Here is a 72,089-nt window from a genome sequence, read left to right on the forward strand (position 1 = left end):
CTTTTTTCCGCTCACCTCCTATACACATTATTCCTAAATAAGTTGAAAGTGGTTTGTTAAAGTTTCAAGTTTCAAATCACTTTCTTCCACTACTTCTGAGTAGCGAAGGCGTTCAAATGGTTCAAATGGCTCTGAGCATTATGCGATATAACTTCTAAGGTCATCAGTCGCCTAGAACTTAGAACTAATTAAACCTAATTAACCTAAGGACATCACACACATCCATGCCCGAGGTAGGATTCGAACCTGCGACCGTATCGGTCGCTCGGTTCCAGACTGTAGCGCCCAGAACCGTACGGCCACTCCGGCCGGCTAGCGAAGGCGTTGCAAAGATGCTCTGTGCCAGTTGACGATTACTTACGATGCTGGTCTTTGACTAGTCTCTTCGTCTGGGCTGAAAGCAATCTGAGTCCGAACCGCATACCTTGATTTCAAATAGCTGGCACCGCATTTAACCGACAGCGGACGTATAGATTCCCATTAGTTGCCATCTCATTTTTACGTAGTGTAAGTGTTGATTCTCATAAGCCATCAACAGTGCCATAGCATTTCTCTTCATATTTTACACAGGCTTAGGGGTGTCTACATGTAGTAGGTATTATTAACAATGTTTCGATTTTTGTTATTCTTATAATGTAAATACAGTAGAGGTAAAGCTGCAATTGTAAAGCGAAAGAGATAAAACTATGTAGGTGGGATAAATTTAAAGCAGATGGTTTGAAGATTTTCATACCAGCTAACGTTTGAATTAGACATATTTGTCATTTGTCCTTTTATGTAGTTTTGCTGATCCCGCCTTTTTTTGGGAGTAGTTTTGTTCTCGCTTGTGATTTTAAAGTAAGTTTCAGTTTCAATACCCTTTAACGTCTGTAACCTCATGGAATATGTTGTGATGGGAAGGGTAACATCGAGCGTTCAGTTTTTAGTAGAATGCCTGGCAACAGTTAGTAGTTAGTTCAGAACTACTACTGAAATCGGCCCAAATAGTGCGTGGAAAGTAACTGTCTGCAAGTAAATAATCAAAGAATTCATCCATGTGCTCACTGTTAGGTTTGCTTCGACGAAGCAATCTTCAGTTTTGTCAGGGAGCAGGAAAGACAGGCCAGTCAAAGTTCTCAGAAGTCCTCCGATTTCAGATTCTTTTGATTTAAAATTATTTGATAACCCCAATGAATGAAGCTTTCTCCACCATGTCTGCACAAAATGAAATCTACAGCCCTTTATACTTGTTTGAAGCCAAACGTAAGAGACTACCTAGTGAATTTCCGCCTCAAAGTCAACGTACATAATTCGCAGACTGTTGTTATTTGCAATTAAGGACAGAAAAAACAGAATACCAATGTGAAATAGTTGTTTTTCTTTTAGCCCATGAATTAGAATTATGCTTTGGGACAACTTAGGGTAGCTCTTGAAGATCCCATCTATAAATAATGTTCTCGAGTCTTTCAGAAAAAATGGCTCTGAGCACTATCGGACTTAACAACTGAAGTCATCAGTCCCCTAGAACTTAGAACTACTTAAACCTAACTAACCTAAGGACATCACATACATCCATGCCCGAGGCAGGATTCGAACCTGCGACCGTAGCGGTCGCGCGGTTCCAGACTGTAGCGCCTAGAACCGCTCGGCCACCCTGGCCGGCTAGTCTTTCAGATAATTCAAATTACTTCCGCATGAGAAACCCGTTATATTCTTTTTAGAATCGTTCACAAATAAAAAGTGTTCTTCCCTGTCTGTGTGGAGAGACACTTTTCCCAGTGCTTTATGAAATTCTGGTAAGTTATTGGGCGACTTCGAAAGTGGCATTGATATTGTTCTTATTCAAAGCAAATTATGACTTGTTAGAATATCAGTACCATCATTACCTAACTGCAGGGGTATAAGCTTGAAGGGGTGCTCACAAAGATTTTCTTCAGGCTGTCTCTTCACCAGTATTAATGACTGTCTCCCGGTGTAATGTAACAGAATCATCCTTTTCACGATTATGGTCTAACTGTGAACAGACAACACACTTTCTAGAATTTAATTTCACGAAACACTTAAATGTACTTTCGGACACTTGTATCTGTCAACGCCATCGACGAGACGCCTATAATCAACAGTTCCCTGCGCTTTTCACTTGTCATGCTATCATCCTCCACCGTTCACACACAGTGGAGTAACTACTTACAAGCGGTGGAGTGGAACAGCCGAAATCAACATGGATGTTATTGTTCGGAGAAATTATCGAAACTGGGAATCAAAGCGCTCACTATCCAACCGTAGGGAGGACGCAAAACGGCAGCAGCGTGTGTCTACTAGGATACCCTTTGGTACGAACGAAAGAGTTTCAGGCCTGGGTGGGGTCAGGTAGCGTGTATATGATTTCTGCTGAACAACAAAGCGGTTCTGCGTTCTGTTTCCGTCCAGCTTTCGGTATGGTGCTCTGGTTCTGATGGTGTTCTTGTCTGTTGCTTCATCGTTTTCTCCATAGACGAGTGTTTCGGTAGCTTGGCACGAGGCTGCTTTCTGATGGTCGTTTTCATGCAACGAGCTACAAGAATTGTGGTGAAGCTGCGATATGCATTTTGGACATTTTGCACCCTGTATACAGTATGTTTTGGGTTATTAAACGTACCTTTACTGATGTTCAAACTTAACATCCGTTACCAAAAAGGTAGATAACTGTCGATGTACATGGTAGAGTATACCAATTGCACTCGTACATCCCTATAGTACGCGTACTGGCTATATCACAGTCTCATTAATTTCAATGTGTTCGGGATATTCTGATGGCTCTACAATATTTTTTTTGTTCAGTTTTCTCGTGTATGGTGGTCTTGTGCGCCACGTGCTCACTACAGGGCAAGTGTAAAGTTTCAAGTGTTCATGCTTTTGAATTGAGTCTTAATAATCATAAATTTAATTTTGAGGTTTATTTTAACTCCCGTGTCAGCGATGAAATTTACGTCCAAAATGCGACTGCATACATGGCTTTATATGCAGTTTCTAATCTACACTTAAATAAGACACGAACTTTACTCTGAGTTCTGCCTCCTGCGCGTGCGTTGGTCAAATCAAAGCAAACCTGAAGTCAACAGAAGCTTTTGCAAAAACTGCAATTAGCAGGAAACTTCTGTTCTTTGCATACTTTACAGCTCAGTAGGTTCTGTGAAGGCTCCGAGACCGCTTGATACTTATCAGATTATGTTCGACGTAATTTTTGTACATCATTGTGTTACAAGTCTTGTGTGGGTAAGTGTACGGCTATCGGGATACCACGCATCCTTACCACACTTTCGGTCTGCCAACAAGGCAGATAAATTACATGTTCACCACATCATACCGTGAAATTTCTAGACGTAACTGTGATTTTAAAGTTTACTTAAGCGCTCGTTTATTCCCCATATATTTCAGTTATGCAATGTAAGCGCGCCGTACTTTTGAATTACTTACGAAATATGATCAGATCGCGTTATAAGTTGTTTCCTGGGTCAACATTTTGTAAAGTAAGGGGCGTAAATGAAGGTTATGTTTCTGAAGGCATACGCCATGTACTCAGACCATACAAAAAGTAGGACGCTTAGAAAGTAAATGAGTAGCTTATTTCGTGACTCTCGATTTCTATTTTTAATGCATTCCAGCACTTTCGTTTTGCGCTTATATATCTTCAAGGTACATTCTTCCCCTATGACCATATTCATTTTAATTAAAATAGCTTCAAGATCTTCTGCACTTTCAATTCGGACATCTATATCATCCAATCAGCCCATGCTCACGCACATTTTATTCATTTGTTTAACCGTTTTCGACCTTCAGTCACTTTAATTAGCCTATATTACTACCTCTTAGCCGATGACCGAGTGGACGTAGCAGGAGTTACCAGCTCCTCAAGGCTAGTGCTGGGGTCCTCTTCCAGAAACCTACAGGAGATGTCAACTCCAGCTACGTCCACTCAGTCATCGGCTAAGAGGTAATATTGGCTAATGAAAATGACTAAAATATCGAAAAGTGTTGAACCAATAAACAGACATGGTGTGAACATTCGCCGATAAACTTAGTAGTCAAATTTAGTGAGATCACGGACGCTACACGTCAACACCATAGTAAATATAAAAATTCGTTCTGTGTTATATACACTCCTGGAAATTGAAATAAGAACACAGTGAATTCATTGTCCCAGGAAGGGGAAACTTTATTGACACATTCCTGGGGTCAGATACATCACATGATCACACTGACAGAACCACAGGCACATAGACACAGGCAACAGAGCATGCACAATGTCGGCACTAGTACAGTGTATATCCACCTTTCGCAGCAATGCAGGCTGCTATTCTCCCATGGAGACGATCGTAGAGATGCTGGATGTAGTCCTGTGGAACGGCTTGCCATGCCATTTCCACCTGGCGCCTCAGTTGGACCAGCGTTCGTGCTGGACGTGCAGACCGCGTGAGACGACGCTGCATCCAGTCCCAAACATGCTCAATGGGGGACAGATCCGGAGATCTTGCTGGCCAGGGTAGTTGACTTACACCTTCTAGAGCACATTGGGTGGCACGGGATACATGCGGACGTGCATTGTCCTGTTGGAACAGCAAGTTCCCTTGCCGGTCTAGGAATGGTAGAACGATGGGTTCGATGACGGTTTGGATGTACCGTGCACTATTCAGTGTCCCCTCGACGATCACCAGTGGTGTACGGCCAGTGTAGGTGATCGCTCCCCACACCATGATGCCGGGTGTTGGCCCTGTGTGCCTCGGTCGTATGCAGTCCTGATTGTGGCGCTCACCTGCACGGCGCCAAACACGCATACGACCATCATTGGCACCAAGGCAGAAGCGACTCTCATCGCTGAAGACGACACGTCTCCATTCGTCCCTCCATTCACGCCTGTCGCGACACCACTGGAGGCGGGCTGCACGATGTTGGGGCGTGAGCGGAAGACGGCCTAACGGTGTGCGGAACCGTAGCCCAGCTTCATGGAGACGGTTGCGAATGGTCCTCGCCGATACCCCAGGAGCAACAGTGTTCCTAATTTGCTGGGAAGTGGCGGTGCGGTCCCCTACGGCACTGCGTAGGATCCTACGGTCTTGGCGTGCATTCGTGCGTCGCTGCGGTCCAGTCCCAGGTCGACGGGCACGTGCACCTTCCGCCGACCACTAGCGACAACATCGATGTACTGTGGAGACCTCACGCCCCACGTGTTGAGCAATTCGGCGGTACGTCCACCCGGCCTCCCGCATGCCCACTATACGCCCTCGCTCAAAGTCCGTCAACTGCACATACGGTTCACGTCCACGCTGTCGCGGCATGCTACCAGTGTTAAAGACTGCGATGGAGCTCCGTATGCCACGGCAAACTGGCTGACACTGACGGCGGCGGTGCACAAATGCTGCGCAGCTAGCGCCATTCGACGGCCAACACCGCAGTTCCTGGTGTGTCCGCTGTGCCGTGCGTGTGATCATTGCTTGTACAGCCCTCTCGCAGTGTCCGGAGCAAGTATGGCGGGTCTTACACATCGGTGTCAATGTGTTCTTTTTTCCATTTCCAGGAGTGTATATTCCTAAGTCACTGTTGTTCAGTAATATCGCAATTAGTTATTTTAGAGTCGTTAAACCAATTAAAATAATATCGCCTGCTGTAGGCGCAAACTAACTTGTCATTGCCACAAGGAATGCTCGGAGCGGTAGGGTACGTATAATCCCGTAAGCTCGCTCGCATCCCCTGCGTGGAGTTAGGCCACCCGGTATTGTATGGAAGGTTGTAATAGATTTGATAATGTCCAAGGTCATTTGAAAAAAAAAAGAACAGGAATCAAATTTAGTAGAAAGTGTTTGATCAACTTACACTTTGAAGACAGTATTGTTCACTTAGATAATGACACAGATGAACTGCGCTCTTTAGTTTCCACAGAATTTGAGCTTAAAGTAAAATCATGAAAGCAAAACGTGCTCAGCAAGTCTGCAGAGAAAGAATGCGTGACGATTAGCACAGAGGCTCTGCAGACAGCTGAAGAGTATATCAGTATTTATGCCTTGGTTACGTAGAGGCAATATTAAGTCGAAGGTCTTCTGCTGTGTGAAACTAACATGCAAGGCGCTCAGAAACAACGCGATTGTCTTCAAAGCCAAAACGCCAGCGGACTTCTAAAGGAGTGTGTTATTTGCGTTTTAGAGACCGGTGAAGACAGACGTAAGCGCATTCGCGAGTGATAAATTGCGAACAGCACAAAGATTCATAGAAAGATCAATGTCAGGCGTAACTCGAAGGAAACGCTAAAGAGCTGAAAACATTCGTGTTGTGACTATAGTCAGTGACACAATATAGCAGGTCACTGAAATGGAAAAACGCGAAGCTTGATGCAAGGCGAAATGATGAAAGTTGGACGAAAACTGTCCTCGAATCGAGGCAAGAGGTGGGAAGATCACCAGAAAAATGGGATAAGGAGTCGCTACAGTCAACTGAGGGATGACTTTTCGAGAACGACACGAGCTACGTGAAACTGCGAGGAACTACTGTTCGACCTGACGAACTGCAGTATGGATTATTACTATAAGTGAACATACCATGTGTTGCAACATTTTCCAACTGCGGAGTGGGAGTAAGTGGTGATCGGCACATTGGCTCTGGAGACAGGCTAATAGTATAACAGTATGTATGCCTTGATCACCTACGGGCGATATTAAGCCCAAGATCTTCCGCTGGGTGAAGATAACATACAAGGCGTCCAGCAGCAATGTGATTGTCTTCAAATCCAAAATGGCAATAGACTTCTAAAGACGTGTGTTCTTTTCGTTTTAGCACTTGGTGAAGATAAACGTAAGCGCGAATTCATTATAGGTGAATAGGTGAACATTCAATTTGTTGTAACAATTGCAGGTAGCGCGTGCCGCATAGTGATAGTTTCCGATCGATGACAACTCCCGGGGACTCTGTCCCTGAGCAGGTAGCTTCCAGCAAAACTGGGTGCCAATTTCACACATTTCTGTCTGGGTGCGATTTTCACTGGGTGCGATTTTCACATATTCGATCCTACATTTCTTCACGTTATAACGGAGGTCAAGAAACCCTCAGCGAAGACCGTCACAGAATTGTCTGATCATGTGGTTTCAAACCTTCATCTCGTCTAGAACCCGCCTATCGGATAGAGCTCTTAGCCACAGAATCCAGAATTATGGTCCATTATTGGTATTTCTCGTCCTGAATGCGATTTTTACGATAGCTTGGGTCGTCTGTTGTCCGTTGTTGTCCTTTCCATTGAACATATTCTAAAGTTTTTTTGTTGCATGTTTCTGAACCACTACAGTTGTTATCACTGCATATGTTTCAGCTGTTCACTTTTTCTGTCGGACAGCGGCTGGTGACTAGATATTGGCAGTTTCCTTGCTGGCAGCGGTTTACAGCAACTGGAGTAACTAAACAAGTAATTGAGGAATTGTCGAACCTAGTTCCCTTCGTCGCTCAGCGCTGACTCTTTCTCAAATGGTTCAAATGGATCTGAGCACTATGGGACTTAACATCGGAGGTCATCAGTCCCCTAGAACTTAGAACTACTTAAACCTAACTAACCTTGTAAGTAGGCTGGTTAGGTTCTTATATTGGTAACGCCACCACCACCTAGCGCTCTGTATGAAAATCACTGGCTGTGCTGTGTGCAGTCTGTGGCTGGGTTGCATTGTTGGAATTTGCTATTGTAGTGTTGGGCAGTTGGCTGTTAACAGCGCGTAGCGTTGCACAGTTGGAGGTGAGCCGCCAGCAGTGGTGGATGTGGGGAAGTGAGATGGCGGAATTTTGAGAGCGGATGATCTGGACGTGTCCATCAGAGACAGTACATTTGTAAAACTGGATGTCATAAACTGCTATATATATTATGACTTTTGAACACTATTAAGGTAAACACATTGTTTGTTCTCTATCAAAATCTTTCATTTGCTAACTATGCCTATCAGTAGTTAGTGCCTTCAGTAGTTTGAATCTTTTATTTAGCTGGCAGTAGTGGCGCTCGCTGTATTGCAGTAGTTCGAGTAACGAAGATTTTTGTGAGGTAAGTGATTTGTGAAAGGTATAGGTTATTGTTAGTGAGGGCCATTGTAGGGATTTTTGAAAGTTAGATTACGTTGCGCTAAAAATATTGTGTGTCAGTTTAGTGTTGATCAGAATAAGTGAAGAGAGTAATGTCTGAGAACGTTCAGTTTTGCTCAGCTGTTTGAAAAGCAAATAACGTAAGAGGTTTATCAGCACAGTAATTCATTAATTTGTCTAAGGGGAGGTTTCGACCTAAGGACATCACACACATCCATGCCCGAGGCAGGATTCGAACCTGCGACCGTAGCGGTCGCGCGGTTTCAAACTGGAGCGCCTAGAACTGCTCAGCCACAACAGCCGGTTAACTCTTTCTCAAGCCCACCTAGTAAAATGTCGTCTGTTCATCTACTTCTATTTTCATTCGCCATCTGATGAACTGCATTCTACTTTAACTAACAAAGGCAGATCACGTCGTTCGGATCACGGATTCTTTAAAGACTTTATACAATTTTGGTAGTCCATTAGGACAACATAATGTGTAAGTAGTACGAGCCATTACTTATGCGAATTACAGAAAATGAGGCTGTGATGTTGTGATGTACCGGTGCGTGGCGACCCTGAGCACGAGACGGGGGCTTTCAAGTTCCGTAATCGGTGCGTAATCGAGTTTCGTTCATGATTTTTTTCAGTTTATATTTTTGTCAACGTTAGTCATATTATTTCATACACATAACATTTGAAAGGTAAAATGAAAAATACACGCGTATTTGCATGAAGTTGTAATCAATTTCCAACGGTATTTGGTTGTTTGACGAATTGGTATCTACACATCAAATATTATATTTATATGTATCGACAAGTAAACGACCAAACGCTGGAGTTTTCCTGAAAATGTATGCCTATCGTGTGATTTTCGAGATCCCTTAAACCTGCAATCGGGTAACCCACCGAGAATTCCTTTGCACCCTGACGCGTTGATCTGTAGACACGTGTTTCAAGAGGGAAGGCGCAGCTTGGAAGCCCAAGTCAAAACATCGATAAATAAAGATGTAAATAACTTTGTTCTATAATATAATCAGTTTCAGTTGGCTATAATATACGTGTAATGTACGATTAATCGTCCGATATGCTTTCAACATCACAAGTTGCAGGATGATATTTTTCATACAGACATAGAAAACAAACTGAAACGGCATCTACTACATCGAATGAAAGCAGTTTTCCCGCATGAACGAGGAATCTTTAGAGTTCGTTGACAATTTGAAAAATTTCTCTTCCTTCCACGGGTAACGCAACATTTTAGTAAATATCGGTGCCGAAAATTCGCGATGTACAATTGAAAGTATTTTAATAGCATCTTTACGAGAAACAATTTCTCGTTTTTGTCAATGAAACATCGAAAGATCTGAAGGCCCTTAGTAAAGTTTTAAACTTGCCTTTAGAAATGAGTCTTATAATATCTGTTGTAATAATAAAAATTAGTTAACAGCGAACTAACACTGAAAATTCAATAAAAGTTTAAGCAAATATACGTACTTTTTCATCATATTACCTTTCAGAAGTAAAATGTACGAAATAATGTTATTGTGTTGAAGAAAATGTGAATCAAAGAAATGAGCAGTCCAATCCACCACTTTCACGAATCATGACGAAAGCACAAACACCCACTTTCCCAGCATAGAAAACCCCGAACATGGTCGGGAATCGACGTCCTATGACACTCGTTATTAAAGTTCATCGCTGATGCATTAACTCAGTTTTTTTATTGCAGAGGGCAGCTGACCCTCTGACCGAACACGCTGAGCAACCGTGCCGGCTATCACTAGACCACCAGCTGCGGACATCATGAAGCTTGGACGCCAACCACATAACCACTGCCACCTCGCGCTCAGGCTCGCAATGCACCGGTAAACCACTGACACAATTTTCTAGAAATTGCCTAAGTAGTACGCAATACTATCTGCGCTTTATGTTGTGCTAATGTAAAAGAGTACAAAGTTTGAAGTAAATCGGTGAGCCGAACGTCATGGCTTCCCCTAACAGGGCATTCATAATAAAATTAGTCTTTCGTTAGCTCCTCTCATTACTCATATGTCTGTCTCTAAAATACAGTTCATCATAGAAAACGGCCTATTTTAACTCCTCTGCAGGACAGTTTTACATTTCAGTTGCTGACAAGGAAGCTAATCGTCGTCGAAGTAAATTAACTGGCTGCCAGGGAGTATAATTCTCTCGTCAACATATAACAAACTGCCGCTTCAAAATCTGTTTAGAAATAACATAAAAATGAAATATAACTGTAATGAACTATTTCAAAGCATTTCACACTAATTACACGGCTGATCTCACATTGTGACAAGTACTTTGAAACATCTTTCTAAATCATAGACCAATTGTCAACACCGGATTTCGCACTGAATTGAAGATGACTGTACATATGCCAATCATGACGTTACAAATAAGTGGAGATGGCGCTGCAGACTTACGCTGTTCGTTGTTTTGAAGCTGCCGCTTCCATGTCAGATGCCCCAAAATATTAGGAGAATATGGTTTAAATAGATATGGTTTATAAATGATTTTTATCGTGTCCACCCAACAGTTGGTTCAAGTAAACAGTATTACATCGCTTACGCTAAGAACATAGTGTCTCGAAGGCCACCTTTTGTGGTCTTAAATGCGTAATTGATCCAGTAGTATGACCATTTTCCATTTTGAATGTAACTTTCTTTTTGTTCATACATTTCAAATGAGAAAGAAGACAAGTATGTTGTGTGAGAAGCATGCTTTTACTGTTTCTGCGTCGATAGCTGATGAGTTAAAAACTCCGAAAACAGTGCTTGTTACAATTTCAACTTCCAGATCATACGCAGTATGTCTGAATGAGCACGTTTTCAAAAACTTGCCTACGTTTTCTTTGTTGGCCCATAAATGCGTGCAATGACGAAAGAAGTAAGTAAGGCATGCTATCATGACTTGTGGATGTCAATACAGTGAAAAATTCTTTAAAAATGTGGAAGGAACAGAGCTATATGGAAGTATACCTCCACGCAGAACTGAGTGCTTGTTTTGTTAGACTTCCACTGCGTCACTGTCATTGTAGTTCACACATCTTCTCGCTTTGAAATCTTACTTACGAAGTGTCATTCAGTGTAAGGTCAATAACAACAAAAAACGAGAAATCCACTTTTGAATATATGTTCCAGCAATTTGAAATTCTGTTAACGTCACCAATAAGCAGTTCTGATGGTATTAATGAATATTTAAACTAATACCTCATATACTACTTACTACCAAAGACAATAACGTGACTGAAGGAATTGTCCCAGTAGCTGGACACTATAAAACTGATACTTTACTTCACCAAATACGTAACTCCTTACTTCAGAAATGACAGCACAACCTCTGTAACATGCACATGCTACTTAAACAGGCGTTTCATACGTATTTTAATAACAGTCTATTTAGTAATATGTAGTTTTACACTCTGTATTCATTCTAAATTTTATATCTTTTTAACAGTAGCGTATACGCTTCGCTTCCAGGGATATTGCTTGTCAGTTGTGGTCTAGCACATCAACTGGAACCCGTCAATATGTCCCTCGAACCACTCCATGACACACCTGCTTCTGTGACATGGCGCATTATCTTGCTGAAAAATGCCACTGCTGTCGAAAACATAATAGTCATGAAGGGGTGCAACAAGTATGATGTATTCCTTGGCCGTCATGGTGCCTTGCACCAGCTCCACTCGACCCATGGAGGCCCACCCGAATGTTTCTTAGAGCATAATGAAGGCACTGCCTGCTCGTCTCTGTGCCACAGTACATGCGTCAGGGACCTGTTCCGCGGGGAGACGATGGATTCGCGCCTTCCCATCAGCATAATGAAGAAGGTATCGGGATTCATCAGACCATGCAACGCTTGACCACTGCGCCTATGGGCAAGTGTCTACATCAGTCGAAGTTGCGGACTGAGCCGACATTAAGTCGGCGAGAGTCTCGGCGAATTGAATCCCTGCGCCACCTTGTCGGGACTTGCTGCTGCGCCGGAAGCGGTGCGAGTGCGGCGCCGTCTGCTGGCAGCCGGTCAATGCCGGCCACATCGCGATCTCCCTCGTGGTCCCGCGGTCCATCTCCGAGGGCCGATAAGTCGGCTCTCCTTGCTGCAGCACGCCGCTTGCCGAAAGGTGGTGTTATTAACATTTGGATCGACAATGTGTCAGCACCGCTGCCATCGAACTTTCCTTTTTACAAGCGGTGACGACAGACTTCCTGATGGTAGTGGCACCTGCTGGCCGCTGCTGAAAGACTTTGCCGAAATACTTTAGCGCGACATTGTCTGGTATTTGTATCGGTGCTATTTAATGCAAGAAAAATTGTTTCTTTGGTAAACAGACACGTAGTGTGGGCCGCCTTGGGTGACTTTTGTGACAGCCTTGTTCATGAATCGATTGTTGAATTTTTCGTGATTTGGGGTGGTGCATTCTCAAACTCATTTATCTGTCTAATAGTTGGGGCGTTCAACTCAATTATGTGTTCAACTGACCTAGTTCATTGGAATCAACTGTTTGGAATTGTGTATCATTTATTGAGTCAAGTATTGCGAGAGTAATCCTAAAAGTGAGGACTCCTATTTTTTTATAAGTACAGAACTCTGTTTGTGTGGCAGTTGGTCACACTGTTGTGAAGAGTGCTTCACGCGCTGTGTGTAAACATGCGCACGCCGCACTGAGGCGCTCAGTGTTGGTTTGGCATCCGTTGAGAATGGAGCTCCCGTTGGATGTTAGCGCCAAGTGCGAGTTGCGCGCAGTTATTCGGTTTTTGAACGCGAAGGGCACTGCGCCGATTGAAATCCATCACCAATTGACGGAAGTGTATGGTGAGTCGTGCATGGATGTCAAAAATGTTCCTAAGTGGTTTAGAGAGTTTGCAGCTGGTCGGACCGAAATCCACGACGAACAAAGGAGTAAGAGACCGTCAATTTCTGAGGAGACAGTGTTGAAGGATGAGCAAAGCATGCGTGAAGATCGGTGGATCACCCTGGATGAACTCTGCACGTTGGTTCCTGAGATTTCCCGAAGCACCGTTCACAGAATTTTAACGAAAACATTGAACTACCAGAAGGTGTGCGCAAGAAGGGTGCCATGCATGCTGACTGAGGACCACGTGCGACAGCGAGTTGATGCTTCCCGCAAATTTCTTCACCGCCTTGCAACCGAACAGGAAAACTTTCTGGACTCTATTGTCACGTGTGACCACTTTACACCTGAGACCAAGCAACAATCATGCAAGTGGCGGCATCCTTCTTCGCCAAAGCAGCGGAAATTCAAACACACACAGTCTGTCGGTGAAGTGGTGACAGCGGTTTTATGGGATGGGAAAGGAGTATTGTTGATCGACTTTATGCCCGCTGGGACCACAATTAACGCTGACACGTAGTCTGAGACTCTGAAAAAACTCAAACGGGCAATTCAGAATCGGAGAAGAGGAATGTTAAGCAAGGGCGTATACATTCTCCACGACAACGCTCACCCACACATCGCTCGGCAAACCTTTGCTCTCATGCAACAGTTTCAGTGGAACATAATCACCCACCCACCCTATAGTCCTGAGTTGGGGCCGAGTGACTATCACCTCTTCCCTAAGTTAAAAGAACATTTGGCCGTAAAGCGATTCAGCTCCGACGGCGAGGTGAAAGAAGAGGTTCATAACTTTCTGAACAGCATGGCGGCGAGCTGGTATGACAAGGGCATACAAAACCTGGCACAGCGTCTACAAAAATGCATCGACAGTTATGTCGAAAAATAGCTAAACGTTCAATCTGTAAACTGATTTAAACCATTGTAGAAATAAACAGGTCTATGTACTTATAAAATAACAGGAGACCTTACTTTTCGGATTACCCTCGTACATTATTTCTCTTACTCCTAGCGCTTCTACTCACTCTGTTACGCCGACGTCGAGATGTTAACATTGGCACATACGTGGGTCGTCGGGTGTGGAGTGATGTGTCGACGGAAGTGCCGACACAGTGTTATTTTGAGGGGGCCGATATGCACGCTATAAGCTCACGCAGAATATCGGGAAGTCTGAAACAGGACGCTTGATAAATGCTATAAAGAAAGTACGTTGCTTTTGGAATACTTAACTTTAATCCATCCTTGTTGTATACATCGTTCTTGTTGAGACATGCTTTAGACGATAATTATCAATTGCTATGTAAGGCTAATGGCGCCTTGCTAGGTCGTAGCCATGGACTTAGCTGAAGGCTATTCTAAGTATCTGCTCGGCTAATGAGCGATGCTTCGTCAGTGTAGTCGCTAGCAATGTCGTCCGTACAACTGGGTCGAGTGCTATTCCGTATCTCGAGACCTGCCTTGTGGTGGCGCTCGGTCTGCGATCACACAGTGGCGACACGCGGGTCCGACATGTACTAATGGACAGCGGCCGATTTAAAGCTACCACCTAGCAAGTGTGGTGTCTGGCGGTGACACCACATGGAGACCCATAGTTATGAGTGTCCGGTGCACTGTATTCAGACACACTTGTACTCTGCTCAGCATTAAACTCTGATCTTAGTTCCGCCACTGTTCGCCGCCTGTCCTTTTTTGCCACTCTGCCCAGACAAGTCCAACATCTGTAATGAAAGGTGACCGCCCAGCCCCATGGCGCCTGAACATGGTTTCACATCGGTTTCACCACGTGTTGAAGACACTCAGCACAGAACTTGAACACCCAAAACGTCTTGCAGATTCCGAAATGCTCGTGCTGAGCCTGTGGGCCATCACAGTCTGCCCCCGGTCACACTCAGACAGATAGCGTGACTTTCCCATGCTACATTCGGACAGCACGCTTGCTGAGACTAATGCACCGTGTGTGTTTCTGACTGGCAGTCATTCCCTGCCAGGAGACGCTACTATCGCCTGGACGGGTTTATATCGATAGTAGGTCAGTGGCCATAATGTTTTGGCTAATCAGGATACTGTCAGGCGCCGCAAATCAGATTATAGCATTCATAATTGCAAACCTTCATATTTGCCAGAAATAACTTAATATTCGAAAGTTACACCTGTTATATTTAGAGGAAATTCTTCCAAATCCTATGTATAAGAACAATGTGGACTGATTTTTGTGACCAACACAAATTTCGGATACCACAGAACTGGCAGATGTTCACCTTGTGATAAATTTAGAACTAACTGACCTGTGCTTGATTCATAAACAAAGATGGAACTCAGACAGGCCATTAGCTTTGACTAAGGATAAACAGCATCTAGCGACTTAACTACATAAGAGGAAAGCTGACAGGTCTTGCGAGACTAAACGTTCCGTACGTGTGAAATGCAGAAACCTTTGATTAAGAAATCAGTGAAGCATATTACCGCAGCAGCTTTCGTTTTGTTCATTCAATATTCGCTTACTTTCTGATGGAAAATCAACATTTTGTACATATGACGACTCGAAACAATGGAAAGTCATTCAGGTATTGTTTTGAGGTAATAAGATGGCGGATGTCGTCTTCAGGTCTTGGACGTCATGCCAGCTCCCCTTATTTTTATCTACATGCTCATAATTTACGTAGTAAGTATTATTTATAGAATCCATGCCCAGAGATACCACCGACTTCGTAAACATCTGTAAAACAAGTGAAAAAAAAAATGGTTCAAATGGCTCTGAGCACTATGGGACTTAACATCTGAGGTCGTCACTCCTCCAGAACTTAGAACTACTTAAACCTAACTAACCTAAGGACACCGCACACATCCATGCCCGAGGCAGGATTCGAAACTGCGACTGTAGCAGTCGCGCGGTTCCAGACCGCAGCGCCTAGAACTGCTCGGCCACCGCAACCGACGAAACAAGTGAATGAGAGAGGTTAGAGTGCATGTTGCAGAGACTGTACGGAAGGAACAGTGGCGAAAAATGTTAATTCCTAGAAGAAAAGCATTGTCAGTTTCTATAATATTCACATCGTGTTTATTTTGAAAAGTATTATATCGAAGAAGTTATCGTTCCGTCTGTGAAACACAACAAATGGTTTAATTTTACGAGCGCAAGTTCTCGTTTTATAAAAATACGCAATCGTTATGTTGATGTATGTTTAAAAAAGGAGAGATTCATTGCGAATAGCCGAAACTACTTACGAAAGAACACATATTCAAAAGTAATGTGTGTTGTGTGTTTCAGAGCCGATAAGAACAGTGGAGCTCATAACAAATTGCAGATCGTCTATGTTTTGTTTATGGAATTAAATATTTGTTTTATTTTTCGACCTTCAATCCTACCACAACTTTAACAAATTTCTAATCGCGGTATTTTGGACATTTCAGCAAAATGTTCATGGACCAACGCGACGTGAAAGGAGGCAGTAATTTTATAGTTGTAACGAAACATGAGAAACTGTCAGTCCAGTTTGGTCATCGAGGTGTAGTAAAGAGAGAAGTTGTGCCAAAAGGAGAATGTGTGTGTACTATGCCGCCTACGTAGGTGACATGAAAAGAAATGTCTTTGGTAACGGTTGTAATAATTTCTTTGCGCTAATTCTAGAACAAAACAAAGTAATTGTCTTGTACTGTTGTGTGTGTGTTTAATAAATTAATATTGAAAACACAGACGTAGAAAAAGTTTGTTTAAGACCTCAGTGAAAAGTTCCATTACACTTCAGACTTGGCACTGAAAATGAGTAGCTAGAGGACTTTCTCACCGTTGAATTTTGGTTTCACTTGACACGGCACATAACCTTAAACAGGTTCTTCGTTGATACCAGTAACATTAATTCAGTTATCTGTCTCTTTAAATTACCGTGGTTGATCGATAAAGTAGATTTAAATAATAACTGGGTAATAAGTACTAAAGAATATTCGCACCTGAGACAATGTTATGCACAAAAATAATAAGTAAATTTCATTTCCTAATATTGAATCATGAGTATTGCTATAATATTGTTTATTGTAGCAGAGCGCTGTACAAGTGTTTAATATGTGAAGGTTCATATGTATCAAATGTAAATGGTTTTTGTGTTCCGTAACAATTTCCTGAGTCACAGCGATGCGTTGATAGATATGACATTTTACACTTAAAGCCGAGTAGCAATGTATAGACATGTCTAACTACAGAACATCTAGTCCCAAGCATTGAGCAGTGACTTTCGTTCCGTCTGTAGAAGCGCAACTTATGCCAAGTAATGCCAAGTAAACTTTTAGGTCTACTACATGTATATCTGAAGGAAGTTCAACAACAGTGCTTGTCTCAAAGAAGATTCTACAGGAAGAGGTGGGTACGAACATCAAGCGGCTAGAATAATTGTCGATGTGTGGGTTGACTAAAGCAAAGAACTACCCACATTTCTAGTGGTTCACAGTAGCTGAACTTCCTGAGTACCTCCAAGGCAGAGTTTCATCTAAGGTACACATAAGGCTACAAGGTAAATGACCGAGTCATATCGTAACTACTAGCATCACAGTCTACTAGAAAGCGTTCCTATTTCACAAAGCAACCGTATTCTGTCATGATGTCATAACATTCAGTATCTCTCTCTCTCTCTCTCTCTCTCTCTCTCTCTATCACACATACACACACACACACACACACACACACACACACACACACACACACATAATGCGAGTGCGTTTCATCATTCGGAATCCATATTCACGTCCATACAAATGAAGTCGCATAACAAACGCAAGTATTAATTACAACGACAATAGCTATTCCACGGCAGTTCAAAATGATATTTCAGCTAAATGAAGCGAAACAGTTTCGTCAAGCTGGCTTGCACTAGTTTCACTGAAGGTTGAAATAATAATCCAGAAATTCGTGTCAGTTTAGTTGCAGCTGTATTTAAGCTTCAACCTGTCATCGCAGAGGAACTAACTTTCGGATCCTCGCAAATAAAACGTCATTCATTTATTGGCATAGAAAACTGAAATGTTTAGTCTCTTCTGGAAGCGAAATGAGTGGTTCGAATTCATGAAGTCTAGTTTGGCCGGATCTCGTCTCGAATTTATGCAGTCTAGAATGAGATTTTCACTCTGCAGCGGAATGTGCGCTGGTATGAAACTTCCTGTCAGATGAAAACTATGTGCCGGACCTAAACTCGAACTCGGGACCCTTGCCTATCGCAGGCAAGTGCTCTACCAACTGAGCTACCCAAGCACGACTCACAACCTGTCCTCACAGCTTCAATTCTGCCAGTACCTCGTCTATGCAGTCTAGTTTGACCAGATCTCGTCTCGTAATCGCATCGTCCAGCGTAGTAACACACGTCCAAGCAGTTCCGAGGTTTGCAGCAATTGAATTTACTGGTTTTACCACATTCTGAACATGTACTGCCACGACACTCACACAGTTGCGAAATTTGTGTTACAACCACAACGCATACCCACTTGCAACGCCATAAACGCTGAAAGAATCGTTTTTGTTTATAATTATTTTCGAACATGGTTAACGTAATACTTATTTTTTTTTTCGTCACAACATCAGGAGACGTGGATTATCCTAGAAATAAAAGTGAGTACGACTACAGCAGATGATCATTCACACAGAAATACTAACCGAGTGTAACTCAACTGCAGGTTACCTGGTTGAAAACCAGTAAGACGTAAACACACAATATCACCAGTATGAAGAATGCATATGCATGCCTATTCCCATGTGTAAAAGAAACGTTGCGCCATGTCTTCCTGTCGCCGCGCGGGATTAGCCGAGCGGTCAAAGGCGCTGCAGTCATGGACTGTGCGGCTGGTCCCGGCGGAGGTCCGAGTCCTCCCTCGGGCATGGGTGTGTGTGTTTGTCCTTAGGATAATATAGGTTAAGTAGTGTGTAAGCTTAGGGACTTATGACCTTAGCAGTTAAGTCCCATAAGATTTCACACACATTTAAACTTTTTTTTTGTCTTCCTGTTCCAATCTGCGCTTTTCTCATTAGGACGCCGGTTACCGGAATTACAAGTTTCATGGTTATTGAAATGCTATGTGGGATCTGCTCCTTTCGAATAATAGTAGAGGGATGTTGGAATCAACGTAATTTCCGGTCATACTGGTCAGTGATTCAAATACTTGTTTCGAAAACAGTATATTTTCCGATACAATGAGACACAATTTGAATAAGAAATTACGGTTTTCAGCCTCACTGACAATCCTCAGATTATAATACGGAAGCGCTAGTTCACCCCAGCCTCGGAGAAAACCACACTGGAAATCGATGAAGGATGTTGGAGACTATATAATAATGTGCTAGCTACCCTAGATACTTAATTTCACAAATCACGACAATGATTCTCGAGCAATTAATTCATCACCGTAAAAACTGCCAGGAAACACAGTTTTTTTTTTTTTTTTTTTTTTTTTTTTTTTTTGTCATCAGTCTACTGACTGGTTTGATGCGGCCCGCCACGAATTCCTTTCCTGTGCTAACCTCTTCATCGCAGAGTAGCACTTGCAACCTACGTCATCAATTATTTGCTTGACGTATTCCAATCTCTGTCTTCCTCTACAGATTTTGCCCGCATGTCTTAGCAGATGTCCTATCATCCTGTCCCTTCTCCTTATCAGTGTTTTCCACATATTACTTTCCTCTCCGATTCTGCATAGAACCTCCTCATTCCTCACCTTATCAGTCCACCTGATTTTCAACATTCGTCTATAGCACCACATCTCAAATGCCTCGATTCTCTTCTGTTCCGGTTTTCCCACAGTCCATGTTTCACTACCATACAATGCTGTGCTCCAGACGTACATCCTCAGAAATTTCTTCCTCAAATTAAGGCCGGTATTTGATATTAGTAGACTTCTCTTGGCCAGAAATGCCTTTTTTGCCATAGCGAGTCTGCTTTTGATGTCCTCCTTGCTCCGTCCATCATTGGTTATTTTACTACCTAGGTAGCAGAATTCCTTAACTTCATTGACTTCGTGACCATCAATCCTGATGTTAAGTTTCTCTCTGTTCTCATTTCTACTACTTCTCATTACCTTCGTCTTTCTCCGATTTACTCTCAAACCATACTGTGTACTCATTAGACTGTTCAATCCGTTCAGAAGATCATTTAATTCTTCTTCACTTTCACTCAGGATAGCAATGTCATCAGCGAATCGTATCATTGCAATCCTTTCACCTTGTTATTAATTGAAAATGTTGACACAATATAGATTCAATAGAATATATACAGGGTGTTTCAAAAATGACCGGTATATTTGAAACGGCAATAAAAACTAAACGAGCAGCGATAGAAATACACCGTTTGTTGCAATATGCTTGGGACAACAGTACATTTTCAGGCGGACAAACTTTCGAGATTACAGTAGTTACAATTTTCAACAACAGATGGCGCTGCAAGTGATGTGAAAGATATAGAAGACAACGCAGTCTGTGGGTGCGCCATTCTGTACGTCGTCTTTCTGCTGTAAGCGTGTGCTGTTCACAACGTGCAAGTGTGCTGTAGACAACATGGTTTATTCCTTAAAACAGAGGATTTTTATGGTGTTGGAATTCCACCGCCTAGAACACAGTGTTGTTGCAACAAGACGAAGTTTTCAACGGAGGTTTAATGTAACCAAAGGACCGAAAAGCGATACAATAAAGGATCTGTTTTAAAAATTTCAACGGACTGGGAACGTGACGGATCAACGTGCTGGAAAGGTAGGGCGACCGCTTACGGCATCCACAGAGGGCAACGCGCAGCTAGTGCAGCAGGTGATCCAACAGCGGCCTCGGGTTTCCGTTCGCCGTGTTGCAGCTGCGGTCCAAATGACGCCAACGTCCAGGTATCGTCTCATGCGCCAGAGTTTACACCTCTATCCATACAAAATTCAAACGCAGCAACCCCTCAGCGCCGCTACCATTGCTGCACGAGAGACATTCGCTAACGATATAGTGCACAGGATTGATGACGGCGATATGCATGTGGGCAGCATTTGGTTTACTGACGAAGCTTATTTTTACCTGGACGGCTTCGTCAATAAACAGAACTGGCGCATATGGGGAACCGAAAAGCCCCATGTTGCAGTCCCATCGTCCCTGCATCCTCAAAAGGTACTGGTATGGGCCGCCATTTCTTCCAAAGGAATCATTGGCCCATTTTTCAGATCCGAAACGATTACTGCATCGCGCTATCTGGACATTCTTCGTGAATTTGTGGCGGTACAAACTGCCTTAGACGACACTGCGAACACCTCGTGGTTTATGCAAGATGGTGCCCGGCCACATCGCACGGCCGACGTCTTTAATTTCCTGAATGAATATTTCGATGATCGTGTGATTTCTTTGGGCTATCCGAAACATACAGGAGGCGGCGTGGATTGGCCTCCCTATTCGCCAGACATGAACCCCTGTGACTTCTTTCTGTGGGGACACTTGAAAGACCAGGTGTACCGCCAGAATCCAGAAACAATTGAACAGCTGAAGCAGTACATCTCATCTGCATGTGAAGCCATTCCGCCAGACACGTTGTCAAAGGTTTCGGGTAATTTCATTCAGAGACTACGCCATATTATTGCTACGCATGGTGGATATGTGGAAAATATCGTACTATAGAGTTTCCCAGACCGCAGCGCCATCTGTTGTTGAAAATTGTAACTACTGTAATTTCGAAAGTTTGTCTGCCTGAAAATGTACTGTTGTCCCAAGCATATTGCAACGAACGGTGTATTTCTATCGCTGCTCGTTTAGTTTTTATTGCCGTTTCAAATATACCGGTCATTTTTGAAACACCCTGTATATTCCATGAGGTTTGGGGATTGTAGCCGGATCTTTTTCCACAGTAATTTGTGTGGTAACCTATCAGCCATCTTCAGGTAAGTGTCGGCCGCAGGAGACATTTTTTCCGTTGTGGGAGAGCGTCATCCATGGATAGCGAATTATTGATTTGGAGTGAGGGTACAATTTTTCTGTCATACGATGACATCATTGCGACGATATCGTTGGAGCGCACGCTGAATGTGAGGCGGCGGGACTTGTCCATACGACCCTACGTCGCCGGATCTTGGTTGCGGGCAAGAGGTAACACAATTACATAGCTAGTGATACCGGTGATATCACTATGGATGTAGCCTAGTGAGCACTCGTATCAAGACTGATGCATTATTGGTGGCTGTACCAGGGCTATCGTTAGCCATGGTCCGAATCTGATTCTTCGAGGACGGTAAGAGGGCCAGGGTGGCCGTGCCAGTGCCGTGGGAGACTGCCAGTTCATGGTGTCGGTTGTTGTAGCAAAAACTGGCGCGCAGACGCATGCGCATTGGCGACCGTTACGGGAGCGATCTCTATGGAAATACACGCCCTCTGCAAATACTGCTTCATTTGTGGCGCGCAGGCGCGTGCGTTATGGTGAAACTACATGTCCGCTCTCCGTATGAACGCTCGCTCGCGACGCTAAAAACAAACGTCAGACGACGCCAGACGTGTCATTATGAATAAAATGCGTTCTCTCAGAAGAAATTAAAAGATCACTGGGTCCGAATCCCTTGTCAGTTTGAAATCCACCTTCACGATATACACTCCTGGAAATGGAAAAAAGAACACATTGACACCGGTGTGTCAGACCCACCATACTTGCTCCGGACACTGCGAGAGGGCTGTACAAGCAATGATCACACGCACGGCACAGCGGACACACCAGGAACCGCGGTGTTGGTCGCCGAATGGCGCTAGCTGCGCAGCATTTGTGCACCGCCGCCGTCAGTGTCAGCCAGTTTGCCGTGGCATACGGAGCTCCATCGCAGTCTTTAACACTGGTAGCATGCCGCGACAGCGTGGACGTGAACCGTATGTGCAGTTGACGGACTTTGAGCGAGGGCGTATAGTGGGCATGCGGGAGGCCGGGTGGACGTACCGCCGAATTGCTCAACACGTGGGGCGTGAGGTCTCCACAGTACATCGATGTTGTCGCCAGTGGTCGGCGGAAGGTGCACGTGCCCGTCGACCTGGGACCGGACCGCAGCGACGGACGGATGCACGCCAAGACGGTAGGATCCTACGCAATGCCGTAGGGGACCGCACCGCCACTTCCCAGCAAATTAGGGACACTGTTGCTCCTGGGGTATCGGCGAGGACCATTCGCAACCGTCTCCATGAAGCTGGGCTACTGTCCCGCACACCGTTAGGCCGTCTTCCGTTCACGCCCCAACATCGTGCAGCCCGCCTCCAGTGGTGTCGCGACAGGCGTGAATGGAGGGACGAATGGAGACGTGTCGTCTTCAGCGATGAGAGTCGCTTCTGCCTTGGTGCCAATGATGGTCGTATGCGTGTTTGGCGCCGTGCAGGTGAGCGCCACAATCAGGACTGCATACGACCGAGGCACACAGGGCCAAGACCCGGCATCATGGTGTGGGGAGCGATCTCCTACACTGGCCGTACACCACTGGTGATCGTCGAGGGGACACTGAATAGTGCACGGTACATCCAAACCGTCATCGAACCCATCGTTCTACCATTACTAGACCGGCAAGGGAACTTGCTGTTCCAACAGGACAATGCACGTCCGCATGTATCCCGTGCCACCCAACGTGCTCTAGAAGGTGTAAGTCAACTACCCTGGCCAGCAAGATCTCCGGATCTGTCCCCCATTGAGCATGTTTGGGACTGGATGAAGCGTCGTCTCACGCGGTCTGCACGTCCAGCACGAACGCTGGTCCAACTGAGGCGCCAGGTGGAAATGGCATGGCAAGCCGTTCCACAGGACTACATCCAGCATCTCTACGATCGTCTCCATGGGAGAATAGCAGCCTGCATTGCTGCGAAAGGTGGATATACACTGTACTAGTGCCGACATTGTGCATGCTCTGTTGCCTGTGTCTATGTGCCTGTGGTTCTGTCAGTGTGATCATGTGATGTATCTGACCCCAGGAATGTGTCAATAAAGTTTCCCCTTCCTGGGACAATGAATTCACGGTGTTCTTATTTCAATTTCCAGGAGTGTATAATGTGCTAGACGTATTTCCAAAGATTCTACAATATACTGATTCTCAAAAGGATCTCACCGTGGCCAAAATTTTTGTGACAGAATATTCCATAGTGTATCCTGTGGTAATAGAATACTCAGCTATGGCCTACTTACTGGGCTGCAAAAGGGGAGTTCAAAAATGGTTCAAATGACTCTGAGCACTATAGGACTCAACAACTAAGGTCATCAGTCCCCTAGAACTTAGAACTACTTAAACCTAAGTAACCTAAGGACATCACACACATCCATGTCCGAGGCAGGATTCGAACCTGCGACCGTAGTGGTCGCGCGGTTCCAGACTGTTGCGCCTAGAACCAAAAAAATGGTTCAAATGGCTCTGAGCAGTATGGGACTTAAGATCTGAGATCATCAGTCCCTTGAACTTAGAACTACTTAAACCTAACTAACCTAAGGACATCACACACATCCATGCGCGAGGCAGGATTCGAACCTGCGACCGTAGCAGTCGCGCGGTTCCGGACTGAAGCGCCTAGAACCGCTCGGCCACCGCGACCGGTGCCTAGAACCGCTCGACCACTCTGGCCGGCGCGAAAGGGGAGTGTCGCGCTCATGTTCAGCACCCCGGATGGGGCCTGTCGTCCATCAATGCGACACGATCATTTTATTTTTTTTATATATACATTGCCACACTGTCAATCTATCCTGAAAATCCGGCATTCCACAGTCCCAGATTGCTTATTACCGAACCGAGAAGAGCACTAATCTTCATTAGTGGCCGGACGATGTTGCCTTACGCTCCTGCTACTAAGACGGAAAGTTGCAGACGAATGGAAGGAACGTCCTGGAGTTGAACAACTCCTAGTCTTCTTGATGTTGTGGGTGCTCACGATGCTTCCTTAGTGCTGTACTAAACTGATGTGGAGATTAGCCACAGTAGGAATTGTTCAAGTCCAGGACGTTCCTTCCATTCGAATGCAACTTCGTCTAAAATAAGCAGGATCCTAAGGAAACATCAAGTTAAAGTAATCTTCCAGCCACCGATGAAGATTAGTGCTCTTCTCGGTTCGGTGACAGACGATTGGGACTACCGGAATCTACAAAATTGCTTGTCAGTGTTGCAGAGTTCACATAGGTCAGACGATACTCACAGAAGATGATAGGTGTGATGCGCGTGAGCGCCACACTCACCTTTCGCAGCCCAGTAAGTGGGCCGTAGCGATGAATTTTATTACCACAGGTCACTGTATGGATAATTCGGCACAAAAATCTTGGACCCGGGAGATCCTCTTAGGTTTCGGTAACTAAAGAATCTGTGAAGATCCCGCCTAGCACAAGATTTTATAAATCATAATGGCGGCTTTCAACTGGAAAAGGCTTCGACCCGGTGATCTCTTTAAGTTCTTCTGAGGGAAAACATTTTGTTCATAATGACACGTCTGGCAACACCTGACATCTGGTTTTAGCAACGCGACTGTGCATTCCGACAGAGGACGGACATGTAATTCCACCTTTGCGCGTACGCCTGCGCGCCACAGATGAAGCAGTATTTTCAGAGGGTGCGGATTTGTATGGGGAACGGTCCTGTGACGGCCGCCAATACGCATGCGTCTCCACGTCATTTTTTTGCTATAAAGCCGACGCCGTGAACTAGCAGTCCCTCCCACCCATCTCCTACCCCTTGGGGTTCTACCGACTCCACCCCTTCCACCTCTTCCTACCCCCCCCCCCCCCCCCCACTCCTGTCAACCACACCCCCATCCCTCTTTCCTCTTTCCCTCCTCTCCTTTGACAGGTGTTTTAGTGTTCTCAGCGTATGTTACGTAAGTGCATTGTGTATTCAGTCTCGTCGTCCCATTCTGTTGAAAGGGTACAGTACCGCCCAACATTGAAAATAGGTACGAAATTCTTGTCAGAACAACACATTTTTTGTGTAAAAGTAACTCAATTTCAATTAATACAGCGAAGCCGGATACCAGTGTGGGAAAGAATGACAATTTATTTATTTAATTGATCACATGTGCACTCCCTCAAAATGAATCCCTACATCCAGTTTGGTGAGATCTGTGAAAGGAATGAATGTATGGTCGTCTGCTAACCACAGATAGTGAATCGGAATATATGATCATCTTTGAGTCGATCCTTTGGCTACCTTTGGTGAGACCAAAGAGATGGAAGTTACCAGAGCTTTGAGCGTCTGAAATGTGGCTGACCAATAAGGTAGCAAGGTGCTTCTCCCACTTCGAGAGAGGTGCGAGAGAATCAGAATACGGCCATGTTTCAGCACTCTGCCGCTGAACCTTCTGCTGTAAAGACCAGTTTTTTTTGTTGTGCTCCGTGATGAAAGAGTGGAGGCATGGTATGGATGTGGAATATTTAAGAGTAGTTAGAATTAATAATTTCTCTTTCACAGGACCTTTTGTGGGGAAAATTACAAAGTGAGGCAGGTAATTTTAAGGGGATTGTAGTAAACCAACGGTCACAAAGAGCCCACGTGTAGTTATAAGTTGAGATACTTCCGTGAGCTTAAGCTGAAATATTTAAGAATTAATAGCGTGTGTACATTAAGCTGAAATATTTAAGAATTAATAGCGTGTGTACAATAAGCTGAAATATTTAAGAAATAGCGTGTGTATCATAAGTTGAAGTATTTAAGAAATATCATTCCGTGTGACGCTAAATTTAAACTCTGAGAGAGAATCAAGGTGAGTCGGCCGTTTTTCCAGCAACGCCACTTGGCTTGCATTGCACAGGAAGACGTGCGTTTATCTCCAGAGTTCACCGTAGGAAAGTAGAAATTACAAAGTGGGGCAGTGTCGTGTGAAACTGGGATAAATATTGATTGAAGTGGGAAAGCGGAAAGTGATGAAATTGTAACCGTTCTTTGTGTAATATTTCATATTGTTGTGTTGTGTATGTCTTGTAATTTGGGTATGTGTGTTTTGCATGGGAGTAGCAAGGTAGTTTCGAAAGATTTGTGGGTATGCCTGTTCCTTCTGTATCGCTCGATCTGGAGGAAAGTTTCGTGAGGATTATTGTGAGAGGCGAAGTGTGAGGTATAATAAAAGATCCACCATCCGATCCAGGGAGTGCACTGTTGCGGTAAATAGATTACGAGACCATAGTATAGAGATTCACTAACGTAAAGCCATGCCCACTGGGCGGAATTTCTCATGTGATTTTGTTGTAGGTTGTAGAATTTGTGTGTTTAGGAATAAATCAAATAGTGAAAAGAAAGAGATTGGTGGCCTTTTTCATTAAATTGTATGTTATCGTAATGTCCCGAATTTATATAAAAGCCGTTAAATCAAAGACAAAAGGTAAATGTGGTATTGCCAGTGCGTAGTGTACAGTCAGAGTTCTATAAATCACTGATAGTCAGATGCGTGTTTCCGTTGCGTATTATTCATACAGGAGGATAATTTGTAACTAAATAGTAAGATACGAGAATTCATGTTGCTCGATAAATTAAGGAAGATTCCACTCGCTTGGCAAACCACTCATCTTGCAGGCCTGACTGCTTGATGCCACAGTATGAGAAAGGCAAGTGGGTGCCTCTCATAATTTCGACCTTGCCAGGATTCCGTTTTTTGCCACGATAATTTTGTTACCTGGATATTTAATTTGTTGCCAGGATTCCATTTTTTGCCACGATAATTTTACCTGGATATTTAATTTGTTGCCAGGATTCCGTTTTTTGCCACGATAATTTTGTTACCAGGATATTTAATTTGATGCCAGGATCCCGTTTTTTGCCACGATAATTTTGTTACCAAGATATTTAATTTGTTGCCAGGATTCCGTTTTTTGCCACGATAATTTTGTTACCAGGATATTTAATTTGTTGCCAGGATTCCTTTGCCAGGATCGTTTTTGTTAGGATATTTTGTTGTTAGGGTTTGCTGTTAAGATTTTTTGATGGAATGTATTGTGATAGCGTTAAGAAGTAAAATTTTTTCTGTTTGCAAATTCTTTCTGGATTGGTGAGGATCTTTTATTTTATTTTATGTAATTAATTGCTATATCGCACAAGGCTGGAAGATCGTTTCATAATTTTTTTTGCGTAATGTCCGTAGTAACTAGGTCGCAGTCGAAAAGTGTAGCCACCATGGAGAATAGCGATTCTGGGGTGGACGTAGCAGTGCAGCAGGAAGTAGTTGTTGACCATGGGTTAATGAGCGAGAAAGACAAACGCTCCGAAGGGGCTGTATTGTTCAGTGGACCGCTGCAAGGGGAACCTTTATGCGGCGGGCTTTGTCCACAAACGCGGGCTTTTCCCGACGACACGGGCTCGGGACTAGGTCAGGTATTCAGTGAAAGTGAAGCTACCCTTAGCGAAGCTACCGTTTCTCAGGCGAACGAGGTGAGCGCGTCTAAAGTAGGAAATAACGATGTGATACTGCAGTTTTTACAAGCGATGAGTAGGGAGACTAACGAAAGATTAGAAGCGATGAGTAGAGATAATAAAGCGATGAATAGGGAGACTAAGGAAAGATTTGAAGCAACTAACGAAAGATTAGAAGCAATCAATAGAGATAATAAGGAGAGAGATAGGGAGAATAAGGAGAGAGATAGGGAGGCTAAGGAGAGAGATAGGGAGACTAAGGAGAGATTGGAAGCAAATAAGAAAAGATTGGAGGCAATTGATAAGGGAAATAAAGAGGCAATGAGGAAGCTACACACAGTTATCGATGAGCGTCTGTCCGCAGTTAATAATCGGTTAGATGAGGGGGAGAAGAATCTGGATGCGGTGCAGCAAGAATGTGATGCTGTGAAAGAAAAGGCCAATAATTTGGAGGTACGAATAAGTGCAATAGAAAGCGATATTACAGAACATAGGGGCGTGTGGCCGGATGAGCGAATCAAAGAGATAGTGGAGGACTTACTTGCAGATAAACAAGGGGCATTAGACAGCGTGGAAGCTCAAGTCACACGGCAGGAAATGGCGCTAAATAAACACAGGGATGAAGTTGCGGAGGTAGTGGTCAGAATGAATACGATTAGCGCAGATGTAGAAAAGATCAGTATAAGAGGCGAAACAGGCTCTGACAGTACGCAGCGAGAGGTTTATGCCGACCAGGAGGAGATACAATCACTATTACAGTTTAAAGAGGCACAATTAGAAACAAATAGGAAACATAGGGAAGAACTAGCACAGTTGCAATTAGCGTGCAGAAGCGAAGGTGAAACACCACCAGGTAGACTGCGGAGGGAGAGTGAGATAAATTCAAAAATCGAAAATAGGCAGAAAGAGGATGACGAACTCAGAGAGTTAGAAGAACGGTTGTGTCGGATAAAACAGGTGGCAAACCCAACTGGGTATAGCCCAAGGTCGGAAAACATAAATGCGGAAGAAGAATGTAGGAGACACTTCGTGTCGGTGCAAACGTACACTTGTTTTCCGGATCCTGATAATTACCAACATCCATGCCTGTGGCTGTCTCAATTTCAAGATTCATTACCTTCATCGTGGGGACCGCTCCTAAAAATGAAGTTTGTGTGTAACCATTTGAGGGACGAGGCTAGAGCGAAAATGCAGGAAGTTATTAAAGACTGTAGTAGCTACAAGATGTTTTGTGACAAATTTTTAAATGAATTCTGGTCGAAAAGTAAGCAGGACCAGGTTAAGCAAAGCATATTGATGATGCCAAATTGTAACGAAGGTGGTATAAGAGATCCAGTGTCGTGTTATCAGGAAATGCTGAGACGAAACAGGTATTTGGATGTGCCATACGAAACTGGGGAGCTCATTAGGATCTGTATAACGAAGTTGCCAGTGAGATTGCGCAGAGATATAGTGATAGCAGGCAGAGGCTTGAACGATTCTGCGTCATTTCAGCACTTATTACAGGAACTGGGTAATGAGAGCAATATCGTGAACGGAGACACGACTCATAGGTCAGACAGAGTCGAGGATAGGAACGGCAGAAACTATCAGAATGACAGGAGAGCATGGAATCCTGGTATTTCTTTCTTGTCGTAATAGATTGATGGATAGGAGAAACAAATCCAACATATCAGCCCTTAGCATCTTGCCTTAAAACACATGCAGCTGGCACTGAAAATTGTCTATGTAGCGGACATACTCTACTGATATGTAGGAGTGCAAATACCATACTTCTGATCAGAGAATAAACCACCAGTAATGGCATCTGTTAGGCTGATCTCTCAGAGCAAAATTTGCAAATTTTTATTTCGAACTGTAAAATAAAAGAACTGTTTCTTCAAAGAAACCAGTTGCTAAAATGTTATGTAATAATGCCAAGGAGTCCAGTATAATTACTGCGATTTTACTATTGCAGGTACTTAACACGTAATGTAAAAAGTAAACATTGTGATCTGTATGGAATAGGGTACGTTTATACTGCTGTTACAGGTAACATCAGTAATGTGATCGAAGTTTTTAAATTAGATGCCATCTGATCTATAGTATGTCATAGTCGTGGTGACAGTTATAATTAGGTGCTGTGTATGGTTGTTCGGATTCTGGTGTTAGTGAAAGAGGCTACTAGCACCAAAGTTTCTAACACTTGGGCTGTCCCATTTCTCCCAGCTTGTATATTCTCTGCATACATTTAATTTTCATGTAAGCTTAGATTCCTAACTAGCAAATTCTTTATAGTGGACCATTCAGAGCGAGGCGGATTGTCCATGAAAATGCTGTACTGATTGAGACGATCAAGGGAAAACAGTCTCGTGGGCTTCATCACATTTCTAACATCAAATTATGGAAAAGTTAAGGATAGATCTAAAGTAGGCAATTTATGGTAGATAGTCAGTGTATTTATTTGTGGTGTGTAACGTTGTGCAGGGTCAAATCGAACATAAGAATTTTCAGGCGGGATGTCAGGAAGTATGACGGAATAGACTGGTCAAATGAGTCATGAACAGGAGTCGACAGAGTGGTGTATGTACGTATTTTTTGTCGTATGAATAAGGATCAAGCAGAAACGACGTGATGATTTATGAGGGAATAAAGATGGTAGATAGAGAAGCGACGTGATAAATAGTAGTGGATAAAGGTGATAGGTAAGGGAAGAAGCGACGTGAAGCAGTGTGATTAATAGATAGAGATTCGACGTGATGAAACAGTGGTAAATAAAGGTGAGTAGAATTGAATAATGTGGAGATGTCTTAGATGTATGTTACAGAGAGACCTGTGTATGCTGCAATAGAGATTGGTGCGAATGGCGAAGGAAGACCAGGAAATGATGGAGTAATGGACGGACGGAGAGCCGAAATACGAATGAAGAGATGAGGACAACTGCACAATGTGAAAGGACATAAAGGGAGTATGAGATCCAGATGGTGAACGTTGTGGAACACTGACGTAAGATGTAATATAAGTGTAAGATCTAATTCTTAGCATAACATTTGCGATTTGGCAAAAATAATATTTATTGTTGTTGTTGTTGAAGCCTGGTACCAGGATAACTAATCAAAACGGTACCAAGAATGTGTACAGTTATTTTGCCGGTTGAATAATTAGTGTATTTTTGTTTCTTAGATGAAATGTCGCAATTCTAAGTTGATATTTAGCATGAAGTGAATGCGGAGGTAAGCCGATGGAGAGAGGTGCCAGAGTGAAAGGACGAATTCGGAGACTGGAAAGCTATCTCCGGAACAGCTTCATGTGTTATGTGGTTGAGTATAAGGGAGCAAAGGTATGGTATGTTGTCGTGAGTGTGGTGGTGTTATGAGTATAAGGGGGCAAAGGTATGGTATGTTGTCGTGAGTGTGGTGGTGTTAAGGTTAACTGACTTCTAGACCTATTCTGTTAGTGTATTAATGGATTGAATGAGAAGGAAAATGTGATGTCTGGTGAGTGAGAGTCGTAGAGTAGTGTGATCAATGCGCCCACTCCTGTAAAGGGGATCCTACCGATCTGTAACTAAAACATTATTGTGTATTGTTTGATTTGGATGAACCTCGATGGCAGGTCAGGATTTGACATCATGTGGATGGTTCATACATGTCCTAGAAATGTTGTTATATATAATAAAATGTAAAATGTATAAAGAGATACTAATTTCAGTCTGTCACAAACACAAGGGTGCATTGTATGTTGTAGATTTAGAGTCACCAGTTTCTAAAATGTTTATTGTGTTAGGAGGTTAAAGTAGTTTAATATTTAATAACCTGTGGTAGGTAATTGTGAGCTGTATAGATTATTTCTTATTTTTTTTTGTTAGAACACTTTCAAGTGGTATTAATTTCAATCTGTCACAAGCACAAAGGTGCATTGTATGTTGTAGATTTAGAGTCACCAGTTTCTAAAATGTTTATTGTGTTAGGAGGTTAAAGTAGTTTAATATTTAATAACCTGTGGTAGGTAATTGTGAGCTGTATAGATTATTTCTTATTTTTTTTGTTAGAACACTTTCAAGTGGTATTAATTTCAATCTGTCATAAGCACAAAGGTGCATTGTATGTTGTAGATTTAGAGTCATCAGTTTCTAAAAATGTTTGTTGTGTTAGGATGTTAAAGTAGTTTAATATTTAATAACCTGTGGTAGGTAATTGTGAGCTGTGTAGATTATTTCTTATTTTTTTGTTAGAACACTTTCAAGGGGTATTAATTTCAGTCTGTCACGAGCACAAAAGTTCATTGTATATTGTAGTTTTAGGATAAAGTTTCTAATACTTTCACTGTGATAGGATGTTAGAGTAGCCTACTATTTGCTATTGTAATTATGAGCTGTATAGATTGTTTATTATTCCTTTTGTTTTTTTTTACACTTTCATGTTTTGTATGAGGGACGACAGGTACAATGAATAGCACGAGTATGGGCTGTCTATAGAAAAGAGATAAATGTTGATGTTGTATGTGTAGAAAACTAGGGTGTATAATTTTAATGTAAGAATTTCCTTTTGTCTGTAATGTTGCGAGATGCACGGAAGGCTAACTGATTGGGTGTCGTAACGCCCATACCGCTAGCGGGCCGAGCTGACGATGCCATGGCGACAGGCGACAGAGCCGCGGCACTCCCCACTCCACTGTCGGACGGGGTACACTCCACGCGCCCGCTACAGCAGGTCAACGGCCTGGGGCGACACGCACGTACCACTGGCCATTCATGAGTTCCGCCACCCTTACGACAGGGGAAGGTATCCCGCGGAGGCAACAGCGGGTGGTTTCTTCTGCTCAACGGCGCGCGCAGCGGCGCTACTGCAGAATGGACGAGGCGCGGCAGAGCCCGGCGAGCATTTTTTTTACCAGCAGCTAATAACTAGTACTGGACTGTGGAGCCGTGAAACAAGATGACTGCGACTTTCCATAATGTGGAAAGTGAAGGACTGGTGTTTCCACGTTGTGAGTGGTGGAAAAGATTTTGTCTTTAGCAGACAGGACGATCGTTTTGTTTTGTCTTGACCACTGAATGGTGGGATCCATAAACTTTTGGCAGTGACTTGTTAAGTGTGCTTTGTGAATTGCATGTGGGACACTTGGTATACTTAAAGAGGACAGTTGTCGTTTGGTGAACAATTATTGTATGAAGGCAAGAAACTAGAGTGGGACATTGACATTTGCGTCTGTAGTAGGAGACATTTCTTGAACTGGTGCGGGAATAAGTGCTGTTTGTTGAAACTTACGACTTTTAATTACACCATGAACTGAAAGGACAGAACCGTGGGTAATAGTAGTTGTAGGGCCATTTTTTTGGACGAACAGATTCGTGTGGATGGTACTCTGACAGTGACTATGACATTTGTGTTTAATGTGAGATACAGTTTACTGTTCAGTGCGTGTTCAAAATGCCGATTTGAGTGACTCAAAGACTTTCGTCCGGGTAACCATGGGAGAGCTTTGACACCGAGACAGTGGTTCTAGGAAAACTATCAGCAACTTTTTGACCCCAAGAAAATCACAGAATGAAAGGTTTCCGTGTGACTCGCAAGATAGGGAATAATGTATTTGTAATTGTGTAAATGTTTTTTTTTATGTGTTTCATTCCTGAAGGGACAGCAAGTGTAATTGTATTTCATCAACATTTGTGTTTAGAATAGTTAGTGTTTGTTTTTTGTCTGTTCTGGGTTATCAAGTTCACGTAGCATGTTCATTAGAATATTTGGTACAATGATGCTCTAATTATAAGCCAGTGGCGTAATACTAACGTAGCGGTTCATGTAGCATTGATCAGTAAGATTGTCACAGGGGACAAGAGTTTGCATTGCACAACAAATATCGGAATTAACTGATGTATTTTGATGTCGTCCATAGTAATAATCTTGTTCTGTGTTTGGACGGTGAGGTATTTAAAATTTCATGAGTACAATTAGTATTTTTTATTTGTTTTAGAATTATTGAAATTTGGATTACTCATAAAAATAACGAAGATCCCAGTAACTAAAGCAAAATTTTATCTCAAGATTATTTTTTCATTTCTATGATGTGATGTTTTATTTGTCATGTAGATTGTTGTAAATTTGTACGTTACTCCGGATTGTGGAGAGTACAATAATGCAACAACTGCCAATTTGGTAAAGTAACAACATTTGGTCGTCAATTTGAGGTCACCAGGGGCTAAGGTCTCCTCCTGGTTATTTTGATGAATTGCTACGTTTGTTTTAATACAGTTTTCTTAAAAAAAAAAAAAAAAAAATGTTCGGAACTACCCTCGCATTGCAAGGATAGTACCGTGCCATTTTTTTCTGCATGGGTAGCCGGTGGTGAAAGGGTACAGTACCGCCCAACATTGAAAATAGGTACGAAATTCTTGTCAGAACAACACATTTTTTGTGTAAAAGTAACTCAATTTCAATTAATACAGCGAAGCCGGATACCAGTGTGGGAAAGAATGACAATTTATTTATTTAATTGATCACATGTGCACTCCCTCAAAATGAATCCCTACATCCAGTTTGGTGAGATCTGTGAAAGGAATGAATGTATGGTCGTCTGCTAACCACAGATAGTGAATCGGAATATATGATCATCTTTGAGTCGATCCTTTGGCTACCTTTGGTGAGACCAAAGAGATGGAAGTTACCAGAGCTTTGAGCGTCTGAAATGTGGCTGACCAATAAGGTAGCAAGGTGCTTCTCCCACTTCGAGAGAGGTGCGAGAGAATCAGAATACGGCCATGTTTCAGCACTCTGCCGCTGAACCTTCTGCTGTAAAGACCAGTTTTTTTTGTTGTGCTCCGTGATGAAAGAGTGGAGGCATGGTATGGATGTGGAATATTTAAGAGTAGTTAGAATTAATAATTTCTCTTTCACAGGACCTTTTGTGGGGAAAATTACAAAGTGAGGCAGGTAATTTTAAGGGGATTGTAGTAAACCAACGGTCACAAAGAGCCCACGTGTAGTTATAAGTTGAGATACTTCCGTGAGCTTAAGCTGAAATATTTAAGAATTAATAGCGTGTGTACAATAAGCTGAAATATTTAAGAAATAGCGTGTGTATCATAAGTTGAAGTATTTAAGAAATATCATTCCGTGTGACGCTAAATTTAAACTCTGAGAGAGAATCAAGGTGAGTCGGCCGTTTTTCCAGCAACGCCACTTGGCTTGCATTGCACAGGAAGACGTGCGTTTATCTCCAGAGTTCACCGTAGGAAAGTAGAAATTACAAAGTGGGGCAGTGTCGTGTGAAACTGGGATAAATATTGATTGAAGTGGGAAAGCGGAAAGTGATGAAGTTGTAACCGTTCTTTGTGTAATATTTCATATTGTTGTGTTGTGTATGTCTTGTAATTTGGGTATGTGTGTTTTGCATGGGAGTAGCAAGGTAGTTTCGAAAGATTTGTGGGTATGCCTGTTCCTTCTGTATCGCTCGATCTGGAGGAAAGTTTCGTGAGGATTATTGTGAGAGGCGAAGTGTGAGGTATAATAAAAGATCCACCATCCGATCCAGGGAGTGCACTGTTGCGGTAAATAGATTACGAGACCATAGTATAGAGATTCACTAACGTAAAGCCATGCCCACTGGGCGGAATTTCTCATGTGATTTTGTTGTAGGTTGTAGAATTTGTGTGTTTAGGAATAAATCAAATAGTGAAAAGAAAGAGATTGGTGGCCTTTTTCATTAAATTGTATGTTATCGTAATGTCCCGAATTTATATAAAAGCCGTTAAATCAAAGACAAAAGGTAAATGTGGTATTGCCAGTGCGTAGTGTACAGTCAGAGTCTATAAATCACTTATAGTCAGATGCGTGTTTCCGTTGCGTATTATTCATACAGGAGGATAATTTGTAACTAAATAGTAAGATACGAGAATTCATGTTGCTCGATAAATTAAGGAAGATTCCACTCGCTTGGCAAACCACTCATCTTGCAGGCCTGACTGCTTGATGCCACAGTATGAGAAAGGCAAGTGGGTGCCTCTCACTGTGAACATCGTTTTTAATTGTGCTATTAGTGTCGCCAGTGAGACGTCTTCATCGAGTGCCATTTTATCTGTATGTGTATTTTATGTAAACGTGCTTCTTCAAACTACTCCTTTTTGTATACTTTAACTCCAATTGTTTCTCCTTCTCATGTGCAAATTTCATCTTTTACTTCCGTATTTTATATATGAACTGTTCTCTTGTGATATTCCGTGTAATCTCTTGGCTAAACGGCGGTGAAAGAAAAACTAGCAGTCTCCAGTGGCGGTCACTCACTTGAAAATGGCTCAACGCTTGCCAGCAAGAAGTCAACGTGATGAAACAATTTTGTGGGTCAGTAAATGTACACTGCATACATGTTGACCCAGTGAGAACTGTACGTTTTGGGTGTGCAGATAGCTGACCCCAGCTGGAGACGGAAAGACAACTGATTGAAGAAAGCGTCAGACTGGGAAAGATGTGATAAGAGCGGTAAACCAATTGAAACTGAGCAAGAAATTACAAATAAAAATTTACTTCATTCGGTGCTCGTCAGCAACTTGAAATAAGGGCAACCACAAAACAGGTTCGTGGGGTAAGATCGGGCATTGTCGGACTTGTATGGTTTTTTTGAAATCATAATTGAAGGGTGCATTATAATACCCTTTAAACTGGACATGATACGTTGCTTAATGGACGGACAAAAATAAACGTCATAAGAACATACGTCATGAATATATGTCATGAATATATGTCATGAATTCTAGATACTTTCATTTTAAATAACGAAAAAGATAAAAATTTATGTTTTTATGGTATCTACACTCCTGGAAATTGAAATAAGAACACCGTGAATTCATTGTCCCAGGAAGGGGAAACTTTATTGACACATTCCTGGGGTCAGATACATCACATGATTACACTGACAGAACCACAGGCACATAGACACAGGCAACAGAGCATGCACAATGTCGGCACTAGTACAGTGTATATCCACCTTTTGCAGCAATGCAGGCTGCTATTCTCCCATGGAGACGATCGTAGAGATGCTGGATGTAGTCCTGTGGAACGGCTTGCCATGCCATTTCCACCTGGCGCCTCAGTTGGACCAGCGTTCGTGCTGGACGTGCAGACCGCGTGAGACGACGCTTCATCCAGTCCCAAACATGCTCAATGGGGGACAGATCCGGAGATCTTGCTGGCCAGGGTAGTTGACTTACACCTTCTAGAGCACGTTGGGTGGCACGGGATACATGCGGACGTGCATTGTCCTGTTGGAACAGCAAGTTCCCTTGCCGGTCTAGGAATGGTAGAACGATGCGTTCGATGACGGTTTGGATGTACCGTGCACTATTCAGTGTCCCCTCGACGATCACCAGTGGTGTATGGTCAGTGTAGGAGATCGCTCCCCACACCATGATGCCGGGTGTTGGCCCTGTGTGCCTCGGTCGTATGCAGTCCTGATTGTGGCGCTCACCTGCACGGCGCCAAACACGCATACGACCATCATTGGCACCAAGGCAGAAGCGACTCTCATCGCTGAAGACGACACGTCTCCATTCGTCCCTCCATTCACGCCTGTCGCGACACCACTGGAGGCGGGCTGCACGATGTTGGGGCGTGAGCGGAAGACGGCCTAACGGTGTGCGGGACCGTAGCCCAGCTTCATAGAGACGGTTGCGAATGGTCCTGGCCGATACCCCAGGAGCAACAGTGTCCCTAATTTGCTGGGAAGTGGCGGTGCGGTCCCCTACGGCACTGCGTAGGATCCTACGGTCTTGGCGTGCATCCGTGCGTCGCTGCGGTCCGGTCCCAGGTCGACGGGCACGTGCACCTTCCGCCGACCACTGGCGACAACATCGATGTACTGTGGAGACCTCACGCCCCACGTGTTGAGCAATTCGGCGGTACGTCCACCCGGCCTCCCGCATGCCCACTATACGCCCTCGCTCAAAGTCCGTCAACTGCACATACGGTTCACGTCCACGCTGTCGCGGCATGCTACCAGTGTTAAAGACTGCGATGGAGCTCCGTATGCCACGGCAAACTGGCTGACACTGACGGCGGCGGTGCACAAATGCTGCGCAGCTAGCGCCATTCGACGGCCAACACCGCGGTTCCTGGTGTGTCCGCTGTGCCGTGCGTGTGATCATTGCTTGTACAGCCCTCTCGCAGTGTCCGGAGCAAGTATGGTGTGTCTGACACACCGGTGTCAATGTGTTCTTTTTTCCATTTCCAGGAGTGTATTTGTCCGGTACAATCCGAAATTACTTTGTCCGATACATTCCCCAGATTACCAACAAGGCAGTTCAATACTCGCATTGTCTTTGCTTTGGCTTCATATTATAGACGCCTACAATGAAAATGTAAAATTACTTACTTCCAAACAAAACACAGCAATCCATAGCTGAATTGCAGTACCGAAAGGCTAGGAAGAGGTAAGTTGTTACTACTCCGACGTGCGTCGTTGTTTTGGTTCAGAATCGCATCAAGACTCTTATTTCTCCGTAGTTCACATTGAAATGGTGCTCTTGGTGAGCCCACTGGCGTTGCAGTATAGAAGAAGCTATTGGCCTGTACAGTATCCCGCTCGATACCACCCGAACTTCCGCTACCTGTTGTTATTCTTGTGGTGGACTTGAGTACGAAGTTCGCTTTGGTACGGATCTCCACCCTCTATAAAACAGCAATAACCACATCACTTGAACCTGCTTATTTTAGCCGGACGATGTGGCCGAGCGGTTCTAGGCGCTTCAGTCTGGGACCGCGCGACCGCTACGGTCGCAGGTTCGAATCCTGCCTCGGACAAGGATGTGTGTGATGTCCTTAGGTTAGTTAGGTTTAAGTAGTTCTGAGTTCTAGGAGACTGATGACCTCAGAAGTTAAGTCACATGGTGCTCAGAGCCATTTGAACCATTTCTTATTTTAATCAAGATTTGGTCTGCCGCTGCAGTTACCCAAACTCCTCCGCCCTCTTTTCCCGACGTATATACTTCTCCATTGCTAAAGTGATTATGCTTTGCTGCCTCACGATGTGTCTTACCTGCCAATCACTTCTTTTCCAAAAAATCATACGCATAAAATTCAAATTTTTGTGGTAGAAATGTGAAACAAATTATACCACATCGTTAGCATAAAAGCAACAAATTTTATTAACTTATGTTTTTAAGTTTATATTATCAAAAATAGTTCAATGGCTCTGAGCACTATGGGACTTAACTTCTGAGGTCATCAGTCCCCTACAACTTAGGTTAGTTAGGTTTAAGTAGTTCTAAGGACATCAAACACATCCATGCCCGAGGCAGGATTCGAATCTGCGACCGTAGCGGTCTCGCGGTTCCAGTCTGTAGCGCCTAGAACCGCTCGGCCACTGCGGCCGGCTTTACATTATCAAGAGGCAACTGTAAATCATGAGCGGGGTGACTAGATGCAGATTTTTTATCAGACTTGAAAGAAAAGTTTGAACTGAAAAATGAACAATGTATATTTCATAACTATTTTTTAAGAAAAAGGGTTAATAAAAGATTTAGCTAAATTGCACTTATGGTGTCCACATCCAAATACTGTGCAAGTGGTGCATTAGACCATCAAAAACTTTAGCTGGTTGGAGATACATGCCAAAGTGCTACAATTGAGAGAGATGTGGAGACTTTTCTGGCCATCGTAGCGTTTGGCGAGCACGTAGATGAGCGGTAACAACTTTCGCAGTGTGCGGGCGGGCATCATCTTGCTAAAATGTAAGCCTAGGAGGGCTTACCATCGAGACCAACAAAACGATAAGTAGAATATCGTCGACTTACCGCTGTACAGTAAGGGCAGTAAGGGCTCTGAGGTTGACAACCAAAGGGGTCCTACTATGAAAAGAAATATCAGCCCCGACCATCACTCCTGGCTGTGGTGGGTGACACTCAGCTGGGTATTCCACCGCTGTCTGGGAGTCCTACTTGGAACCGACCTGCGATGACCAGTGAAGACGTTCCTGTACATGTAGATCGCATCTACCGATTTGTGGCATTTTCGGATAAGTTCTTCGTATTGAATCTTTTTCTTTTGGCTTAGAGTGTGTTATTTACATCACTAATTGCAAAGTTATAGAACGAAATTTCAGCTTAAATAACTAAGAGTGAATCGAACAGTGCAAGGGAGCTTATAAACTTGGAGGTTCAAATATTTTGCTGTACTGGCCGAGTTCGCCACGATTTCCAAGGTTGCACATAGAAGGGAACTCATAGCTGAAACTAAATACACTCCTGGAAATTGAAATAAGAACACCGTGAATTCATTGTCCCAGGAAGGGGAAACTTTATTGACACATTCCTGGGGTCAGATACATCACATGATCACACTGACAGAACCACAGGCACATAGACACAGGCAACAGAGCATGCACAATGTCGGCACTAGTACAGTGTATATCCACCTTTCGTAGCAATGCAGGCTGCTATTCTCCCATGGAGACGATCGTAGAGATGCTGGATGTAGTCCTGTGGAACGGCTTGCCATGCCATTTCCACCTGGCGCCTCAGTTGGACCAGCGTTCGTGCTGGACGTGCAGACCGCGTGAGACGACGCTTCATCCAGTCCCAAACATGCTCAATGGGGGACAGATCCGGAGATCTTGCTGGCCAGGGTAGTTGACTTACACCTTCTAGAGCACGTTGGGTGGCACGGGATACAGGCGGACGTGCATTGTCCTGTTGGAACAGCAAGTTCCCTTGCCGGTCTAGGAATGGTAGAACGATGGGTTCGATGACGGTTTGGATGTACCGTGCACTATTCAGTGTCGCCTCGACGATCACCAGTGGTGTACGGCCAGTGTAGGAGATCGCTCCCCACACCATGATGCCGGGTGTTGGCCCTGTGTGCCTCGGTCGTATGCAGTCCTGATTGTGGCGCTCACCTGCACGGCGCCAAACACGCATACGACCATCATTGGCACCAAGGCAGAAGCGATTCTCATCGCTGAAGACGACACGTCTCCATTCGTCCCTCCATTGACGCCTGTCGCGACACCACTGGAGGCGGGCTGCACGATGTTGGAGCGTGAGCGGAAGACGGCCTAACGGTGTGCGGGACCGTAGCCCAGCTTCATGGAGACGGTTGCGAATGGTCCTCGCCGATACCCCAGGAGCAACAGTGTCCCTAATTTGCTGGGAAGTGGCGGTGCGGTCCCCTACGGCACTGCGTAGGATCCTACGGTCTTGGCGTGCATCCGTGCGTCGCTGCGGTCCGGTCCCAGGTCGACGGGCACGTGCACCTTCCGCCGACCACTGGCGACAACATCGATGTGCTGTGGAGACCTCACGCCCCACGTGTTGAGCAATTCGGCGGTACGTCCACCCGGCCTCCCGCATGCCCACTATACGCTCTCGCTCAAAGTCCGTCAACTGCACATACGGTTCACGTCCACGCTGTCGCGGCATGCTACCAGTGTTAAAGACTGCGATGGAGCTCCGTATGCCACGGCAAACTGGCTGACACTGACGGCGGCGGTGCACAAATGCTGCGCAGCTAGCGCCATTCGACGGCCAACACCGCGGTTCCTGGTGTGTCCGCTGTGCCGTGCGTGTGATCATTGCTTGTACAGCCCTCTCACAGTGTCCGGAGCAAGTATGGTGGGTCTGACACACCGGTGTCAATGTGTTCTTTTTTCCATTTCCAGGAGTGTAGCTACGGGTGAAACAAAATACCAACTACCTTCATTTACGAATCATGGCAAATCGTGAACGAGCAATGTGGTTGGCTACCAATATCCGACTCAAGATTCGTCCCGTTCACTTCCCATCATTCATCACGAGAATAGTTACCAACAGCAGGACGCAACCCAAAATCCACGGACAGCGTAAATGCATTTTTACCAAATATTTGGCTTTGTCGATTATAGTTCACCTGCTGTTTTTCTTCATTTGCTATTAACGTCGTGACCACGTAGGCTTTACGGCGCGGTAATTCGTGGCTTGTTAATCGGGTTTGCAGACCAATCCTAAAATCAGATTAAAGCTAAATTTCGGCGTTCCAGCTGGCTGCCATCTGCAGAAGTAAGTTTGAAAGCTTTGAAACCAGAGCCGTCGCCACTATAAAAACCGCAGAGCGGTCGCGAGACGGCATTTCGAAGCCACCGGTGGTGCCCCTGAAGGCGTCCCCTCAAGCGACGTGGACGAGCAGCTGGTGACGTGACAGCGTGGAATTCCACTTTCCACTACATCGCGGAGCGTGAAATAAAAGTATCTGCCGTATAATATTTTCGCCTCAGGGATAGAAACGTGATAAGTGAGATGCGGTATTGTTGTACGTCACAAAGAGGACGTAGCACCCGCCATATTGTACGGCGTTAACATCCTGTTTGCTGGGGTTCCTTTCTTGTAGAGTACGTGGTATGAATATAAGCTGTTTCAAAGCATCAGAAAATTGAGCATTTATAATAAAACGACAGGAAACTACGTCCCAGTAGGTAAAGGTTTCCTGTAGTTGATGTTTTTAGTATTATAACTTGGGTGCTACGGATGTAAACCGTTTCAGTGCTACGGCACAATAATGCTATCAAGAGCGGGCCTCTTTGGTACAATTTGTATATTAACTATCAAATAATGTCACTTGTGTCTTCAGACACGCTATGCCATGTACAGGACCGTAGTTGTGTCAGACCTATAGCCCAGTTAACAGCATCGTGAGCGTTTTGGGTGGTGATGTGAATGATGGCAGATTCACGTTTACATATTTGCTGTTTTTTTTTTAGCCTTTTGTTTTCCAAATACTAGTGTTTCCTGTAGTAGTCGATATTACTTATAATAAATAGTGTATTTGCTGCAACTTGTGGCAAAGGCAACGACTGGAATGTTTCCCTAGTGACCAGAAATCTTGACTTGACTGCCAGTCTACTTAACTAAACTCCTTCCGAACAGGCCATGAAGGCTCAACGGTACCGACCGGCCGCCGTGTCATCCTCAGCCCACAGGTGTCACTGGATGCGGATACGGAAGGGCCCGTGGTCGGCACACCGCCCTCCCGGCCGTATGTCAGTTTCCGAGACTGGATCCGCTACTTCTCAATCAAGTAGCTGCTCAGTTTGTCTCACACGGGCTGAGTGCACCCCGCTTGCCAACAGCACTCGGCAGACTCGGACGGTGATCCTGTCAAGTGTTAGCCAAGCCCGTCAGCGTCTAACGTCAGTGAACTGACAGGAACCGGTGATACCACTGCGAAAAGGTGAGTAAAATATGTTTATTTAAATTGCACGTATGCCAACAAATATTTTGCTTGCTTGCTGACATTCCTACGGCGACAGATCCCTTTGGCAATCTTCGACCCATTTATCATTAGCAACGAGAACATGAAATTTGGCTCCTCGGAACATGACGGTTGCCAACAGACATTACAAGACTCGTGGCCTTCCAAGTGCTAGCACATCCCGACAGCGCTTAACTACGGTGATGTGACGGGAACCGGTGTTACCAATTCACTGCCAGTCTATGTCTGAAGGTAAACAGGATTTACACACTGGAAAATTTTTGCTTGATGAAACGTTCGGAAAAGTATATGTACCTACAGCTAGCTTTAAGGACAGGCTCATGTGTGAGCAGCTTCCAAAAAATCTCCTTCTCTGTTCGAATGAAATTACGAAACGATATCTTGAAATGTGTGTTACAATGCACATTATTTCAGAATGTTGGTAGTCCTTGCAACCTCGAGAATATGGATATTCCACACGCAAATCGACATTCGACACGATACCTTAACTATATTAACTTCAAAAGCGAAAATAGGATTAAAAATGCAATTGAGTTAAGGAATAACTTCTACTAGTATGTATCTCAAATCGTTATACAAAAATACGTTATGTTCCTCTATCAGCAGTTCGGTTTTCAATCCATCGACGAGTGCAGAATATGCTTCACGATTATCTCTGCTCTTCTTCGACAGTCGCTAGCAAAGTTTGCGCAACTATTTTTCGTGCCTCAGTTTTCTAAGGAAACTCGTCGTTTGCGGCTACATAAAGCCGACAACGGCAGCTGGAGAAAGTTAAGTGCGCAAATCACCTTCATCAGCTCGTCCCGTGTGCCGACGGCGCTGCCTCTTGTGACGTCGCTTGTCCCGTCCGTGTACACGTCAGCGTTAGCCACCTCGTCCCGTGTGAGGACTTCCTTAGCATAGCGCACAAGCAGCACGCTACCGGTGGTGAACGCTGGGAGGAGTGGTGCATCGCAGTCGACACACTTGTCAGAAAACCTGCTGCCGATCGCGTCACAAGCGCCGTGGGGTTATACACGGTGAGACGTGGTGCCCAGTTCTTTATAATGCAAGTTAGAACGCAAAAGTCCTTTCGCACTGTGATCTCGGGATCTAAATGTACCTAATATTGCCTGAAACATAGTCTTGCAGATGAATCGTTTGCGTTTGCGTATGCAGTACAGATTGCGTACACGGTACACAGCAGAGAATACAGAGACTTGCTTTAATAAATTCAAATTAAAACTCTAAGATGAACTATAACTCATCGTTGGTAAAGGAAGACAGATCTTCTTTGTAGAGGTCAGCGTCCACATTTATGCACTTATACAGCAGATAATCCACCTACAGAATATAACGTTTGCATTTTGCATCGTTTTAATATACACTCCTGGAAATGGAAAAAAGAACACATTGACACCGGTGTGTCAGACCCACCATACTTGCTCCGGACACTGCGAGAGGGCTGTACAAGCAATGATCACACGCACGGCACAGCGGACACACCAGGAACCGCGGTGTTGGCCGTCGAATGGCGCTAGCTGCGCAGCATTTGTGCACCGCCGCCGTCAGTGTCAGCCAGTTTGCCGTGGCATATGGAGCTCCATCGCAGTCTTTAACACTGGTGGCATGCCGCGACAGCGTGGACGTGAACCGTATGTGCAGCTGACGGACTTTGAGCGAGGGCGTATAGTGGGCATGCGGGAGGCCGGGTGGACGTACCGCCGAATTGCTCAACACGTGGGGCGTGAGGTCTCCACAGTACATCGATGTTGTCGCCAGTGGTCGGCGGAAGGTGCACATGCCCGTCGACCTGGGACCGGACCGCAGCGACGCACGGATGCACGCCAAGACCGTAGGATCCTACGCAGTGCCGTAGGGGACCGCACCGCCACTTCCCAGCAAATTAGGGACACTGTTGCTCCTGGGGTATCGGCGAGGACCATTCGCAACCGTCTCCATGAAGCTGGGCTACGGTCCCGCACACCGTTAGGCCGTCTTCCGCTCACGCCCCAACATCGTGCAGCCCGCCTCCAGTGGTGTCGCGACAGGCGTGAATGGAGGGACGAATGGAGACGTGTCGTCTTCAGCGATGAGAGTCGCTTCTGCCTTGCTGCCAATGATGGTCGTATGCGTGTTTGGCGCCGTGCAGGTGAGCGCCACAATCAAGACTGCATACGACCGAGGCACACAGGGCCAACACCCGGCATCATGGTGTGGGGAGCGATCTCCTACACTGGCCGTACACCACTGGTGATCGTCGAGGGGACACTGAATAGTGCACGGTACATCCAAACCGTCATCGAACCCATCGTTCTACCATTCCTAGACCGGCAAGGGAACTTGCTGTTCCAACAGGACAATGCACGTCCGCATGTATCCCGTGCCACCCAACGTGCTCTAGAAGGTGTAAGTCAACAACCCTGGCCAGCAAGATCTCCGGATCTGTCCCCCATTGAGCATGTTTGGGACTGGATGAAGCGTCGTCTCACGCGGTCTGCACGTCCAGCACGAACGCTGGTCCAACTGAGGCGCCAGGTGGAAATGGCATGGCAAGCCGTTCCACAGGACTACATCCAGCATCTCTACGATCGTCTCCATGGGAGAATAGCAGCCGGCATTGCTGCGAAAGGTGGATATACACTGTACTAGTGCCGACATTGTGCATGCTCTGTTGCCTGTGTCTATGTGCCTGTGGTTCTGTCAGTGTGATCATGTGATGTATCTGACCCCAGGAATGTGTCAATAAAGTTTCCCCTTCCTGGGACAATGAATTCACGGTGTTCTTATTTCAATTTCCAGGAGTGTAAGATACTTTATAATGTGTAATTATTATGTAACTTCATGTTCGTCAAAAATATTACGTGAGTTATATAGGTGCGCGAATTAATCCAGATACGTTTGTCATTTTAATATTTACTGAAACACGTAATTACAAATGTAAAATATATATTAACATCGTCTACGATCTTGCAGTATTTTACTTAATACGTTGCACTGCAAGTAGCCTGTTTGTATGTTGGCAGCTCTATAGGCTGTGTTAATATCGCTGACAGCGTTCTGCGCCCTGGGCTAGAGATTCTGTGGTTGGATGGTCTAGCAGTTAGCGAGTGGATAGGGAAATGCATGGACAGGATATTCTTAGTGCAGATTCTGTGTTGGTAGAACGTGCGTTGTAAAGTGAGATGAAATTATGTGTTTGTAAGGAAATACGCAAGGAAATGTATGATGATGGATGTTTGGTTGGTAATGGTTGGGCAGTGGAGTTATTGACCACTATATAATTTTTGGAACTGGTTGTACATGAATGAGGTAAATTTTTCTAAATAAAGTGTTTGCCCTTCGACACAAGCTTTTCTTTGCTAACAGTATGGCTCATAGTATTACAGTCTATTGTATTTAGAATCTTTTATTTAGTTGGCTGTATTTGTTACTTGCTATAGTTGCTCTAGTTCCTGTTATAAAGATTTTCTGTGAGGTACGTGACTTACGAAAAAGAATGGAATTTGCACTGTTGGCATTTAGACAATTACCAGAGTTGGCGGTAGTTTCATCTTTAACTGGGTATTTTTGGATTTGTATTATTGTTAGGATTTCCTGTAATTCAGGGACTTTTTTGTGTTAATTATTGGAAGTCATGTTATCAATGTACAGGGTTCGTATATTGTGGATAATAAATGAATAGGTTAAGTTTGAGTTGTCTTTGTCAGAGAAAATTCTGTAGATCAGTGTTTAATAAAAATAATTAAAGAGGTACTTTCACTACCGATTCTACGAAGTTTTGTTATTTATTATTCATATTTATACAACATATTTGCCTTTCATCAGTTTGGGTAAAAATCTTATTTCTTGTAATATGCTGACATAAATTGACTCTTACACCAAATCTTTATTGTAATATGTGAAACAACGCATATCGCACACGACCTGAGAACGGCTGAGTGCTGAGTGCTGAAACGCGTAATCAGAAATAATAAGGCACCCCCACCACAGAAGGGTATTGCGTATAAGAGCTCAGTATTCACTGACGTTCTCGCGAGTGTCTTAGCGTCCGTGGCGCAGACAGGCTCCCATCCGGTTTCTGCCGCCGAATCCTAAGCAGCAGACTGCGGAGAGACCCATATGAGGGAGGGAACTGCTTGGCTAGACAGCACAGGGCGAGACAGGCGCCGTGCATTATGGATAGCGGCGGCCGTCAGCCACTTAGGCCCCTGTGAATTATTGTCGCGCACCGCTCCCACAAGCCAGGGGCTGGCCCGGGTCTGCCACCGCCGCTATGCAACCCGTGCGTATCTCTGGAGCTGCTGGAATGGATCCGTTTCGTAGTTCGAAAACGCACAGTCTTCCGAAAATTGTGATATACCCTCCTTAACAAAAGTTTGGGATATCGTAGAATTTACTACAATGACTTCTTGTAGTTCACCCATCGAGATTTGTACAAAGCTTATTAACAAAATAAACATTGTTTCTTCTGAAAACAAGAGTAATTTGTGTTGGTTACAAGAGATCGTTACCAAACAAAGCAGGCTCTCTCGTAAGTGTACAACTTGAAAACAAGAACAGTGAAACTCTTTATCTCATCAGTATGATTGTCATTCTGTAGTAGTGAATATGTCCTGCTCACATAGGGATGAGTTCTTTCACTCTGCGAGGCATGCTCTGGATGAGGCTCAAAAGGAGTCTATTGGGGCACTCTTGTATGTGGCATCCGAATATCATAATAATATTAATGTAAACTAAAATTAATGTATGAGACTATAAACGATGTATGTTTCTGATAGGCTTTGTAATGCGGATAGCTGACTGTGCACGACCGCAGAACCAAAGATACTGCATCTGGTCTGAGATTGTAGTGTTGAAGAAAGAGAGCGCTTGGCGCACAGTAGTAGGTAGGTGCCTGTGAGCAAAAGAGAATGGAGTGGGCAGTTTGTAGTGTGCTCTATGAATGATATAGAAATTAAGAGAAAATGTAAGCAGAAGTCTTCTTGCAAGCAAGGCAAAGATGTTAAATATTTATAACTCTCGATTTGTCTGCGCGTTAGTTTAGATAAGCTGGCTGATAATTTGTAATTGTTGAGCAACCCCAAAATGTACGTACACTGATTTGATGAAAAGGCTAGTTACATATTTCCCTTTTGTAATGGTTTTAAGATTTGTTAACGCAGGTACGTGTTATATAATGATTTGTATTTAAGCCTTTTTGTGAGGTTAGATAATAGTTGCTGTGCAATTCTCGTTGTTTGCGGATCAATTGGTAAATATGATGTAATTTTCTGAGTAATGTAATTACAATTGCCTGATGTTTTTGAAAAGCCAAACTTAACTTGGAATATTATTCACTAAAAAAGCCTGTGTTGCTTCACAATCAGTACCGCCTCCCTCTCCAGGTCATATGTTTTTGAAGACGTTGGATTTTTCTTTCGTGTTTTCATCTATCAGTCAAAAGAATTTCATGTACATTCCAAAGTATTACGGTCAGCATTGCACACCGCTGAGCGTGTAGGTAGCATATTTTTATTTTTTGCATGAGAGACCAGAGAATATCGCGTTCCACCGTTGCTGCTTTAGGAGTAAGACAATTTTATTTGTTATGTGCAGTGGGACCAAAGCTATAATTTTTCTAACAGGGCCAGAGGATCGTGTGCCTAAGCGGCTGAATGTATATTTCAGTGACTGTACTTCTTTATTTGTATTGGGTGCCGCATTGTCCAATCAAATGGTTGGTTCAAATGGCTCTGAGCACTATGGGACTGAACTGCTGAGGTCATTAGTCCCCTAGAACTTAGAACTAGTTAAACCTAAATAACCTAAGGACATCATAAACATCCATGCCCGAGGCAGGATTCGAACCTGCGACCGTAGCGGTCTTGCGGTTCCAGACTGCAGCGCCTTTAACCGCACGGCCACTTCTGCCGGCCATTGTCCAATCAGTTGTTAGAATGTTTTACTAACAATAACACAGAATAATCACACCGCTTGCTGGTACAACACAGGTATAACTCGAATTATGTATCCATTCCACAGTCACGCATTCATTCAATAAATTATTTAAAGAAAGTTAATTCGTTTTTACGTGCACAGGCACTCACTTACGTATCCCAAAAGATAGTATTATTTTTAGAGAACGTTACAAGATCATCAATTTTATCTAGCGGTATGAGGTCCCACTTCTCAATGATAGCTTTAGTGAGGTCCTGAAGAATGTCAGCTGTATTCGGACGCTGTGCGACGATCACCTTTAACAGGTCCCATTCATGTTTGGGAACTGTGCTGGGCAAAGCATCTCTGAAGATACCGAGGCACTGCTAGACTACGGTGCTGTCTTGCATTGTCATCGACTAGGATGACGTTGTCACCTGCTTCACGTCTGCAGGGTCTTACAGTAGTTTATTGGACCGCTCGGAGGTGCCGGAGACCAGTCAGATTGCGGTTGTTGATAATTAGAGGGCTCCGCCGTCTCATCATTATTGCCGCCACTTCCACCTGCAAACGGATGGACTTCCTGAACGTATCGGCTTCCTGGTGTCGTCTAGCGCTTCTCAAAACACCTACAAAGCACCGTACTGTATATGGACTCCAACTAGATACTGCATGACGTTCCTAGGTCAGTGAGAACTCCAGTATTGTACATTTTACGATCGTATTACAAATCAATGTAGTTTCAGAGGTGGCAGTACTCCAACAAGACAAGTCCAATAAACATGCGCCTAGAAATACCTGCTTGGTAAGGTTTGAATGTTTGTTCACAGGTGGGCTGAAACCACTTTGTTTGGGTACGTGGCTTTAGTCACTGCGCTGGCACCCCATCAAAAGTATCTTTTTCTGTCACACTAGGTACACGATCTTTATTTCCACCTACTTTTGTGTTTAGTACTGCTGACACAACGGGAATATGCATCACCATTTGCACAATGTGCCTATAGGATCAGTTTAGGATCTTTTATCGTTACCTAAATGCAGGGGTTGGACCCATAAATATGGAGACACTGTGCGTTATACGGTGTAGGAAACCCGAAGGCATTCAAAACAGCTTTCAGTCGTCTAGAAATGGATAAATACAGGTTCTACATCTACATCCATACTCCGCAAGCCACTTGACGGTGTGTGGCGGAGGGTACCCTGAGTACCTATATCGGTTCTCCCTTCTATTTCAGTCTCGTATTGTTCGTGGAAAGAAGGATTGTCGGTATGCTTCTGTGTGGGCACTAATCTCTCTGATTTTATACTCATGGTCTCTTCGCGAAATATACGTTGGAGGGAGCAATATACTGCTTGACTCTTCGGTGAAGGTATGTTCTCGAGACTTTAACAAAAGCCCGTACCGAGCTACTGAGCGTCTCTCCTGCTGTATGGTTTTCTGTGTGGTCCTTGAGCAAAACAGTGGCCAGTTCAGGGACCGATGATGGAGGTGGATAGCGAACCAAACTTCTCTCCTGAATAAATCACAAATGCTCAATGTACTTTACACCTCGTGATTGTGGTGTCCGGGGAAGATTTACAATTCATTCTCGTGCTCACAAAGGCAGTCCTGGACGAAGTGAGACGTGTGAACAGGGACCTTGCCGTCTTTGAACGCAGAAACGCAGGAACGCCAGTTGAGAAACAATCTACCGTGGGATGGTCCAGACCTGCCAAAATGGTAATCTGACAGGGTAACTGTGGGAACTATGAAATGCAACGATATGGCCTCCCACATAATCACTAAACTCTCGCCACATTTCACTCTCCGCACGAAAATTCGGACAGAAACTGGAAACAGGACTCATCCGAGCAAATGACTTTTTTCTATTACTCGACAGTCAAGGTTTTAAGCTTCGACACCATATCGTCGTGTTAAGGGAATTTGCATCACTCACCTGTGGTTTTCGAATTCCAGTTCACGCTGCAATTCTCATCTTATGGAGCTCTGTTCGTATTGTTTTGGTGCTGACAAGTTTCACGAAAGCGAGGTTCAGTGACTTTTGCACCTGTCGTCCTCTTATTTTTCATCACAGCACTCTTAAATGGTCGTCTGTCACGGTCGCTCAAGACATACGTTCGTCCACCTCGTGACCAAGCGGATGACGTTTTACCGCTTTCCCTGTATGCGGTATAAATCTTGGATGCGGTGCCTCTTGAAACACCCAACGCTATGATTGCCTTGTTTACGGGAGCACCTGCCATACAAGCATCGAAAATGTGATCACATTCCAATTCACTTAGCTCAGACATAATGGTCTCACAACTATACGTAATACTGTTCTGACCGTGACGAGACTGGTAAGGTGTTGACTTCGCACAGGTGCAGCTCGTGGTCAGACACACCAGCGCAACACGCAGCCTTGGATAGCATCTACATTTATGATCAACCACCCATTTTTGACAGTTTCCATATTCTGTATTCCTGTACTTCCTTGATATATATACAGAACATAAAATCCCGTCTGAGGTCTGCGATCATTTTTATGTTAATAATTGGCAACCAATGCTGTACAATCGCAATAAAGCCATGAGATGTTCAAGTCACTCTTTTATTAGAACAGGTTACGCGTTTCGGGGTTACACCCATCTTCGGACATCACAAACTTCAACTCCTTCCTAACCAACCAGGCGTACAGCCTTGACAACTCAAAGAAAGTGTCGAATAACATGTGAGTAGCTGCCACACAAGCAATCTTGAAGCAGTATATTCTCTGCCATATGAACCAAGGGTCTACCAGCAGTGTCTCCTCAACGAACGTTCAGCGGATGTTGCTGCTTACTGCCCGCCGCGGCAGGCACCTGGTCCATCCTCCCATGCTGATTGTTGTTCTTCGGCGACGAGGGCTGGAATTCGCACACCAGGACCACAAATGGAGGTCCCCTGAGTGGCAACAGTTGGTCTTTTCAGAACAATCACTGTTTATGCTCCATCGGACAGGAAGCAAACACCGTGGAACAATTGTCTGAAGGGCCTAGGTCAGAGGAGGGTACTTTATGATGTGGGGAACGTTTTTGTGTTATTCCCTAGACGATTTCGTCATTCCAGAAGGCACAACACAAGTATGCATCTGTCCTTGGGAAACAAGTCCAACCCTACATGCACTTGTCTTTTTTCCGACGCACGATGGCCAAGTGTGATACAGCGCAGGCTGTAGCAGTGAATTGTTCAAATCTGACCTAACAATTGGAATGCATGCAATACATAGTATTGCAGAAGAACACATGGATACATGAAAACGACATAAAACAAATATTCGGGTAAAAAACGCAAACATAGAGCTGTAAATAGTTAGATAAACTGAATGACCCGCCACGGATCAATACAGATCTCTTATTGAAACATGTACAAATTAAAAAAAAAAAAATGGGAAGATACGCAGTCTGTTGATTTAAAACATGTGTGGATGGAAATCCTACGTCAAGATCGCAAATTTTCTTTATTGAGTACCGTTTTTGCCGCATTACTGAGCTACCTTCAGATCAGTCTGCATAACCAACTAAGATTTTCACAAACAATTCTGTTGGAATGACACCCGCAACTATTATAGCAGAGGTTGCAAATACCGATTCAGTTGTAAATTTCTTTATTTTAACACGACTAAATTCAAATTGTGATCGGCCGGGCTAGTGGCCCCGCGTTCTTTCCTTCGTCAATAGATGGCAGCACTTTTTCCACTCTGGTTACCAATTTGCCTCCTTATTCGCATCCGCTACTCCCTGTTATGTGCTCATAGGTAGCACACCACGCCTGGTACACGCGGCGCTCAGGAACCACAGCATAGCGTTATGTGTCGTGGTACCATTTGTATATATCCCCTACGCAGGCAGTCGTCCGTAGTACCCTCTGGTGCCTCTTGAGCATTGGCATAGGTTTCACAGCACCTAACATGACCGGCGGTTTAGAAATGTTTTTTAAAAGTTTTTGAAAGTTTTTAGAAAAAAATATTTGTTTTTTTGTTGTTTACGTGTGTTGCGGGGTGTGAAAATTATCTCTCGTCTTTTGCTATTTTCAGTGCGACAACTGAGGATGGGCTTGTAACAGTCTGAAACCAGTCGTGTGAAAATAAAATAATTTACAACTGAAGCGGTATTTTAAATCTCTGCTAAGATTTTCACTTTAACTGTTGTTGTTGTTGTGGTCTTCAGTCCTGAGACTGGTTTGATGCAGCTCTCCATGCTAATCTATCCTGTGCAAGCTTCTTCATCTCCCAGTACCTACTGCAACCTACATCCTTCTGAATCTGCTTAGTGTATTCTTCTCTTGGTCTCCCTCTACGATTTTTACCCTCCACGCTGCCCTCCAGTACTAAATTGGTGAGCCCTTGATGCCTCACAACATGTCCTACCAACCGATCCCTTTTTCTAGTCCAGTTGTGCCACAAACTCCTCTTCCCCCCAATTCTATTCAATACCTCCTCATTAGTTATGTGACTACCCATCTAATCTTCAGCATTCTTCTGTAACACCACATTTCGAAAGCTTCTATTCTCCTCTTGTCTAAACTATACATCGTCCATGTTTCACTTCCATACATGGCTACACTCCATACAAATACTTTCAGAAACGACTTCCTGACACTTAAATCTATACTCGATGTTAACAAATTTCTCTTCTTCAGAAACGCTTTCCTTGCCACTGCCAGTCTACATTTTATATCCTCTCTACTTCGACCATCATAAGTTATTTTGCTCCGCAAATAGCAAAACTTCTTTATTACTTTAAGTGTCTCATTTCCTAATCTAATTCCCTCAGCATCACCCTACTTAATTCGACTACATTCCATTATCCTCGTTTTGCTTTTGTTGATGTTCGTCTTATATCCTCCTTTCAAGACACTGTCCATTCCGTTCAACTGCTCTTGCAAGTCCTTTACTGTCTCTGACAGAATTACAATGTCGAACCTTAAAGTTTTAATTTCTTCTCCATGGATTTCACTACCTACTCCGAATTTTTCTTTTGTTTCCTTTACTGCTTGCTCAATATACAGATTGAATAACATCGGGGAGAGGCTACAACCCTGTCTCACTGCCTTCCCAACCACTGCTTCCCTTTCATGATCCTCGACTCTTATAACTGCCATCTGGTTTCTGTACAAATTGTAAATAGCCTTTAGCTCCCTGTATTTTACCGCTGACACCTTCAGAATTTGAGAGTATTCCAATCAACTTTGTAGAAAGCTTTCTCTAAGTCTACAAATGCTAGAAACGTAGGTTTGCCTTTTCTTGATCTAGCTTCCAAGATAAGTCGTAGGGTTAGTATTGCCTCACGTGTTCCAATATTTCTACGGAATCCATACTGATCTTCCCCGAGGTCGGCTTCTACCAGTTTTTCCATTCGTCTGTAAAGAATTCTTGTTAGTATTTTGCAGCTGTGACTTATTAAACTGATAGTTCGGTAATTTTCACATCCGTCTACACCTGCTTTCTTTGGGCTTAACTATGGCATCTCATCTCTAAAGATACCGCGATGTGTAATGAGTGCCACACACTGACAAACATTTTAAACTGATCTGAAGATGGCTCAGTAATGAGTCGAAATCGGTAGTCAATAAAGAAAATTTTCGTACAGTGCATATGATTTCTATCCAGATATATTTTAAATATTCTCTATATTGTACTCGACTGGAAATAACTGACATGAATAGGCGAAACGTGTTTGATACACACAAATAAAATTTGAGTTCCAGAAATATTTTCCTTACCTATAAGATAATGCATAAGTAATTTAACTGAAGGTGTTGCATTTTCTTATAAAATTATCCTTTGGCCCAGGCGTTTACAGAGGCCTCCGTCATCGTGATTTGACACGTGTTTCGGACGCGACGTCCCATCTTCAGAGGCATCACTCTCCAGGAGCAAGCCACCGACGTCGGCGTCCCTGGCTGGGTCGGCCTTAATTGCCGGCAGCGGCCACCTGGAGGGGCCATGCATTATCGGCGCGGCGGCCGGGCAGGTAAGCCGCCGGCTCGCCGTATCTCTCGCTAAGCCCGAGATAACAAACGTGCAGGATTGTTCTCCATTACGAAACGACGCCGCGTCCCTGGATTACCGCCATCTGCATACGCCGCCGCTGCCACTGCCGCTGCCGCTTCCTTCCCTCGCCGTAATTTATGCCAGCGTCTGAAGCAATTAGAGGAATTCCCAGGGCCGTCCCCAAATTGTTAGCGAATGCTCCCCCCGGGTGAGATTCATAATGAATTTGTACGTTACTCGTGCTCAAAATATCGCGCCAGTAGACAAGAGCATTGTTTCCACTGAAATCCCTCTCTAAACAAGAATATGAATTTATACATACATAAATGCGCAATACAGGGCGTACAGCAGTATATGTATTGGTGAAGTAGATCTGTATCTCGTATGTAATTTACTGAGCAATACTTAGGATCGAATTCCCTAAGTAAAAATAAAATGGAAATGTCCGTCGAATTTGGTATGAATATGAGCTTGTCACCCATATTACCTCATTTGGAGCTACAGCTTACTGTATTCGTGGCGGCGCACAGTGGGCCAGAATCTTGAGAAGGTCGCCAAAAAAGAAAAAAAAGATGCGAATTTCGGACTGTTAGGTTGGTTGCAGCAATGCTGGAACAACTGAATGCCGGGTGTGCGGACGACCACATGTTGATTTGTTGGGTTATATCTCAGGTCAAATGCGGCAGTTCATTGTTATCGTGCGTGTAGTCGGCCAGGCTACAAAAACAGTCATGTTGTTGAAGATAACTTATTTGTGTGCAAGTGAAGCCAATACGCCGGCCGCGGTGTTCTAGCGGTTCTAGGCGCGTAGTCCGGAACCGCGCGACTGCTACGGTCGCAGGTTCGAATCTTGCCTCGGGCATGGATGTGTGTGATGTCCTTAGGTTAGTTAGGTTTAAGTAGTTCTAAGTTCTAGGGGACTGATGACCAGAGTAGTTAAGTCCCATAGTGCTCAGAGCCATTTGAACCATTTTTTTTTTTTTTTAAGTCAATACTTCCAATATGGAAGGTATTCCAGGAGGTATGCAATAATCAAGAAACATTTATATCGCTATTAAATCACCAATTATGCTTGTTTATTTTTCAATTATCGTACTACACGAAAATGGAAGAGATAATTGTAAAATACACTTAAAAAATAGGTATAAGTTATGAATTCCATGACATTCCGCTTTCTTTTGCGCTGTGTCCGCAAGTATATATTATCACCTTTGTAAATTAAGCTTCAGATCCTGCTATTAGTTGCTACTCTGCCTTTGAGCCACGTTTTAATCGACACTTGCAAAATTTCATTGTTGAGACATCTTCAAAAATGACAATACAATTAGTTAATTATGAGCTGCATTTGTACAATTTAAATTATAGTCGACGCGAAGAAGTATTTTAAAGAATAAAATAATTAGAAAAATGACGAAAATTGTAACACAGATTTTTTTTAAATTTCAGATCGTCTTATCCAGCGTATTCCAGAATAGGATTATCGAGGAAATATATTTTTCTAATAACAAGAGAGTATTTGTCTAACGATTTGGAAGCGGTCATAAAACATTTGGAAAAGTCGTTGACAGAAAGAAGTGGAAATACAATTACAATTCCCAATGATACCATTTCGATTCTGTTCACAAAGTTAAGAAGCAAATATAAGGATGCAACTCGGCGACAAGATTATTTTTTCAAGAAGAACGAAAGGTGGTAAATGCAATAGTATATATTCTGATTGATGCGAAACCTGAAAGTGTGACTAAATCCACTGGCCGACCTGCTACAGAATTTGAAACATTATTTGATAAGTCCAAAAGAAGGAGAACTGATGTGATTCGTACGAAGTTCAGTCCTGTTAAATTATCGTTCGCTGTGCAAATGAGTCTTCCATCTTCGGGGCACCTATACGCTGCTAAGATTGTGAAAGACGTCACACTCTGAATTCCATCCAAGGAGAAAAAATACAAGGCAGGTTTGCCTTTGTCAACATCATCGCCATCCTCTTCTGATGCAAATGAAGGTATAGCACTTCTTTTAGACTTGTAATTGTCAAAAGAATCTTACCAGCTTTTGAGAAATTGCTTAAACACACTATATCCACCGTACCCAGCTATTCTGGCAGCAAAACAAGATTGCTGCCCTCCAGACGAAAGCCTCACTTTTACCGAATCAAAAGCTGAGGTACCGTTGCAAGCTTTGTTAGAGCACACCATTCAACGTGTTCTACTGCTGAAACGAGATGATGATGTACTTATGAGTGATTCAGAAATGTCTGATATGGCTTTTATTTGTAAGTGGGAGTTCGACGGAACTTCCGGGCAAAGCATGTATAAAATAAAGTTTTCAGATTCGAGTATTTCAGATCCAAGTTTATTTTTCACTCGCTTGTTCCACTGAAACTTGCAGGTGTAACTGAAGAAAAGAAAGAACGAAAAGACCTTATGGACTTATACGAAGCCATCTTCAGCCCTCTTTTGCGGAGCACTCCAGTTAGTATTTACAAAGGAAACAGAGCAGGCGTCTTTAAATGAGAAAGCGTATTACGACAAACAAATCGAACAACTCCAGGCATTCGAAACAGTCATTCATGGGAAAGACATTTCCATTAAATACAATTTAAGCATGACCATGGTAGATGGTAAAGTGTGCAATGCTGTCACCAACACAAAATCTGCGCAACGGTGCTATCTCTGCCACGCCCAACCAATTTAATAACATTGACGATGTTTTCAAGAGACAGGTTCCCGCCGATTATCTGCATTACGGACTGTCAACTCTTCACATCTGGATTCGATGTTTTGAATGCTGTTTCCATTTGGTATACAAAAGTGGCAAGCAGGTAAAGCGGAAGATAAAGAGGGAAAATACTGAAAGCCATCATTCAAAAAGCTTTCAAACAGCAGCTTGGAATTTTAATCGACATGCCAAAACGTTTCTTTGAAAACGCTCCAACATCACCGCTGATAACTGTGGTCTCCCAAGAACTAATCCACCGTTTTTATATATTTTTTTAAGACGATTTATAGAGGACGTCAGATCGACATTGAAAAGTTTCGAGCACACGCCTTAGCAAAAGCCAGGCACTACGTGAAAGAACGCCCCTGGTACAACATGCCGACAGATTTCCATTGGTTGCTGATCCACGGTCCAGACATTATTTCTTCGTCCAATTTGCCCATCGGTCAACTGTCGGAGGATGCTCAGGTATCAACCAATAAGTTGATAAAGCAATATTGCCGAAGTTTTCCTCGAAAGTTTTCAAGAGTTAACACTATGGAAGACGAGCTTAGGACACTGTTGGCAACGACAGACCCTACATTTCTTCGTTACGAAAATCTTCGTCAAAGAAACTGAAGAGTTTGTAGCCAGAAGTCGTTGCCCTCTTAGTTCCTGTGGCGGAAGATTATCAAGATTCAGATGCAGATGGTGAGGAGAGTGTCTGAAGATGATGGCGCATCAGCTGAAGCAGAAAGAGAAGATGATGACGGTGAAATGGAATAAGAAAACGAAAAACTGTAATTTTAGTTATAAAAAATTTACAAAGTAAAAATTATAATTGAAGTGAAGTAATGTTTTGTAATATTTTACACCATGTTGTACCCTCTATTTGGTCCTTTCTTTGAGATTTCCACTTATTTTGGTTAATATTTTTAATCATTAACTACAAGATCCCCTAAATACTGACTTTTATGTAAATATAAATATATATATATAAATACAAATAAGAAGATATCAATTTTGACGCCATTTGGATCTACCATTTTATTTATTTTTTAACTCAGTCTTCATCAGCAACGTCGATAATTCCCTAAAAATTACTTTTATATGAATAAAATGACAGTAGTGTACATGGAGCCCGCCAACGTGGATCCGCCATTTTGTTTTTTTTTCACTTTTTGATATCATATTGTTCATGAGAAACTCCGTTAACTCTTACATACTAAGTTTGATACAAATTCAACAACTCCTTGTGTTCTGACAGACTTTTTGGGATTCTGACCCACTGTGCCGCGGTAGAAACACTCTCCCGGCCATCGAGCTTTACATTTTTTGTGGTCTCCCTAAGACACTTAACACGAATGCTGGAATGGTTCCTTTGAAAAGAACGCGGGGTATTCCTCACCAACGTGTTTGCACTCTGTCTCTGCTGACGTCGTCAGCTTGTAGCACTTCTATGAATATGTGGTGTCCGCTCATTGGAACATGTCAGAAGGAACAGGCATCACGCGGAACCCACAGCTGTACTACATTTTTGTAAATTGATGGAGAAGAGGGGGAGCGTGGGGGACAAAGGAAACGACATGGACGGGACGGGGACTGCGGATAGGTGGTGCTTGAAATTTGGGCGTAACGGTAGAGACCGCGGGGTGTAAGAACTGCGTTCCAGGAGGATCAGTGGTTAACGCCGCTGCTTCGTAAGCAAGTGATCTAGGGTTCAAATCCCGATCCCAGAAACAGTTTCACTAGTCGCCGCTGCTTCCACATGGAGCCCTTTCCCTTCCTTCCTCCCCCCTTACCCCCCCCCCCCCACAACCCCACACCCACACACACACACACACACCCTCCAACCCACAGTTTACATATTGTGTAGCAATTCGTTTCGAAAACGGGTTCAAGGGAAAGCTTCTGTCCCCATTTCCTCAACGAGATATAACACAACTATGCAAATTAATAGGATATTGCCAATTGAAGAAATGAATGGGTGGTATATAACAACTGGATTTATGTGAGGTAATTAATAAAAATTACTACATCAAATCATAGTCCCCCAATTAAACGTAATAACAGCCAATCAGGTAATCATCTCGTTAAACGTTCCCCCACCTTTACTTTCGTGCCACTAAGCGTGCCATCGGTGGCAGTTTTATTTAATTCAGCAATTTTCTTCCAGAAATGTGCAAGAAAGTAGGTACGAAAATCTAAGTGCGAAAAAATGGCACCCGCTGTGGCCGTCAGGTACACGGACACCATGTGAGTGAGATTTGTAGCTCAAAAAGAGGCTAACATATCAGTATTATACATTGACGAAGTCCAGTAAGGTTTACTGGAATGGAGAATTACAAAAGTACATTGCAGTGAAAATGAGATGCTTCACTGTTGTTATTTACTTGCGTTACTTACGCCTACTATGTGTTATACAGGGGGAAAGCTAAATAAAAGCGACAGGCTTCTTGGCCATACACAAACACAATCTCTGCTAGATTCCCCACACGAATACCGTATCACTCTGCTGGTTACAGTACGCTGCGTCAATCACACAGCCTACAGCACACAAAGAGCACATGGCACGCGGACAGAGAAACTTCCATTCGACAGCGCCATCTACTGTGGTTACGATGTATTTCCGTTCACACGATCGAAGGACCTTTTCTCCTCCATTTCCAGTCAGGAATCCGCCTCTGCATTTTGTCGGTTTTATCAGTGTTTACTCTGTATAAGTAAACTTACTTACCCAAGTCCGTGCAAAATGAGCTGCTTAGCAGGTACTTTTACTGCCTTCCTAAATAAGTAATTTTTAGTAATCTCTTTAAACACTTTGACCAATTTTTAGTACCATTTTATAGCAAATCATGTTTTCACTTTGTTCATTCTACATTGGTAAATATAAGTTCAGCCTAGGCTTTTTGCCATGCTCATGAACAGTACTGTTCGTGCAGTAAGTATCAGGTATGCTTAAATGAGTAGGGAATATTATCCCATGGGTGTACTTAAGATGTCTAATGTCATTTTCTTATTTCTTTCAGTAAGCTCCATCACTCTTTTTAGTCATTATTATCAGGGCACTTTTTTGTAGTTTAAAAACTGTGTACACATATCGTGCTTTTGTTCCCCGAAAACAACTTCTTGATTAAAAACTGAATACATATATCAATAATATGTAACTAAATGACATTGACTATTAAACATTGATTAGAAGATTCATCCTGACGACGATCTACGTTGCCTGATAAAAAACGTGAAGAGGCCAGAGGGGAAGAAAGAAACGAAAATCTTAACTGGTTGAGACGGTACGTCATGTTATGTCAGTGATTATGAAATGGAGTCAAATTTACAAAGAACTTAACAGCACGAGACCTCTAACCAGTATGATGTTGCATCGCCTCTATCCTGGATCCTTGCACTATATGGCTGTGAAGTATATGGTTAACCCATTGTACCTTCTCCTGAGGAAAACTGGTTCACAACTGATGTAGCTCTCGTCGTTTCACTGCCATTGCGTGGATTGGAAGGTGATACGCTTTTCAGCAGGAGACGTATAGGAAAGAAAAAAGTTAAATTTAATCGTCCTTCAAGACTGCTGAATTGTAATGGTAGGTGCAAGATTCATGAGACGATCCTTTATGATCGTCCGAGATGGTACCACACATGTTGTGTCAGGGACACATATCGGTACCTTGGTGGCTGTGGTATTGCCTCAGCATCACACTGGAAGTTCATAGAAACACGCGCCATATGTGGATAAGCATTGTATTATTGGATAATGGCACCATGATACTGTCAAATGAGAGGTAATACATAGGGTTGCAAGACGTCAGTGACGTACCGTTGTGAGGTCAGAGTTTCTCCAATCACCACCAGCGGTGACCTGAAATCATATCCCCATACCACGATGTCAGGAGTAACACCGCTGTGTCTTCACCATATTTCCTATTTTGCAGAAAATTTTGTAATTGTGAGGATATGCTGTTTGGTTTAGAGGTCTGTTGTCTCCTTTCAGGCCATCTGACTTCTAGGCTGCCATCCAAATTGGAGACTTCATCATACATCTGCACTGAGATTAGTGTGGAAGAGTGAAGAATATGATGTTCAATTCTGTGTAAGAGTCAGTTCCAGCTGGAAACTAATTTCCTCCACAAATTCACACTAGATCTGAAAATTCAACAAGCAGACAAGATCCTGGAGGGCGTCCTGGAAGGCTTCCCATTTGCTGGAGATTAAAAAGCAGTCACGCCGCGGTGAGACACTCGAGAGGCACAAAGCAGGCGGCGAAGCTCCTTTCATCCAGTCCTGCTTACCGCTTCTCGTTATAACGACAGCCGAGTCTCGCTGCTCGTTAAGTAGCTTAGCTTTGACATTTACGCATTTACCTTGTTTTCTGATACAGCTGCAGTCCTCGAGTGCCACATCCCCCCTTCTCTCTCTCTCTCTCTCTCTCTCTCTCTCTCTCTCTGTCTCACCTTCTCTCTTCTTCCGCCCTTTGCCTCTATCCTATCGTTACGACGCCCCTCCATCGCGATACCCTTGCAGTAATCTCCTTTGAGTGCGTTCGCAGTTGTCGAGGCACCCATGCGCTCCAGACTTCGAATAAATAACGTTTCCTTTCGCATTCTTTTACAAAGGAGCAGAATCTGGTGCGATTCTGTTGTTATTGACCCTCAGAACCGTCCCTGCCTGGTGGCTATTTATCCAGACAGCCCGGCACTGGATTTCGTAAACATCTAATTAGCATTGCCAGCAACTCTGGATAGGCGAGCTAAATTTCGTCTCCCTCTGATGCCAACGTAAAATGAGAAAAAAGACCTTGCTTTCCCACAAGATATTTGTCGATCGTGTTAAACGTGTTCAACTTGTAATTGAATCCTTAGAAACTCATACTTAATTACCATATTTTTAACCTATTTTTGCCCCCAGTAATAAAGGAAATCTCATAAATATATGAAATAGAAGTAATTGTTTATGATAAGTTTACAAACAATTATTTTTGTGAAATCTACAATATCTGACAATTACAGGGTGGTTCTTTACTACATTTTAGAAACTTGAGATGTATTTCAGTATATACTGATATAAATGTCTGATATACTCGTGCTTTTTTCGGAGGAAGCTATGGTTGCATCAGTCTTGTTACGGTTTTGATACGCAGGGGGTGCGCAGGAATCATTGGACACCACAACTGACCAGTAACTGATTCGCACAGCTAAATTACACTCACATCACAGACATATCACATTTATATCTACTGGATGTTACAATACAGTCTACAGCTACCGCAAAAGATAATACAGCGAGTATCTAGTTAATTAGCATGCACCGGCTGTAATACACAGCACAATGAAGGAAACTGCTGCCTTCGAGCCTAGAGTTCATGAGCACGTAGGCGACGGTGGACAATGGCCAACCAGCTAATCACAAAGAAATGAACACCAGAATAACCTAAAATTACCGCAAATACATCTCACTTATTTGTACAAATGGATTAATTCAAGAAACGGACTGGGATGTGCTGGTGAGACCCATTCGAGGTACACACAATCATAAACAGGGCTATCAAAGAACTTGGAAATAAAAAGGACACATGTTATCAAATACCACACGGGATTTTTAGACACTTATTATTCGCAGAATTTCATACACGATATGATGGAGGATACTGAGGCGTGCCACCCATATGACTGATCACGTGCAGTGGCGATATACAAAGGTGGGCACACTACTCTCAAAGAAACCGTCACTAAAGTGATGTCTTGCATTGGATTTAAAATACTCCTCCTCAGAAATTAACACACCCAGTAATCGCGCAAATCAAGAACACGTGTGGGATTGGCAGACAAAGGCAGGCATGCTATTCGCAAAGAAAAGTCACTGGGAAAATTGAAAAAATGCACTTGGAATCCTGCTCAAATTGTCTACTACCAAGTGTTCATAAAATATAAAACCGAAATGCTTAATCCATGTGATACTGAAGGACATATCGATGCCTCGAATTAAAACACAGGAATCATAATCAGACTACAAGTTTCACACAGAATTTATGAAAATAATCGAAATGAACGGACACTGCCTCATTTCTCTAACATCGATAACTCTGAAACAAAACCGCTTCAGCTGTACTTAGTCCTTTTATTATTAGATCACTACCGATTTCGTGGAACTGAATGTCACATCTTCAGGTGAACACATAACAAAAGATTAGAGCGGAACCTGAACATGTGGCTTGGAGTGCCTCGAAAGCAGTACTGATCCAATAGTAAAAGGATTAAATACAGCTGAAGCGATTGATGACTACTCATAGCTGAGAATGCCCTACCCACAAGGCTGTATGCTGAGAGAAAAGGAACTAGATGTTTCTATAACTAAAAAAACTGTTTTTATTACTGAATCTCTGAAATGAGCAAACGCTTCAAGAGAGCGGATGTTCGCTTCTTTTTTTTTTTTTTTTTTGGGGGGGGGGGGGGGGGGCTCAGTCTACTGACTGGTTGATGCAGCCCGTCACGATTTCCTTTCCTGTGCTAACCTCTTCATCTCAGAGTAGCAGATGCAACCTACGTCCTCAATTATTTGCTGGATGTATTTCAATCTCTGTCTTCCTCTACAGTTTTTGCCCTCTACAGGTCCCTCTATTACCATGAAAATCATCGCAGAACGTCCTCATTCCTTATCAGTCAACCTAATTTTCAACATTCGTCTGCAGCACCACATTTCAAATGCTTCGACCGTCTTCTGTTCCAGTTTTACCACAGTTCAAGTTTAACTACCATACAATGCTGTACTCCAGACGTACATCCTCAGAAATTTCTTCCACAAATTAAGGATGATATTTTATATTAGTAGACTTCTCTTGGCCAGGAATGCCTTTTTTGCCATAGATAGTTGCTTTTGATGTCCTCCTTGTTCGTCCATCTTAGGTTATTTTACTGCCTAGGTAGCAGAATTCCTTAACTTCATCTACTTCGTCACCGTCAATCCTGATGTTAAGTTTCTCGCTGTTCTCATTTCTGCAACTTCTCATTACCTTCGTCTTTCTTAGATTTACTCTCAGTCTATACTGTGTACTCATTAGATTGTTCATTCTGTTCAGCAGATCATGTAATTCTTCTTCACTTTCACTCAGGATAGCAATGTCATCAGCGAATCGTATCATTGATATCCTTTCACTTTGAATTTTAATTCCACTCCTGAACCTTTCTTTTATTTCCACCATTGCCTATTCGATGTACAGATTGAACAGTAGGAGGGAAAGATTACATCACGGTCTTACACCCTTTTTAATACGGGCACTTCGTTTTTGGTCGTCCACTCTGATTATTCTCTTTTGGTTGTTGTACATAATGTACATTACCCGTCTCTCCCTATAACTTACCCTTATTTTTCTCAGAATGTCGAACATCTTGCACCATTTTACAATGTCTAAAGCTATTTCCAGGTCGACAAATCCTATGAACGTGTCTTTATTTTTCTTTAGTCTTGCTTCCATTATTAACCGCAGCGTGGGAATTGACTCTCTCGTGTCTTTAACTTTCCTGAAGCCAAACTGATCGTCATCTAGCACATCCTCAATTTTCTTTGCCATTCTTCTGTATGTTATACTTGTCAGCAGCTTGGACGCGTGAACTGTTAAGATGACTGCACGATAGTTCTCGCACTTGTCAGCTCTTGCACTCTTCAGAATTGTGTGGCTCGTATGTCGCCAGACTCATACATTCTACACACGAACATGAATAGTCGCTTTGTTGGCACTTAACCCGATGGTTTTAGAAATTCTGGTGGAATGTTACCTATCCTTTGTGTCATATTTGATCTTAAGTCCTCCAAAGCGCTTTTACGTTCTGATTCTGATACTGGATCCCCTATCTCTTCTAAATCGGCTCCTGCTTCCTCTTCTATCACGTCATACAAATCCTCCCACTCATACAGGCTTTCAACGCATTCTTTCCCCCTATCCGCTCTCTCCTCTGCATTTAGCAGTGGGATTCCCGTTGCACTCTTAATGTTACCACCCTTGCTTTTAATGTAGGTTGCCTTGACTTTCCTACAACCATTTCTTTTTCGATTTCATCACATTTTTTATGCAGCCATTTCGTCTTAGCTTCTCTGCACTTACTATTTATTTCATTCCTCAGCGTCCTGTATTTCTGTGGTCCTGAGTTTCCTGGAACATATTTATACTTCTTCCTTTCATCGATCAAATTAAGTGTATCTTCTGTTACGCAAGGTTTCTTCGCAGTTACCGTCTTTGAACCCATGTTTTTCTTTCCAAATTCTGTGGTAGCCCTTTTTAAAGATGTCCAGTCTTCTTCAACCTTGCTGTCTCCTGAGCTATTCCATATTTCTGTACCTATAGCCATAGAGAACTTCAAGCATATCTCGTCGTTCCTGATTACTTCTGCATGCCACTTCTTGTGTATTGATTCTTCCTGACTCATGTCTTAAACATTATTGTATAGTGATCTGGGTCTTTATCCTCTCCTGGGTACGCCTTACAATCCAGTATCTGATTTCGGAATCTCTGCATCACCATGATGTATTCTAACTGAAATCTTCCCCTATCACCCGGCCTTCTCCAAGTATACCCCCTCCTCTTGTGATTCGTGAACACAGTACTCGCTATTACTAGCTGAAACTTGTTACAGAACTCAGTTAATCTTTCTCCTCTCTCATTCCTTGTCCCAAGCCCATACTCTCCTGCAACGTTTTCTTGTACTCCTTCCCCTACAATTGCATTCCAGTCTCCCATGACTATTACATTTTCGTCTACCTTCACGATCTGTATTCCCCTCTCAATATCCTCATACACTTTGTCCATCACTCCATCTTGCGACGTTGGCATATATAACCGAGTTATCGTTGTCGGTGTTGGTTTGCTGTCGATCTGAGAAGCATAACCCTATCACTGAACAGTTCACAGTAACACACTCTCTGCCCTACCTTTGTATTCATAACTAATCCTACTCCTGTTATACCATTTTCCGCTGGTGTTGATATTACGCTATACTCATCTGATCCCAAATCCTTGTCTTCTTTTCATTTCATTTCACTGACCCCTACTATATCTAGGTTAAACCTTTGCATTTCCCTTTTCAGATTTTCTAGTTTCCCTATTACGTTCAGCCTTCTGATATTCCACGCTCCGATTCGTAGAACGGTGAATCTTTTGCTGAAGAAGGGATCATCACGACGCTTCTTTAATTACAGGCCACATGTCCTGTTGATTCACGTTACGTGTCTTTAATGTATTGCTTTCCATTGCCTTCTGCATCCTCTTGCCGTTGATATTTGTATGTTCTTCCGCAGACCGTTGGCAGAACTAGGGTGACTTCTTATGTCGGAAGTCTTCGGCCGCCAATGCTGACTATTAATCAAAATTTAAGCAGTGACGGGATTCTAACCCGGGACTCAGGACGGTTTGATTACTAATCGAAGACTCTACCCTTTGTTTTCGTTTTTTTGATCTCGTTTTGTTTCTCACCGAACACGCTGAGCTACCTTGCCGGCACCCCTAGACCACGGTAGTCTTTCTGCTCGCTTACCATACCTAGAAGAACATCCCCCGTTCAAATTGTAGGAGAAAATCCGTGGAGGCTTTGGCCAAATACGGCACGCCAGAACTGTTTTACTCCTTCCCTAGTGTCTCCTCTTTGCTAAACCTGGACGTGATGTTAGGTTGACAATGGTTCTGTCCAACTTATGCGTCTGTAGCTGCCCTGCGTAACCATTGAAACTCCCTTTGTACACATATCCCCACACATTTGGGGCACGGAGAAGAAAACAAAAGAATCGGAAATGATGTGTAACAACGAATAAATGAACGAGTTCGCACATTCCTCCTCCGTAGAACATGTACACACGAGGAAGAGTAATGTTGCATGCATGCAAGTTCCATCTAAATGATGACAATGAAACGGTCCACTTGGTTCCCTTAGCCATAACTGTGCAGAAAAAGGATTATTATGCTAAAAGGAAGTTGAAACGTCTCACACATATCATCTGCGAGCGTTCACTACTAACTACAGCCATTCTGAGTTTTCACTGTGTGCGTCGTGCTGATCTACGTTGCCGTAGTAGAAATTAGAAAGGAATTAACTGATATGAGACATATTTTCAAAATTATTATGTTGCATATAGATAAGACAGATAAGTTCTGCATTTTGCGACATGTCTTATTGTATTTAGATGCTCATACAAGACTATGTAGAAACATCTTGCTAGTTCACGGTGGGATAATGGTTTGACAACGAATCATTCTATGAAAACGCTTATATCACGTTTTGGATAAATGCAAGGATCACCAGTAAGCTCTTAGGGTTTACTTGAAACCCATATTTTGTATCGATTGACACAGAGCTATGGTCATCATTCATGTCTAATGTGGCAAAACTAATATCCAAGCCACTGAGATGCACAATGATTTCCTTATACGAGGAGGGCCCCCAGGGTCTCAGCATTCGTTTGCTGGGTGCGGACTTGGCGGCTCCTGTGTTGCTGATCTGGGGACTGGTAAGCGCCGCCAGTCCTGTGTCACCATAAGCTCTGGGCATGCTTTAGCGATCACCGTGGCGCGCTGCGACGCGACATCGTGTGCCAAAGGGGACGGGGATCTTTGCTTGACTGCCCGCATCTCGAGGATGACAGAAACGTCAATCTCAAGGTGTGCTGCGTGCCGATGAGATGCATGGCTGTTGAGATCGAACAGTAGTTAGTGGGTAACCTCTAGGCAACCTGCCACGTCTCAGATGTATGAGGCTTACCTAGACATTATCTAGATGGGCTTCTATTTCCCTTGCTGCTCGTAGGACTCAGATAGAATAATCGAAATTATCTCAATCTCTCACCAGCGGAAAGTGTGGATCGCTGGTAGGTAACAACGTTGAATCAAACAAGACGACTCTTGTGCCAGTCCTCGTGACACAGGGATTAATATCAAGTTTGTCTCTAGTAACAGAATTAATGGTGGTAATCAGAATGTGTTTTTAATCGTGAAAAGCAAAGCGAACAGAGCTTCGACGAAGTTGCACCTTTCTATATTCAGAAAGACTCAGAGGCCATTGCTGGCAATTTAAAATCAGTCAAGCGATTGCGTAATGGGTTGTTGTTGGTAGAAACTTCTGGTTCCGAACATGTTAAGGAACTCCAGAAAGGTCAATGCGTTGGGGAATACGCCTTCGAAACTGAGTTACGCACCACTCTGAATCATAGCAAAGGCGTTCTGTCGTACAAATGTATGATGGACATTACCACGGAAGAACTGAAAGATGAGAGGGCTGAAGAATGTATGGCCGACGTGCAAAACATAATGAAGAGAGCGGATGATGATCTTCTAAAATCCTTCTTTATCCTGACCGTCAGTAGCATGAAACTTCTGGAGGACGTAAAGGCTGGTTTTCTTCGCCTATGCATGCGGCATTAGTCCCCGGTCAATGCGCTGTTTCAAATGCCAGCACTAAGAGCATACTAATCTTGGATGTAAGGGGGAATCCGCTTGTGGGGCAAGTGGTTAGTTCGCTCACGAAGGAGTCACTTGCTTATCTCCTTTGAAATGTGTGAATTGTTCTGGGGCTCACCCTGTCTAGAGTAAGGACTGCAGCGTGTATCTTGAGCAGCGGAAGATACAAGACCTTAAAAGTACAAAGCGCATCCCATATAATGAGGTATAAAAAATGCGTAAAGCCATGCTGCCCCAGAATTCACTAACTGTTTTACTGTAGCTCTCAAGAAGCCTTTCCAGAAAGCGGATGCTTCTACACAAATTGAGGTTGCCAGTGCAGCTCTAGTATAATAGCTTGTTGTTTTAAAATTCTACGAGTAATGTAGCACACGATACCAACGTCGACATGCATTATACGGCACCACTTACTGTACTGAAGGAGATGGTTATATAATGATGTGAACATAGATTCCAAGATGGCTGCAGAGAAATCGCTAATCTATAAGAATATATGATTTTAGCGATCTTGCCAGCTGAAAATTTGTTCAGTGTTCATAATACTACAGATCGCTCCCAAGTTGACGATGTCAGAAGTGTTACTAGCACCTGAGTTTTTCAATGCACTTGTGCTACTGCAGTTATTTCTAGTTGATACCTCCATCCAGACCATCAGAAAAGGCCATTGTTGTTGACACTGAGGAGCTTTCTGTCCTTCGTAAGGTTCGTTCTGGTCCACCCTCTATCGCTGCTACTACCACTTCCACAGTTGTGGCTCTGAAACCTCCCCAGGTGAAAAGAAATCTATGGAAGGCCAAGAATTGCCCACTGAGGGAGACAGGCGATGTCATCCACCATGTCATCTCTCTCGGATCTTCTTCAGAGCTGATGGACCTTGATGTAGGATGACCCTGTAGTATAAGGATACATGGCGTGTCACAAAGATGACCTAAGAACAGAAGGAGCCAAGGGAGTGGTCGTTGTGTTTGCCACTAACGCACACCATTCCTCTCCTCCTCCTTTCTATCGACCGGCACGCAGTTACAGTTGAAGTTCAGCTGTGTCGGAGGATCACTGTTTACTCGCTATATTCATGCGATTGACCCTGTGGCTGCAACAGATCTTATACAACAACTCCCATGGCCGTTTCTTCTACTGGAAGACATAGATTCACTCACGTATTCTAGGACTCTACCTCTACTTGCTCTCTGAGTACGGGTTTGGATACACTCATGACGTCCTACGAGCTGTGCATCCTCAACACAGGCACTCCTACTTATTTCTGTACTGCACCTGGGTCATTTCTGCCATAGATATCTCTTTCTGCTTTCCAGCCGCAGACTCTGTTCAGTGGAAAGTCACTGAAGACTTCCACACGACTCATCGCAAAGGACAGCAAAAAAAGTTCATGGCAAGCGTTCCTGGGCTCTGTCAACCTTTCTACTTGTTCTACAACAGTATGGGAAGCCATTAGGAGGATTTTTTGGTAAAGACAATCGGTTACCTGTAGCAGCGTTGTTGAATCAGGGGAGACAATGACAGAGCATTTTGCTACGACTTTTGCCACTGCCAGCCAGGATCCTGAATGTCGCCGTTGCCGTGCCACCGTGGAAAGGGGTGAATTGGCCTTTAGGTCCGACAATTTAGAGTCCTACAATTGTCCATTCTCCATGTGCGAACTGGATTCGGCAGTCTATGACGCTCGTGATACTGCGCTTGGTCTAGGCCATACCCGATACGCCACGCTGCTGAACTTGAAAGAAATGTTTTAATACGATACGGCAGACAGATCACTTTCACAACTCGTGGAGGTAGGCAATTCTGATACCTCTCCTCAAACCAAGAAAGAACCGGACGTTTGCCAGTAGTTACCGGAGCGTCGCCTTAACGAGCTGTGTAGTTTCGAGCAGAAGAATAATGCTCCTCAGCGATGGTTTAAGTGCTATCCTCTTTGCCATAGCCACAAACAGTATCACGTATGTGGTAAGGAGCCCAGTACAATGCTCCTTATTTGTTTACAATAATGAAGCTTTCTGTTCTACCTCTAATAGTGCAACAGTGAGTCGTCAATTGCACTTCCTTCAGGGTGGAGGAATGGGATGCATAGTCTAGTTTCGCATTTTTTACAGAGAAATGTGTGTGTGTGTGTGTGTGTGTGTGTGTGTGTGTGTGTGTGTGTGTGTATGTGTGAGAGAGAGAGTTTATTTTAATCACTGTCATCACATTTTTAATTCACTGGATTGCATATGGTGGACACCATTCACCCTTTTGTGGTTTTTGGGATTCATTTTTGACTCCAAACTGTCTCGGTTACCGCATCTGAAGGAGCTGAGGTTAAGGCCCCAAAAGATATAGATTTGGAAATGTCTTCCGCTGGTCTTGGGAAGCAGACAGGACGAATCTGCTCCAGCTTGATAGGACGTTCGTGCCATGGCTGCACGGTGTATGGATCAGCGAGGACTTCATACCTGAAGATCATTGACGCTATACACCATGAGACGATGAGGTTGGCAACGGTCGTTTACAAGACTAGCCTCATACCCAGTCTCTGTCCTGATGTTGTTGAAGCATCACTTACCATCCGGCAGCCGCTT

Source organism: Schistocerca serialis, chromosome 1 (assembly GCF_023864345.2).
Source record: "Schistocerca serialis cubense isolate TAMUIC-IGC-003099 chromosome 1, iqSchSeri2.2, whole genome shotgun sequence".
Classification (NCBI taxonomy): domain Eukaryota; kingdom Metazoa; phylum Arthropoda; class Insecta; order Orthoptera; family Acrididae; genus Schistocerca; species Schistocerca serialis.